The following is a 72,089-nucleotide window of genomic DNA, read 5'->3' on the forward strand; positions in this document are numbered from 1 at the left end:
CCCTCCTGCCTGTGTAGTCTCTTTAATAATTCATTCACCCCAGATAAATTCCATTGGGGTGTAATGACAGGAGGACCCCTCCCACCCCCTAACCCCCCACAAAGTAATCCTATAACATGCATTTAAAATACACTGAGGCACAGTTGAAATACCCATCCATAAGATAGAGTAACTGTAGCATATTTCCAGTGGAAATGTACCCACAGTATCTTGAGCACTTTCATCAATTTTGATCCAAATGCGGCAGAGATTATTCCGCATGGCTGCTGAGCTAATTTATGTGCCGGAGGGAAATTTAAGTTAAAATCAATGTCGTTGTAAATAAGATTACGGCAAGGCATGGTGCTATGCAGGGTTGGATTTAATCATTTTCCAGGTCAGCCACTCTCTGCACTCTGCAGAAAAAGCAGCAGCCACCTTGCAAATATTCATCAGTGTTCAACCAGCATCTCAAAGCATCTTGGTTGAAGTTAAGGACGGAGATTTCGGAGTTGATTCTCATTGAATTACAGACTGGTATGCTCAAGATGAGCCCAGCCTATTAGAGATCGTGTTATCGCAGAGCATTAAAGAAGTATCCTCGTGCCATCCCATCCACAGTCAGTGGTATTTATTGAACACTCCCCCCTGGGCAGAGCACTGGACTAAAGGGCTTGGGAATCAGTCGGGTGATCATATTTATTGAGTGCTTACTGTGTGCGGAGCACTGTACTAAGCACTTGGGAGAGTACGACATATCCGATTCATTCCCTTCCCACAGCTAGCTCACGGTCTAGAGGGGGAGACTGACATTAATATAATTAAATCCAGTTGATAAATCTCTGCCCTCAAGGGGCTGGGAAATCTAGGGTTCTAGCTAGACTGGCACGATCAAGTAGCTCGTGCCTGTGGTAGAAAGGACAGGGTGTAGGCACTGCGTTATGGAAACAGCATGGCGTAGAGGCTAGAGCATGGGTTTAGGAGTCAGAAGGTCATGGGTTCTAATCCAACCTGTCACTTGTCTGCTGTGTAACCGTGGACAAGTCACATCACTTCTCTGGGCCTCAGTTGCCTCACCTGTCAAGCGGGGATTGAGACTGTGAGCCTCCCCCCAGTGGGACAGGGATCGCGTCCAACGCGATTGGCTTGTAGTCACCCCAGTGCTTAGTACAGTGACTGGTACATAGTAAGTGTTTAACAAATATGACAATTATTATGGAAGGAGATTCAAGTTGATTCGACTGGTTTTCGAAGACACAGCCTAGGTAACCGGACATGAAGACATCCGGGTTATTTTACAAGGGTCGGGGACTCCCAGCTTGTACCGCGGAGCTGGGATTAGGAAAGGACATATTAGGCAGGGCAATCCACCATCACACACCTGCCTCTTTCCAGACCTGGGTTTTGGGAAGAAGCACACTTTGCCTCATCTGTTTGGGGGCATTTTTCACCCAGTTTCATTGCCTGCCCAGGACACTCTTAAAGCGGCAGCCAAGATTTTCAACTGAGGCAACTAGCGTGCTAAGTTACCTGGCAGACGCCCCTGGCCCGGTTCTCGGGCAGTGAGCCCGTCATCCCGATTCCTTTGTGAACCCCGGATCTCTCAGAGGACGCTGTAGAACAGACCGAGACCCTCACCACCCCACAGAGCAGAGAGGCGACCTTCCTCTAGTCCATCCGTCCGGAATGGATTTGAATGAAATAATAATAATTGTGATTTTTCTAAGCTCTTACTATATGCCAAGCACTTTATTAAACACGGGGGTAGATACAAGGTAATTGGGTTGGACACGGTCCCGGTCCCATATAGGGCTGACGGTCTCAATCCCTATTTTCCAGGTGAGGAAACTGAAGCACAGAGTAGTTAAGTGAGTTGGCCAAGGTCACGTAACAGACAAGTGGCAGAATGGAGATTAGAACCCAGGTCCTTCTGACTCCCAGGCCCGTACTCTATCCCCTAAGCCATGCTGTTTTTCCCCCTTTCTCCCCCTCTAGACTGTGAGCCCTTGTGGGCAGGGAACATGCCTACCAGCTCTATTTTATTGTACTTTCACAAGTTCTTAGTATAGTGCCCTGCAGACAGTAAGCACTCAAATACCCTTGATTCACCGACTGATGTTCTGACATTAGAATTCCCCAGAGTGGTGAGACTTGGAAAACTTAGATCCAAACCCACCGACAAATATGCTTGACCCCTTCTGATATGACTGTTATGTGGAATCACCTGGATGATAGAGTCGGGAAAGAGACAGAGGGAAGAGGCAGACACTCTCAAAACCCACCCTAGCCTCACCATTTGCTTGCTGTGTGACCTTAGATGAGTCACTTAACTTCTCTATTTCCTCTTCTGATTAACGGAGACTAAATACCCATTCTCCCTCCCCCTTAGACTGGAATCCCATGTGGGACAGGGACTATATCTCGTCTGACTGCACTGGGTCTACCCCAGGGTTTAGCACATAATAGATTAACAAATACCACAATTATCATTATTACTCTGAGAGCAGAATCATTTAACAGCCAGGAATGTGTACTGAGCCACCGGGGGGGCATTCGAGAGAAACCCCACCTATATTCTGTGTGACATATCACGTTTGGTTCATTTGGCTTGGACAGACAGGTGCGCGAACAATGAGGTAATGGAAAACATCGGGATAAGATATTATTAATAGTAGTGGCAGAGATAATAGTATTTAAGCACTTATGTGGCAAGCACTGTTCAAAGCACTGGGAAAGAAGGACACAGACGAGGTAGACGTAATAATCAGGAGGAAACGCAGGTTGTGGTTCACCCCATTTCCTGCCTCTGAGAGCTCAGGAAAAGTGAACTTTCATGGTTCATTTCCAGCCAGACCTCCCCCCATTCCCCCCCAAAACACACACACCACCGTGGCATTCTAAACCAATACTTAGGTCACCTGAAACACACACAATTATATCAGAGAGAAAAAACTGCTGAAATCAATTTTATGGCCAAAAAAGTGCAGAGCGAAACAGAAACAGCCAAGCCCAAAAAGGACAATAGAAATCAATATTTCAGGAGCTTTGAGATACTGACTTTAGAGAGATGACAGGCTACAGAGGTTTGGAAATTCTGCTGACTGATTGTACAAATCAGTAGGAAGAAAACTGTGTAAATATCTTCTGTATAAAGAAATATTACTTAATCACCCCCCCTCCACCCAATGCATCCACATAATCATCAGCCTATTCAACGATTCAAAGTCACTTTTAAGAGTCAGAAGAAACCGGGGATCAAAACTGATTCCAGTTAAATGCTGCCCCCAAAATGTGTGCTGATTAATCTTTCACCTAAAAAGATACCAGTCCAGGCCAGAGAGTCAGGAGACCTGGGTTCAAATCCCTCTCTGCCACTTGCCTGCTGTGTGACCCTGGGCAAGTCACATCATTTCACTGAGCCTTGGGTTCCTCATGTGTAAAATGAACTTTCCACACCTCCTCTTCTTAGACCGTGTAGGAGAAGAGCTGTCTCTGACCCGATTACCTCGTATCTCCCCTCCCTCCTCTTCCCCCCCCCCCCCCCCAAGCAACTGGTACCCAGTAAGCTCTTAAGAAAGACTCCAATTATTATTGTAGAAACCTGGGTGTCAGCAGAAGCTGCCCATCCCAGCCTTCCCCACTTTGCCAAGATCATCCCAGCCCGGAGAACGGGTCGACCCAGCCCTACTGTAGCCGTTTTACCCAAAGAGCTGCTGTGTTTGCCTTGCACTGTCATGCCTTAGAGCCTTGATTTTTGAGCCTTTATTTATAAGCCTAATTGTTGCTATGGAAATTCAATATTTCAAGAGGTAATTATTGCTGATCTTGTTCCATGTGTCCGTTTCTGATGTCCAGCTGTTAGCTCTTTAGCTTCAGTCTAGCAGATTAATTACTGCTATTGATTACTCCTAGCTTCTCTCTTCACACCTGCAGTCTGTATAATTAGCCGGTGGTCGTCTAGGAAAATTAGGAGCCGTTTCGTTCTGGCTCCTTGCCATTTCCCAGCCACGTGCGTTGCGCTGATGAACAAAAGCAAATCTATTTTAAATAGAGATATCTGGGTAATGAACTCTTTGTGTTTTTGAACTATCCGTGGATAATTCAAATTACCCTCTGTTAGCAAATATTGTACCTCGCTTGATGACTCTCTGCAAAAGACAGAATTCCAAAAGGGCGGGTGGGTATTCTCAATTCCATCGGGTAGCGGTTGGGGCTCTGGGCATTTTGGGAAACTTTCTAATTTTGCAACTGTGGAGGCTCGACCGCCAAGTGCGGTACCAGGGGTTGGAGCCGTGCTCTTGGTAATCACCCTGTTTATAAGGAAATTTTTTTGTTTGTTTTCTGGAGTGGAGAGTGAAGCCAGTCGATCAGTGGTATTTGCTGAGCTCCTACTGAGGCTAGATCATTGAACTGAGCGCTTGAGAGAGTACAGCAGAAGCAAGACGCATGCTCAGTGCTCTCATTGGAGTTGCTTAATGGATAGAGCCCGGGATTGAGAATCGGAAGGATCTGGGTTCTAATTCCAGCTCCGCCACTTGTCTGCTGTGCCACCTTGGGCAAGTTACTTCACTTCTCTGGGCCTCAGTTACATCATCTGTAAAATGGGGATTAAGACTGTGAGCCCCACTTGGGACAGCCTGATTACCTTGAATTTAGAAGAATGCTTGGCACATAGTAAGTGCTTAACAAGTACCATAATAATTTATTCAGCGCTAACCGTGTGCAGAGCACCGTCCTGAGCGCTTGGGAGAGTACACTAAAACAATATAACACATTCCCTGCCCACAGTGAGCTTAAAGTCTAGAGGGGAAGGCAGAAATAAATACATTACAGATATGAACATAAGTGCTGCGGGCCTGGGTTGGGGCATGAATAAAGGGAGCAAGTCAGGGGGACGCAGAAAGGAGCGGGCGAAGAGGAAAGGCTTCTTGGAGATGTGCCTTCAATAAGATTTCGAAGGTGGGGGAGAGTCACTGGGTGACCTAGGACAAGAGCCTCAATTTCTTCATCTGTAAAATGGGAATCCAATGCCTTATCTCCCTCCTGCTTAGATTGAGAGCCCCAGGTGGGACACGGACCGTGCCCGAACAAATTATCTTCTGTGTCCACCCCAGCGCTCATCAAATATTCATTCAGTTGTATTTATTGAGCACATACGGTGCACAAGGCACTGTACTAAGCGCTTGGGTGAGTACAATAAGAACATCGTCAAGATAGTAATAAAATGAGAATGATATTTGTTAGGCGCTTATTCTGTGTCAAGCATTATTCTAAGTGCCGGGGTAGATACGGGCTAATTGGTTTGGACACAGTCTCTGTCCCACATGGGGCTCACAATCTTTACCTCATTTTACAGCTAATAATAATAATGTTGGTATTTGTTAAGCGCTTACTATGTGCAGAGCACTGTTCTAAGCGCTGGGCTAGGCACAGGGGAATCGGGTTGTCCCACGTGGGGCTCACAGTCTTAATCCCCATTTTACAGATGAGGTAACTGAGGCCCAGAGAAGTGAAGTGACTTGCCCACAGTCACACAGCCGACAAGTGGCAGAGCTGGGATTCGAACTCATGACCTCTGACTCCAAAGCCCATGCTCTTTCCACTGAGCCACGATGAGGTCACTGAGGCCCAGAGAAGTGAAGTGACTTGCCCCAGGTCCCACAGCAGACAAGTGGCAGAGGTAGGATGAGAACCCATGACTTTCTGACTCCCAGGTCCGGTCTCTATCCACTAGGCCACGTGCTACCCGACTTTCTGGGAGCCTGGGGGAGTCAGTCGGCAGGGGTGACTAAGCCCCCCTTTCCTCTCTGCATCACCCTGACTCGCTCCCTTTATTCATCCCCCCTCCCGTCCCCATACCACTTACGGGCATAACTGTCATTTATTATTATTTCTATTAATGTCCGTCTCCCTCTCTAGACTGGAAGCTCAATGTGCTCAGGGAATGTGTCTGCTTATGGTTGTACTGTACTCTCCCAAGGGCTTAGTACAGTGCTCTGCACACAGTCAGGGCTCGATAAATACGACAGAACTAACAGACGTACGGAAGCCAGACCGGCAGTGAGGCGAGTAAACGGAGCGAGGCTTTCGGGCCAACTGAACCCCGGCCCTGGGGGCCAGCGGATCCCCAGCTTGGCTCTCATCACGCTTCTCTTGCTAGATGAAAATCGAAATTTGGATCGGGCCGTTTGGAAGCCTTCTGGGCAGGGTCTCCCAGAGTCACCGGTTATTAGGGATGCCTCCGATTATCCCAACCCTAAAAGCGATTTGAACAGAAGCCTAATGTGGCCGTGATTTCCAAGGACCATTTCCTCTCATTGCCAGTCTACCGCTGGTGACTGTTTGCTCTGCACACAATAGACACCCAGAGCAGGGGGCCGGTGGAGGAGGGGAGACCGTAAGAGGGATAATCCACAGGCACTGCGTGGGAATTCACCTCAAATAAACAATCTTTCATTTTCTTCACTCCGGCCGGGTCAGCTCCAATTCTGGCGAGACAACCCACTCTTTCCCTTAAAGTAGGAAAAACTGCAGTGTCTAAAAAAGCCCTAGTTTGGGTTTGATTGCAGCTGGAAGCCAAAATAAATTGGGAAATGGAAGATGGTGCTTGGTTACAGGCTCTATAGCGAGTCGAGGGAAGATTAGGAAATGATGATGAGTATATTAAGTGCACCGTCTTCACGCATATAAATATTTGTCCACGGAGTCTGCCTGGAAGCGTGTTTTTACTAGAGGTTTTGGACGGAAGCCAACCCAGCCGCATTATCAATCAATCCATCGTATTTATTGAGCGCTTACCCTGTGCAGAGCATTGTACTAAGCGCGTGGGAGAGAACAGGATAACGGAGTTGGTCGACAGGTTCCGGGCCCACAGCAGACAGTCTACCTGCATTTTTGTGGATACCGTATGCCGCAGCAAGGGGATCATTCAGTAGTATTTATTGAGTACTTACTGTACTAAGCGCTTGGGAGAGTACAACTCAACAAAGTCGATAGACACGTTCCTCTAGCTTACAGTCCAGAGAAGGAGACAGGCTCGAATATAAATCGATAAATTACAGAAACGGACATAAGTGCCGTGGGGCTGAGGGTGGGGTGAATAAAGTTCAGCCTCTCTGGAATAGGGCAGTTGGGCTAATTAAAGCTGTCCGGTTTTAGGTGAAATGTCGTAGAAACTTGGCAAAACCCTTTTGAATGAGCAAAGTAGGCAGTTCCTAATTTGTGTTTTAGTTTTCTTGTTTCTTCGCTGCCGTCTGTAGTGCTGGGGGCTGTGAGGGAGAGGGTGATCACCCTCTTCCAGTTATTCTCTTACCTTTGCCCTCTTTGAGATAATGGTAATAATAATTCTGGTACTTTTTAAGTGTTTACTATGCGCCAAGCACTGTTCTAAGCACTGGGGTAGATACAAGGTAATCAGGTTGTCCCATAAGAGGCTCACAGTCTTAATCCCCATTTTACAGATGAGATAACTGAAGCCCAGAGAAGTTAAGCGGCTTTCCCAAGGCCAGACAGAGATAAGTGGCAGAGCCGGGATTAGAACCCACGTCCTCTCACTCCCAAGCCCGTGTTCTTTCCAGAAGCCACGCTGCTTCTCAAGAGGAAGGAAGAGAGGAGCAAAGGAGGGAGGAGAGAGTAAAAGAGAAAGGGGGAGATCCACACAGAAGATCCAGAGGAGTGTTAAAATCAGCAAGAGGCTGAAGAGGCAGTAGAAGCAGGCAGGACCATACCGATCGATGCACAGTGTTGGTTTTATCTTGTTCTGTGTCTCCCCCTTAGTGTGTTTGTGTGGGTTCAAACGCGAATGAATATATGCCTGTGTGCGTGTGTTGGGCCCGAGTGTGTGTTTGTGTGCGTTCAAGTGTGAAGGTCTATGTCTATGTGTGTGTCGTGTATATGTGCTTTTGAGTGTGAGTATATGCTTGTGAGTGTTGTGGGTTCGAGGGTGTATGGCTAAGTGTGAGTGCGTGTGTAGTTTTGCACTTTCTGTTGTAATGTTCTCTCCCAAGTGCTTAGTGCAGGGCTCTGTACTCAGGAAGTGCTCAGTGGCTTAGTGGAAAGAGCACGGGCTTGGGCGTCAGAGGTGGTGGGTTCTAATCCCGGCTCCACCGCTTGTCGGCTGTGTGACTGCACTTCTCTGTGCCTCGGTTCCCTCGTCTGTAAAATGGGGATGAAGACCGGGAGCCCCACCTGGGGGGGGGCAACCTGATTACCTTGTGTCTACCCCAGTGCTTAGAACGAGGCTTGGCGCAGAGTAAGCCATTAACAAATACCATCATTAATATATACCACTGATTGATTTGAGAGTGTCGAAGATAGGTGCGTGTGGGTGAGTGTTGTGCGTGTGAGCGTGTATTTGAGACTGGGAGTATATGTGAATCTGTTAGTGTTTTGTGTGTGTGTGTGTGTGGGTGTCTGTGAATGAGTATATGTTGTGTGAGTGGGTGAGTGCGCGTTCACGCACATTTGAGCACAACTCTCTCCACCCCGCACCGGCACTCACCCTAATGAGCTGAAACTACATTAGCGAAATCTTCGGCAGAGAAATTGACTTAAACCTTGGTTTGATGATCCTACTTAAGACATTCAATTAATTCTATTTTGCTACAAGCTAATTTATGACTTTGTATTTATTCAAAAAATGTTGAACATACAAATCAGTAGGAGACAAGGTAATGAATTATTCCACCCTCCTTCATGTTCTCGTTCTCACACTGCACTACACTTAGAAAGGAAGGGGAAATAAAGAAAATCCTTTGATGTATGAAATGTGGGTATTTTCTCCTCATACGGAGCAGTCTTTAACTGGTGTAAACACATAATCAGGGCCCTCTAGGAGATGCTAATTAGCACAGTAAATGTTAGTTTATTAATTGCGGTTCCGTTTTTCTTTGTTTCACCGGGGCAAATTCTTTTTTCTCTTTAAGAGAACAGACTTGGGGGTGAGGTGTCTATAGAATATGTTTCTCTTTGTGAGAGGTGAAGACAAGCAGACTGATAAAGCAGTGATGTATTGACAGCAGTGAGGGCCAACTATTTGTAGAGGAGCTGAAAAATGAAAAGTGTGACTACGGTTTAGGAGGACGAAAGGAAGGAAGGAAGGAAGAGAGGGAGGAGAAGGATGGAAGAGAAGGAAAGGGAGGAAGAAAGGGAAAGAGGGAGAAAGAGAGGAAGAGAAGGAGCAAGGGAGGGAGGAGAGAGAAAAAGAGGAAGGGTGAGAGAGAAAGAAATGTTCGATAGCCCCATCCTCTACATGGGGTATTTTAATAAGCTTTCCTGGCCTACAATAGCACTTTATTAAGCACTTCCAGTGTGCAGAGTAAGTCGTGGGGAAGAATACAGAGGTGGGAGCAAAACACAGGCCCTGTCCCTTCAGGGGCTCACAATCCATGAGGCGGCTAAAGTTTTCTTTTCCGCCATACAGTGCAACTTGTCAAGAGATCTCAAAGAGCAGTTTATTCTGTAATTCTGGGCAAAGAATTACATTAGAATCTGTGCTATATAGCAGTCTGGGAGCAGAGGGAAGACAGAGTTGAGAGGACACTGCCCTTGATACAGCATGGCCTAGTGGCAAGAGCACGGGCATGGGAGTCAGAGGATGTGGGTTCTAGTCCTGGCTCCACCACTTGTCTGCTGTGTGACCTTGAGCAAGTCACTTCACTTCTCTTTGGCTCAGTTACCTCATCTGTAAAATGGGGATTAAGACTGTGAGCCTCATGTGGGACAGGGACTGTGTTCAACCCGATTACCTTATATCTACCCCAGCTCTTAGAATAGTGCTTAGCACGTAAATGCTTAACAAATACCATAATTATTATTATCATTATTATTATGATGAACTTACTCTTCTCTTCCCGCTTCTCTGCTCTCCGTCTGTGCCTCCTTTCATCTTTGGGCTGTGCTCCATCCTCCCCCTGAAGATGAACATGGACAGGGAATGTGGCTGCTAATTTCATTGCATTGTACGCTCCCTAGTGCTTAGAACAGTGTCTCCTCCACGTAGTAATCGCTCAATAAATGCCACTGATTGATGGATTGATTGAACGAAGAGTGTGAAAACTTCCTTGTAGACCCTCAGGCCTGGATTTCTGAACTGTCCTGACCTGGAATGTTAACTTTTTCATTCTCTCTTTCTAGTGCAGGTCAAAGTTGGAATGGACCTATAGGCAGGCAATATTGATATCAATTATTTAATGGCAGTTGTTAAGCGCGTACCATGTGCCAAGCACTGTATTAAGCACCGGGGTAGATACAAGCTAATCAATTTAGACACAGTCTATGTCTCATGTGGGTCTCAGTCTTAATCCCCATTTTACAGAAGAGGGAACTGAGGCACAGAGAAGTGAAGTGAGAAGTTCAGGTCACAAAGTAGACAAGTGGCAGAGTCAGGATTAGAACCCAGGTCCTTTTCACGCGCCTGCTCTTTCTACTAGGCCATGTGCTTCTCTATCAATAATCAACCAGTAATAAAAGCAGATTAATCTCACTGCCCCCTAAGAAGTTTCCCGGCTGCTATTTTGTCATTCTTCATGCTGAAGGACTGAAGATCTAGTCGTTCAGACTAAAGTTTTTACACCTATTCAACCACATTTTTTGAGCATAAACTGACTGCTAGGCACTGTACTGAGCTCTGGAGAGAGTACAACAATCGCAAGATCCACACCCCCTGCCTTCAGAGAGCTTACACTCTAATGAGGGAAACAGGCAGATAGAGAAAGCCAGAAGAAGAAGCACAAAGCAGGAAGGAGACAGTGACGAATAGTCGATGGATTTACACACAGTCTTCCATCTTTCTGCCAATAGAGCTCATTGGATCCGCAGGCTGGCAACGGCTTATCAATCTAAAATCCACGACTGATTTCTATTTTTCCAGTGGGATAAAGAAGATTTAAGGAGAATATCCATCCTGGATGCCATTCTGGATATCTTGGGTGTGAGGCCCTTGAAACAAAATACCTGCTGTTTTCCGTTTCGCTGCTGTGGAGAAAGTAACACCGCAGGAAAGCCCCAAGAAATCAGCTGACCAGAGGACGCATCCGCCTTCTTAATCTCAGGAAGCGGCAGAGGCAGGGGAAGATGGAAAATGCCCCTAGAGAACTACACATTTTGATTTTTCTGTCAGGAATGCTGTTAAAGCCATTTTTAAAAAATGCCACCTGCCCCTCCCCTGGCTGCCTTCCATTCTACTTCCCGTTCTGCTTTTCTCGGGCTGTTGAGCCTCGACATTTCCAGAATTTGATCTCTACCTGAGTGTTCCCAAAGAAGGGAATCCAAAGCCCCGGGCCTTGCCGCTTGTCTTGCTTGCAGGGAAAGGGAGGAGGGAGAATGAGGACAGAACGAGACTCAGTGCGGTGGGTTTAAGTCACTCACCAGAACCAAGAGAAGCAAGAAGAACTAAGAAGAGGGCTTGAAAGTCAGAGGACCTGGATTCTAATCCTGGCTCTGCCTCTTCCCTACTGAGTGACCTTGGGCAAGTCATTTAACTTCTCTGTGCTTCAGTTTCCTCATCTGCAAAAGGAGGATTCAGTACCCGTTCTTCCTCCTACTTAGACTGCGAACCCCATGTGGGACAGAGATCGTATCCAACCTGATTATGTGGTACCTACCACAGTGCCTGGCACATAGTGAGTGTTTAACAGATGCCACAATTAACCACGTCCCCACAGGGTAGGGCATTTGCAGACCCTGAGCTTGTTGGAAGAAAGAAGGATTAAGTGGGGTTATGGGAAGAGGGTCCCCCAGGAACCTCAGCCACTCCTCTCCCCCCCGCTCGTACCCCCCTGCCACATGACATCATAGCTTCATCCTCTACGCACACATGAGATAATAATAATAATAATGATATTTGTTAAGCACTTACTATGTGCCAAGCACTATTCTAAGCACTGGGATAGATACAGGGTAATCAGGTTGTCCCATGTGGGGTTCAGTTTTCCTCTGAGAGTGTGCTGGACTGAAGCCAATTCATTCGTTCAGTCTGCATGCTTACTGTGTGCTAAGCGCTTGGGAGAGTACGATATAACAATAAACAGACACATTCCCCTCCCAAACCCGGTCCTCTCCCAGACTTCTCTATCACCGTGGATGGCACGACCATCCTTCCCGTCCCGCAGGCCCGCAATCTCGGCGTCATCCTTGACTCGTCCCTCTCGTTCACCCCACACATCCTATCCGTTACCAAGACCTGCCGGCTTCACCTCTACAATATCGCCAAGATCCGCCCTTTCCTCTCCACCCAAACGGCTACCTTACTATTACGGGCTCTCGTTATATCCCGGCTAGACTACTGCGTCGGCCTTCTCTCTGACCTCCCTTCCTCCTCTCTCGCCCCGCTCCGGTCTATTCTTCACTCCGCCGCCCGGCTCATCTTCCTGCAGAAACGATCTGGGCGTGTCACTCCCCTTCTTAAACAACTCCAGTGGTTGCCTATCGACCTCCGCTCCAAACAAAAACTCCTCACTCTAGGCTTCGAGGCTCTCCATCACCTTGCCCCTTCCTATCTCTCCTCCCTTCTCTCTTTCCACCGCCCACCCCGCACGCTCCGCTCCTCCGCCGCCCACCTCCTCGCCGTCCCTCGGTCTCGCCCGTCCCGCCGTCGACCCCCGGGTCACGTCCTCCCGCGGTCCCGGAACGCCCTCCCTCCTCACCTCCGCCAAACTGATTCTCTTTCCCTCTTCAAAACCCTACTTAAAAATCACCTCCTCCAAGAGGCGTTCCCAGACTGAGCTCCTCTTCCCCCTCTACTCCCTCTGCCATCCCCCCCTTACCTCTCCGCAGCTAAAGCCTCATTTTCCCCTTTTCCCTCTGCTCCTCCACCTCTCCCTTCCCATCCCCACAGCACTGTACTCGTCCGCTCGACTGTATATATTTTCGTTACCCTATTTATTTTGTTAATGAATTGTACATCGCCTCGATTCTATTTAGTCGCCATCGGTTTTTACGAGATGTTCTTCCCCTCGACGCTGTTTAGTGCCATTGTTCTCGTCTGTCCGTCTCCCCCGATTAGACCGTAAGCCCGTCAAACGGCAGGGACCGTCTCTATCTGTTGCCGACTTGTTCATCCCAAGCGCTTAGTACAGTGCTCTGCACATAGTAAGCGCTCAATAAATACTATTGAATGAATGAATGAATTCCCTGCCCGCAACAAGCTTCCAGTCAAGAGGGGGAAACAGTCATTAATGTAAATAAATAAACTAACTCTTAAATTCACTCAGCTACCTTTTCCCCTCTAAGCATGAATATTTAAAAGGCTTTCTGGGACGAGAAAGGAAGGAAAACCATTTTCGCTGGAACACTGGGATGGATTACTGTTAAATGATTTGCAGTACATTAAATGACGTATCCTGGGGTGAACCGGGAGCTTTGAACTATGTCTCCCCAAACATTTCCATCACTTTCTAGCCACTTCTCTAAGTGGCTTCTTCCTCCCTCTGCTGTGATTCCTCGGCTTTGTGAGAAGGCCAATTATCGATTCATCAGTTGATGGTGTTTATTAAGCACCAGCTGAGTGCAGGGCACTACACTAAAGGCTCAGGACGTTTGCCCTGCCCTCAAGGAGTTTACAGTCTAATAATCCTTTAGGCAATAGACAAATTACTCTTGTAACCTTTCTGGAGCTGAGAAAAGGGGGAGTGAACTATGGCCAGGCAGTTTGACACTAATAATTATCACCGTAGTATCTGTTAAGAGCTTACTCTGTGCCGAGCACCATACTAAGAGCTGGAGTAGATCCAGTCCCTGTCTCACATGGGGCTCACTGTCTAAATTGGAGGGAGAACAGAGATTGAATTGCCATTGTACTGATCAGGAAACTGAGGCACAGAGAATTAAAGTGACTTGTCCGAGTTCCCTCGGCAGGCCGGTGGCAGAGCTGGGATTAGAACCGAAGTCTGTGCCTGTACTACTAGGCCATGCTATTTTTCAGAGAGTCAGTAAATTATTAAAAGTTAGTAGTAAAATAGAAATTTGGCTTCCCGTCGATGCATTTTATCTGTCCCAAAGAACAGAAAGTAAATCCTGTAAATTAAGGCAGGCCAAAGCAATCTATGGAATAATAAAGGTGCTTATATGTATTGGTATTTTTTAATGGTATTTGTTAGGCGCTTACTATGTGCCCTGGCACCCTACTAAGCACCGGAGTACATTCAAGATAATCAAGTTGGACACAGTCCATGTCCCACATGGAGCTCATTGTCTTCATCCCTATTTTGCAGATGAGATAACTGAGGCACAGAGAAATTAAGTGACTTACCCAAGGTCACACAGCAGATAAGTAGCAGCGCCAGCATTAGAGCCCAGATCCTTCTGACTCCCAGGCCCTTGCTCTACCCATTCGGCCACCGTGCTTCAACATGCTGGTGTAGAAATGAAGTTTCAGAAAATTTTATCCAGAAATACTGAAAGCAATGGACCCCTTTTCCCTTGCAAAGACCATCTCGTGCAGACCTGAGGAAAAAGAGCTCCATTTGAAATCCAATCCCCTTTTTCTAGGAAGGGGAGAGAAAATCGGACTTCCTACGCCACACTTACAAGTGAATTTTGGCTCATTTGGATTTCAGAAATGTGCCGTGGGGCAGTCACTGGCTTTGAAATGTGTTCAAAATGGGAAGGAAGGGGCATGTCACGGTCGATCTCTGCACATCCCATCTGAATAAACGAGCCCCTGATGGAACCAGGAGAGAACTGGAATATCCCATCTGCAGGCCAGATGATTGCTCCATTCCAAGCCTCCTGACTCCTGTATTGCCATCTGGCTGGTGCTCGTTTATCGGGATAGGTGAGAATTCCAACCATCCCGCTTCTCCGGTTTAGCCCTCCCTAACACACACTGGCCTTCATCTGGGTAAAAAGCCAGGACTAAATTCCACCCCAGATGCTCTCCAAGTTGATTCTCATTTATTATTCAAGCACCTCAATCCCATCCTCCCTGTTTCCCCTCTGGTCTCCCCCTCTCTTTAAGCCCTGGGTGGGGAAGGGACTGTTTCTGAGCTGATTGATTATTTTGTGTCAATCCCAGCACTTAGTACAGTGCTAGGCAAACAGCCAACAATTTATAAACACCATCGTGGCTATTATTATTGTTATCGTTGCTATTGCTATTAACCTCAGGGAGAGAAAGTTGGGGAAGAAATGTCTAGGGGAGATCTGGTTTCGAATCCTAACTCTGCTGCTTGCCTGCTGTGTGACCTTGGGCAAGTCGCTCAGTTTCTATGGGCCTCGGCTTCCTCATCTGCAAAGTGGGGATGAAATGCCTGGTCTCCCTCCTCCTTGGACAATGAGTCCCATGTGGGACAGAAAATATTTTTAATCTGATGATCTTGCATCTACCCCAGTGCTTATAACAGTGCTTGGAACCCAGCAAACAGTTGATAGATATTATTATTATTATTATTACAAGAGAGTTCAGCTATTTAGGTATCATGCAACAGGAACCTGACTCCATAAAATTCTTTCAGCTTTTAGCCACCTGATGGGAGGGATTCTGGGAAATGAGGTATAAATCCAGCAATATCCCCATGAGAGATTTTTCAAGGCTTTTTACCAGCCGTGACAAATGGAGTCTGAGAGGATCAGCGCTGGTGCTCAGGGACAATGAAGTCCAGTGAGCCGCCCCAGCTTTGTGACTTTGGGCAAGTCACTTCACTTCTCTGGGCCTCAGTTACCTCATCCGTAAAATGGGGATTAAGACTGTGAGGCCCATGTGGGACGTGGATTGGGTCCGACCTGAAAAAAGAACCTCTCACTGTGAAGGGAGTGAAAAGGAAGAGGAGGGATGGATATCTGGGGAGAGCTGGAGAAAGCTGTGGAGCAGGGATGATGCATCTTCTGGGCCCACAAGAAGTGTGGCTCAGTGGATAGACCTGGGTTCTGATCCTGCCACTGCCACTTGCCTGGTGTTGCCCTTGGGCAAGTCATTCAACTTCTTCATGCCTCATTTTCTTCATCTGTAGAATGGAGTTTCAAAACCTGTTCTCCCTGTCCCTTAAGCTATGATCCCCTTGTGGAACATGGGTGGTGTTTTATCTGATGATCTTCTATCTACCTTAGTGTTTAGTACAGTGCTGGCCACGTAGTAAACACTTAACAAATAGCACAGTTATTACCTGAGACTTGGCACCTATTAAATACTTAATCAATACCAGGGTAATTATAGACAGCCACATGTCTCACCCATCTATTTGCAAGGCAGAAAAAAAATTGCTTGAGGGTGTAGTACTCTACACTGTAAACTCCAGTTTTCTCTTTCGTTTTAGTGGTATTTGTTAAGCATTACTATGTGCCAGGCACTATACTAAGCGATACAAGCAAATCAAGGTTGGACACAGTCCCCTTCCCACGTGGGGCTCACAGCCTTAATCCCCATATTACGAATGAGGGAACTAAGGTACAGAGAAATGAAGTGATTTGCCCAGGGTCATATAACAGAGAAGTGGTAGATCTGGGATTAGAACCCAGGTCCTTCTGACTCCCAGAACGTGCTCTAGCCACTCGCCCACGCTGCTTCTTGAGGGAGGGGAAGGTGTCTACCGACTGTATTATATTGTACTCACCCAATTACTCGATAGAGTAAGCAGTCAATAAATGTCATTGATTGATTGGTTTCAGATCAGAGTTCATAAGATCAGTTGATCCTAATTTGATATTTGTAACAGTCCATTGTCTTTCCAGAAGCACATCTCTTCCAGGCTGGGATTCAGCTTGCCCCACCCAACCAGGATCCCTGGGAATCTGGTCTGGAGAAGTTCCTTTTGTCTGACAGTTTCTGGATTGGAGCTGGTGGGGGATGATTGGATTAGTAATCAGGGATGTAGTCTCCTGCTAGTTTCTGACTTTCAGAGCCTTGATTGTGAATTCTATTTACAGATTGCAATTTCTTTCTAAATGGAGCCCTTTGTATTCAAGGACCTCAAGAGTTCTACAGCCCCTGGTAGAATTGAGCTTGCTTCCTGTGGGCCCATCAGTTCTTGCAGGAGATACAAAGGACCCTGCATAGTCTTTGACTTGGATGAAGAATTTAGCCAAAGATGGATTCTGTGTGGGGAGGGGTATTTTGGTGACTTCTCTCTCTTCACACAGTTTGTCAGTAACACCTAATGTCTGAGCCTCACAATAAGCATTTTGTTTTAAACAAAACTAATTCAGTGAGTTTAGAAAAATGAATTGCTGCAAGGTTGTGTTTTGTGACTATGTTGGGTGTGCTGATTCTGAAGCTAGAGTGAAGCTCTTTCTGATTGGAAGAGTCAGGGAATATGATGTCTCTCTCTCTCTCTCTATTTATCTGTTATTTATTTATCTACCTATTTATTTATATTAATGTCCATCTCCTCCTCTAGACCGTGAGCTTATCGTGGGCAGGAATCTGTCTATTGTTATACTGTACTCTCCCATATTTATCTACCTATCTATTCATTTATATTAATGTCCGTCTCCCCCTCTAGACCGTGAGCTTCTTTTGGGCAGGAATCTGTCTGTTGTTATACTGTATTCTCCCAAGCGCTTAATATAGTGCTTTGTACACACTAAGAGCTCAATAAATACAATTGAATGAATGATGTCGGGTCTGGGTGGGAATAGAAAGAGTCAGGAAATGAAGTTCTCTAGCATCCCTACGGTTTGCAGAGATTAGGTTTTACCGTCATCATCAACAGCAGAATACTATTCTAAGGAGGTTCCCAAACTTACGGGAGGCGGAGACATGATCTTTGCTTTCAGAGCGGTTCCAAGCTATTAAAAACGACAAGCACATACAAATTAATGAATCATTAGAGTTGAAAGAGCATGAGTGGCTATAGAAAAACACAAATAGGTATATAAATTGATATGTAAATATGAGAAACCTTTTTCCTTATCCTAAGGAAGGCAGCCTGCAAGGATCAACAGAAGCCTTGGATGATTTCTTCAGGCAGGGAGACCTCTGTTCACACGAAGGATGAGAGCCAAGTTCATGCCACCGTTCACCACAGATGCCGACTTCCCCATTTGAGTACAGTGGCGAAAGAGGGCAGGTGCTTTAGAGTGGAGAAGACACTGGCAGGCTTCAAAGATCACACCGGCCACAAAGCTGCCATTCTGTGGCTTTTCCGCCCTGATGGGAAACTCTCCCCTTTGGTCAGAGATCAGGGGTGAGAGAGACAGGGTGTCCACTTCAGACACCTATGGGTCCAAACTCGCTCCATCCCGGCCTTGACCAACACATCTTTTCGAGATTTCCAACCATTCCTTCCCCAGTGGCTGCTTGGATCCTCAAAGGGTGAAGCCCATACAAATCCGACTTGTCTGATTGCTTGCAATCAGCACCTCCAGAAGCCAGGGAAGAATCAAAAAACACTGTTTACAGAAAGAGTAACAATTCCCATTCCACCTCCGGCCCCTTTCTACCCCTCCCCTCTTCAGACCTCACTACCCCTCCTTGGTATTTTCATCAAAAAAGGCGGTATTGTTCATGGATCTGCCATCATGTTATGATGATTTCTGGGCTACAAATGAAACAAGACTAAAATTTTAATTGTGAAAGTTAAAAGGAAAGTAATTGGTTGGTGTTGGCTAATTCCATCTTTGTTGACAGCAGCTGCATCTGCTCTGTTTTTTTTTTTCTTAACAGATGGCAGTATTTCTTATGGAGTGTTACAGTAATGGCCAATGTGACACTAAAGGAAAATTCGGTGACAGTATGTTAAACAAGACCTTACCGACGGCTCCACTTAACAGGGATGCAAGAGGCTACAGGGATTCGTTGCTCTACTGGTCTGTTCCCCAAATGCTACGCATTCTCCATCATCTGGAATCAAAAGGGAAAGGTGAGTGGAAAAATCTTTTCCTTTTGAAAAATCATTTCTTTCCCTACCCAGGTTCAAACTGGGAATAGACAGAGAGCAAATGCAATGTTTAATTTCGCCTTTTCTGTCCCGGAGGGAAGTTTTTTGGTGGAGAAGCACCGTGGCCTATTGGATAGAGCACAGGCCTTGGAATTGGAAGATCTGAGTTCTAATCCTGGTTCCGCCATGTGCCTGTGATAGGGTCTTGGACAAGTCACTTAACTTTGCTATGCTTCAATTCCCTCATCTGTTAAATGGGGATTAAATCTTACTCTTCTCCCCCCTGCTTTGACTGTGAGCTACATGTGGGACAGGGACTGTGCCCAACCTGATTAGGTGGTATCTACCCCAGCAATTAGTACATTGGGTGGCACATTGTAAGCACTTACTGAGTACTATTAAAAAAAAAAAGAGTGATTGACTGGTCACATCTAACCAGGATGGAGAAAAAATATATTGCTGTCTTCTGCTACCAACTGCTTAGTACAGTGTTCTGCAGACAGTTAAGTGCTCAATAAATATGATTGAGTAAATGAATGACTGAATGAAAATCTTCTTGAAGCTAATAGTAATGATAATAATAATCTTGATAATAATAATAGCATTTATTAAGTGCTTACAGAATGCTAAGTGCTGCGGCGGAAACAGGGTTATCAGATTGGATACAGTCTCCGTCCTACACCGGACTCACACTCTCAAACGATCAATGGTATTTATTGAGCGCTTACTCTATGCAGAGCACTGTACTAATTGCTCGGGAGAGTACAAAGCAGCAGAATTAGCGGACGTGTTCCCTGCCCATAACGAGCTTGCAGTCTCTGATCCTCTTTTTGCAGAGGAAGAAAGTAAGGCCCACAAAGTTTGAGTGGCTTGTTCCGCATCACCCAGTTGTTCAGTGGCAGATCTTTGGCTAGAACGTGGGCCCCCCGACTCAAAATTCTGCGCCTTTTCCACTAGGCCATGCTGCAGACCAGCGTCTTTCCTGTTTCTACACAGGACAGGTAGTAATAGCAGTAAAAGCATTTATTGAGTGCTCCCTGGGAACTATACTAAATAGTACTAAATAGTTGGGAAAATTCAACGTGAAGAAGTGATGTGTTTTCTGCCCACAAGGAGAAGCCCGTGCTGAGAAGCGGTATGGTCTAGTGGGTAAAGCACGGGCCTGGGAGTCAACAGGACCCGTGTTCCAATCCCGGCTCCGTCACCTGTCTGCTGGGTGAGACAAGCCACTTCACTTCTCTGGGCCTCAGTTCCCTCATCTGTAAAATGGGGATCAAGACTGTGAGCCCCATGTGGGACAAGGCCTATGTCCAACCTGAGTAGCTTGTATCTACCCTGGTGCTTAGTACACTGTCTGGCACAAAGTAAGATATTAACAAATACTATTAATATGGTATCCAAGAACCTAGTGCAGTCCAAAATATCACTGATGGATTCATTAGTCACGATGACTCTCATGGCCACCCAAGACCCCACTCACCGCTTCGCATCACCCCACCCCACAATCCATCCTCGGGGAAGGGAAGACGAATCCAGCCCAGCTCCTGAAGAAGGTCCGTTCAGCTCCTCACCAGAGAGGTGTGTTGGAGCTACAGGGAAGTGTTATTAATGAGACCTTCTCAAACAAGCCCCTTGGTTACAGAGGGCTTTAGCGAACCAGATGAATCTCATGGAGGTACAGGTGAAGAAAGGAAGGAAACACTCCCAACAATCTTCCTCTTCAAACTTCAGGGAGGAGAGAGAGCCAGGGCAGATCTGGCAAGGGATGAACAAGCAGAGAATGCAAACTTTTACTCTTCCGAAGCAGCACAAACTCCCCTCTTCTTCTTATTCCGCCAAATGCCTGTCCACTCTCCACTGGATTTCCTTCTCTCCCCTCTTCACTACCAACTCCTCTATCCCTCTGCTGCCTGCCCGTTTTCCCCCACATCTCTCCTATCTGCCCCCCATGCCTACTTCCTGCCGTGTCTTTCTCTTCCCTTCATTTTCACTCTCAAGCCCCAGGGGAATAAATAAAGCAAACCACCCCTCGGGGAGAAACGCCAGATCAGTTTACATTGTTCAAAAGCTAGTGTTAGGTTCAGAACTAAGGCAAAGAATTCCTTCTATATACAGCAGATTAGACTGAGGTTGTAATCCAGCCTCCGCATTTTACCTGCTGTGAGACTTTGGGCAAGTCGCTTAGCTTCTCTATGCCTCAGTTTCCTCACTTGTAAAATGGGGATTCAATACTTGTTCTCCCACTTTCTTAACCCGGGATAACCATGTGGAACAGGGACTGTGTGACCTGACCAGCATTTAGTACGGTGCTTGGCAAAGAGCAAATGCTTTACATAAACCATATCTATTACTATTACATTATATTTTTGAGTAACTATTGAGCACTAAACTCTGAAGAATAAAACTAAGCTCCCAGGAGTATTTGGGAGAGTACCACCAAAGCAAAACACATGTTTCCTGTTCAATCTATCCATGGTATCCATTGAACATTTACTGTGTGCAGAGCACAGTAGCAAGTACTTAGAAGGTACAATAACTAGAGTTGATAGACATCATCCCTGCCTTCGGGAAGCTTACTGTCTACCGGGATATGTGTGGGCACAAGAATTCCTCATTTAGCATCTCTGCTCAGACCATAGAGTCCTAGAATTCAAAAATCCCCAAAGGAAGGCATATTATAATAGCCACAATGTGAACGTACGGGCCAGGTGATTGTGTGGCTTTAAATGAGGGTATGAATGAAGCTCCTTTCCATCTCTGAATTCCTTTAGCTTGTCATCTCAGGGCTGGAATATTGTGCTTTAATAATAATAAAAAAACACAGATACTTTTCAAGGTGGAGATTAGCTCTGGAGAGATTCTGGTGGTTCCTTAAGTAGTTCAGGTTTCCCCGCCTTTTCAGATTTCTTTTCCGCGAAGTGAAAGGCTGCCAGCCGCTGCTCAGCGAGAATAAATGTGATTCATCCTCACTCCCCACAGAGCTTCTCTTCCTTCTTACTAATGTTTGACATTTTACAGTTTAATTAAGATCACCCTCCAAGCAGCAAACCAGTAAGAGAATGACAGATTTTCTTCCTGCGACAAGATGCCAAGGAAAACTCACCAAGTGGGCTACCGCCGGTACCACTAGCTTTGTGCCACGTGGCCTCCGGAGAGTCGTCGAAGCTGTGTGTACGTGTGTGGGGGTGTGGGTGCACACGCATGTTCTCCTGGGTGTGTCTGTATGTCCCCTCAAAACTGCATGTGCCGCCTGCGAGCCTGTTCCCACCTGCATTGAACTCTGGGCATGTGGACATGCCTGAATGTATCTGTGTGCATGTGCTCATGCTTCACCACTCTTCAGGACCTTCCAGTGGTTGCCCATCCACCCTCACATCACACAGAATCTCCTCACCACTGGCTTTAAAGCGCTCAATCCCCTCGCCCCCTCCCACCTCACCTCGCTACTCTCCTACTACAACCCGGCCCAGCCACTACGCTCCTCTAATACTATCCTTCTCAGTGTAACTCGATCCCATCTAGCTCACCACCCACCTCTCGCCCACGTTCTGCTTCTGATCGAGAACGTCCTCCCTCCTCATATCCAAGAGATAATAACTCTCCCCCGATTCAGAGCCATCTCCTCCAAGAGGCCTTCCCCAACTAAGCCTCCTTTCCTCTTCCCCCACTCCCTTCTGCATCACTCTGACTTGCTCCCTTTATTAAATCCCCCTCCCAGCCCCACGGCACTTATGTCCATATCCATGTATTTATTTATCTTAATGTCTGTCTCCCCCTCTGGACTGTAGGCTCTTTGTGGGCGGTGAATGTGTCTATGGTTGTATCCTGCCAAGCGCTTAGTACAGTGCTCTGCACACAGTTGGTACTCTGCAGAGGTGATAGACACGTTCCCTGCCCACCTGGAGCATTGGGGAAAGACAATTACCATTTAGTTTGGCCATCAATTGGAGGAAAGGTCCCATCTTGGGAAAATAGTAGTATGTTAGGGAGATAGATTGAGAGGGTTAGGTGTGGGTTAGAGTGTGACAAGATTTCTTCAAAATGATCAAAATGACATCAGTCTCCTCGTTGACCTCTCTGCCACCAGTCCACACTTCATTCTGCTGCCCGGATCGTTTTTCTAAAACACCCTCCTAGGCACGTCTCCCCACCCTTCAAAAACCTCCGGTGGACACCTATCCATCTCGTTATGCAGCAGACTCCTCTCTATCAGCCTAAGGCGCTCAATCATCTTTCCCCGACACCTATCCATGCTCCTCTCCCACTACAACCCAGCTCACACGCTTCACTCCTCTCCAGCCTCCTCCCTCAGCCTCTATCTCACCTCTCTCACCGTTAACATCTGCTCCCTCCCTTCCTCCCGGCTGGATCTCCCCCTTCATATCTGAGAGACCGCCACTCTCCCCATCTTCAAAGCCTGGCTGTAATCTTTCATCTTCCCACCCTAGTTTCCCACTCCTCTAGATCCCCTATAATCTTGAATAAGGAGCAGCGTGGCGTAGTGGAAAGAGCATGAGTCGGGGAGTCAGAGGAACTGGGTTCTAATCTCAGCTCCACCACCGGCTTGCCGTATGGCCTTGGGCTAGTCAGTGAACTTCTCTGGGCCTCAGTTACCTCATCTGTAAAATGGGGATTCAGTACCCATTCTCCTTCCTACTTAGAGTGTGAGCCTCATGCAGGACAGGGACTGTGATTGACCTGATCATCTTGTATCTCCCTCAGAGTTTAGAAGGGTGTTTGACACATAGTAAGTGCTTAATAAATTCCACAATGATCAATTATTAATCATTATTGAGTCCGCACACCCCTAAACACTGAGCTAATCACTCCACCCCTCACTCCCACATCACCGACTACATGAGTTTTATACTCTGTTGCTTCCCCTGCCTATAATTTATTTTAGTGTCTGTCCCTACAACTAGATTGTAAATTCCCTGAGGCCGGGGATCGTGTCCACTTACTCTACTGTACTCTCCCAAGAGCTTTTGGTACAGTGCTCTGCACGCGGAAAGCGCTGAGTACATCCTCCTGATTGGTTGATTGGAAAGACAAAATGGTAGGAACAACATTCCGAAGACTGGAGATTTCTGGAGACTGTCCATCAACCAGAGAGAAAGACAAGGAGGTTGTTGAAGGAACTTACCATTGCCATCCAACTTCCAGGGTTTCAGATTTGCAATCAGCACTTCTGATCACCCAATGTGCAAACATACATCGTTTGTCTCTGGGTGGCTGTGTTTCCTCTCAATAATGATAACAATATTAATTGTTAAGCACTGACGATGTGCCGAGCACTTGGGTAGATAGTAGATGAACAGGTTGGGCACAGTCCCCGTCCCACATGGTGCTCAAAGTCTAAATAAGAAGGAGAACAGGTATTAGATTCCCTCCTGGCTCCTTCCAGAACCCCCAGCTAAAGAGGAGATGAGATTTAACCAATCACATAGAAAGACTGAAATTGCTATTACTTACTCATGATAACAATAACTCTGACATTCGTTAAGCGTTTACCGTGTGCCAGGCGCTGTACTAAGTGCTGGAGTAGATAAAAGATAATCGGGTCGGACACAGTCCCTGTCCCACATGGGATTCACCTTCTTACTCTCCATTTTAGAGATGAGGTAACTGAGGCACAGAGAAGAAAAGTCACACAGCAGATAAGTGGTGGAGCCGGCATTTGAACCCAGCTCCTCTGACTCCCTGGCCTGTGCTCTATCCACTAGGCGACATTACCCCTCCTCCTCCGGCTACTGGTAATGACCACCTCTATTGTATTGTATTGTACTATATTGTACTCTCCCAGGCATTTAGTACAGGTCTGGGCACACAGTAAGCAATCAATCAATCAATGGTATCTATCAATAGTATATACATATCTGCAATTTTATTTTAATGTCTGTCTCCCCCTCTAGACTGTAAGCTCGTTGTGGGTGGGGAACGTGACTGCCAACTCCGTTGTATTGTACTTTCCCAAGCGCTTACCACAGTGCTCTGCACCCAGCGAGTACTAAATAAATATGATCGATGGACTGATTGGAATTTATCGCTATTTAGCAGAGTACAACAGAGTTGGTAGACGATTTGTTAAGCACTTGCTATGGGCCAAGCGCTGTGCTAAACTCTGAGGTAAGATTCAGGATAATCAGGTCAGACTCAGTCCCCGTCCAACAGAGTGCTCGCCATCTAAAGGAGTTTGCTTAGGCAGATGGAGCAAAAGTTTACATTTGTCAGAGGAAAATGAAATAAAGGAGGAGAGAAACAGAGGATGCAGGGAAAAACATCATTGCTCCCAGTCTAATGGGTAATAGAGTCATTAATTCTGCTGATTAACTTGGCCTTAGGGTTCGCGGAGATGCCATACGACAACACCTCCCCCCCTCCCCCCACTTTTTTTAAGCTCAAATCGTGGAATGGAGGGAGTATAAAAAAAACACCCAAGCTAATTAGAGAGAAATCACGAGAAAAGGAGCAGGGAGAAGAGAAAGACAGTGAGAGCATTAATGAGACTTGTTTGGGGAGAGGATATGACAGGCTCTTCAAAAGCATTATTGTCAAATGTGTCACTGTTGCCTAGATGGCCAGACTACCTTTAAGCTTCCTGCTGATAGTTAATGATTTGAAACTATAAAAAGATTGAAAAGGTAAAAGGGAAAATGCCAGGCCCAACTGGATTTTAATGAGGTGATTTTTTAAGAGAAACAGCCTTGTAAAGTTGAGAAAGTTCACTCACTCTCTCCTGCTTTCCTCACCAATCCTTTTCTTTCCCAGTCATCACTGGGGGGGTGCGAGAGAGGGAAATCAAAGGTCTGAAACAGAAAGAAATCCCACTTTCTACTTTTCCCGGAAAGAGGGGTGGGGCTGGGCCCGGCGAGGGGTTCTGGAATGACAAAAATAAGGGGAGATTGATGGGGGGAACGTAAGCGCAGCCCCTGTTTGTTTTTGGGGGACGTGCTGAGAGGAAGCCATCTTCACACTGTGAAATGGAACAAAGAAACCCAAAGTGATTCCGCAGGTTCATTTGTCAATCTCGCCGCTCCAGCGAGGGCTCTGTGCGACAATGAGATGACAAGACATTATTGCTGATGGTTGGGTATTATTCGCATTATAGGAAGCATTAGCGCAGTCTAGGAAATGTAGACCAGGGAGAGAACAGCTTTTTGAGCTCCAAACTCAGCAGGGAGGCATTGTCATTAAATTTTGTAGCGCCAATTTAATTTTTTTTTTCAAAAAATAAATTGGAAAGAAACTTTGAAAACGAGATCTATAACCCTATATTTACCTTCCCACCGATTGGCCTGATGGCCCCCCCCGCTCCACACACACACACCAAGCGCCTCAGAAAACAGAGCTGGAAGTCCATTGACATGCTGAGCACGTAGGAAAGAATCTTATCCCGTCAAAATGAGCGTGAGTGGGGGTAATTCTGATGAGATCTGTGCAGGACTCTTTACAGACCTTTTCTTTCTGGCATTTGAAACACTAGAGCCTCCTGATTATGGAACATCACATAGGTACAAATTATTAATCAGGTACCGGGGCCAACTAACTGCCTGACTAATGAGTTTCTGATGAACGTGTTTCTGAAATAGGACAACTAGATTCCTGATTTGGAAGTGGGTCACCTAGGGACCGCAATAATAACCCTCATCGAAAATGGAAAAACGTGTATCCGCAAGAGTAGCCTGAGATCTTGTCATGTTTCTCAGGAGGCAAACACCCCGTGTATACGCTTTAATCGCCGGAGTCGGCCTCCGCCGACCAATTATTAAGTCCCTACTGAGCGCGGACCACTGGACTGAGCACTTGGGGAAGCGCAATGGAATTAGAAGACCCGGCTCCGGTGCTCAAGGAGCTTTGTCTCTTTTTAAGCCGTTGTGTCGTCTCCAACCCACAGCGACACCACGGACGCATCTCTCCCAGAACGCCCCGCTCTCCATCTGCTATCGTTCCGGTGGTGGATCCAAAGAGTTTTCTTGGCAAAAATACAGAAGTGGTTTACCACTGCCGCCTTCCGTGCAGTAAACTCTAGCCTCCGCCCTCGACTCTCTCCCGTGCCGCTGCGGCCCGGCATGGGTGAGTTTTGTCCCGTAGCGGATGCCTTCCACTCGCTAGCCACTGCCCAACCTTAGGAATGGACCGGACAGGCCTCTGCTTGACTCTCCCTCCCGTAGCCGAGACTGGTGGAGGACTGGAAACGCTCCGGGTGCGACCCTGAGAGGGGTCAAGGAGTTTAGCATCTATTTATGCCATTATCATCCTCAATAGCAACGGTGGGATTTACTGAGTGCTTCCCGAGTGCAGAGCACTTCATCAGGTACTTGAAAGAGTATCGTAGAGTCCGAAGAAACGATTCACGCCCTCAGAGAGTTTACAATCTACTACGGGCAGAGCACTCTACTTAATTCTTGGGAGAATACAATAGAGTTAGAAGACTTGATTCCTGCTCCAGAGGAGCTTTGGGTCCATACACATATTCATCATCAACAAAATCATCAATCAATCTATCAATTAATCGTATTTATTGAGTGCTTACTGTGTGCAGAACACTGTACTAAGTGCTTGGGGGAGTACAATACAACAGAGCTGGTAGACACATTCCCTGCCCACAGTGAGTTTACAGTCTAGAGGGGAGGCAGGGGGCGGTGAATCCGGAGAAGAAGCGTGGCGCAGTGGATAGATAATGGGCGGAGGAGTCAGAAGGACCTGGGTTCTAATCCCGGCTCTGCCACCTGTCTGCTGTGGGACCTTGGGCAAGTCACTTACCTTCTCTGGGCCTCAGTTACCGCATCTGTAAAATGGGGATTAAGACCGTGAGCTCCATGTGGGACAGGAACTGTGTCCAACCTGATCATCTTGTATAATTCATTCAGTAGTATTTATTGAGCACTTACTGTGTGCAGAGCACTGTACTACCGCTTGGAATGTACAATTCGGCAACAGATAGAGACAATCCCTGCCCATTGACGGGCTTACAGTCTAAATAATAATAATGGTATTTGTTAAGCGCTTACTAGGTGCCAAGGTCTGTTACAGGGTAATCAGGTTGTCCCGCATGAGGCTCAAACTTTAAATTCCCATTTAACAGATGATGTGAGAGATGTGGTAACAGACTGAAAAATACCGGCTACGTCACCAACTAATTAAAGAATGATATTTATGGAGCACTTACAGCGTGCAGAGCAGTGTCCTAAGCACTTGAGAGAGTACAACACAACAGAATGAGTAGATAGGATCCCTGCCCATAGGGACTTTATAGACCAGAGGGGGAGAAAAATCTATCCTGACTCTGAAGTGATTTGAACCCGCAAACGTCTGATCTTCAGTCAGATGGGCTACTGTTGTGCCGTGGAGACAATGAAGCAGTAGAAAAGTAGAAAGAGCAGATGGAACGAATAGATTCAGCTTCCAGGGTCCTGCTTGCTACGGGAGAGATTTTGCCGGTAGATTAAATAGGACCCGGATCAAAGCTGAGGCAAAGTGAGAGCAAGTCTGGATCAGACAAAACTACATATCTGCTGTTTTGCTCATACACTGTGAGCACTTTTCATGCCTGGGTTTCAAAACGCTTATGAGGCCTAATTAATTAAGGCTTGCATCACTTCTGTAGAGTTGGTCATTAAACTAATTCCGCTAATGGGTAAACAGAGGCCTAGAGAGGTGAAATGATTTGACTGAGGTTCCAGTCACTTTAAGAATGGAGGGGAAGCTAGGGAATGGGATTCAGATTTCCTGAGTTCCTGTTAGTGACTTGAGGCACAAGCAGGGTTGTGGCCTAGCGGGTAGAGCCCGGGCCTGGGAGTCAGAAGGACCTGGGTTCTAATGCCGGCTCTGCCACCTCTGCTGCGTGCAAGTTACTTCACTTCTCTGGGCCTCAGTTCCCTCAACTGTAAAATGGGTTTGAAGACTGTGAGCCCCAAGTGGGATAGTGTCCAACCTGATTAGCTTGAACCTACCTCAGCGCTTAGAACAGTGCTTGACGCATAGTAAGCGCTTAACAAGACCGTCACACTTACCCCCGGGATCGGTGCAGGTGCAGTTGTCTGGGTTCAGGCCAGCATTATGTTGCGACTCTGTTGGCTGGAACCATTTTTAAAGAGAAGCACGATTGCACTTTATTTTAATATTTCTTCCTCCGCGCTATCATTTTTTCCCTTCTACTGTAAATCAGCGCTGCTCAGAGCGGCCTCATGATCCTTGCCAAGGTTTCCGGTGATGGATTAAGCCTATTTGCAGCCAGAGAAAACCCATAACTGGAAGTTCCCTGCACTCAGAGCGGTAAAAATCACTGGGATGGCTGAAAGTTAGAAAACGTTAACCGCCGACAGCGAACTACTCTCGCTGTGTCAAGGAGCAGGGGGTTAAGACAACCAGAAAGGAATAGCAGGTGTGAAACAGGCACCAATTGAGAATGACTTTTTCCTTCATTCATCAGCATTTTTTGATGTCTCGCTGTGGGCACAAGCACCAGTCGAGACGCCGGAGAGCAGACAATAACAGTGGAAAGGGCTCGCGGCTGGGAATTAGGAGTTCTAATCCCCGCTCCCCCACTTGCCTGCTGTGTGACCTTGGACAAGTCACTGAACTTGCCTTTGTTTCAGTTTTCTCATCTGCAAAATGGGATTAAAGACCCATTCTCCCCCTTAGACTGTGAGCCCCATGGGGGACAGAGACTGTGTCTCATCTTATTGCAGTATAGCCACATAGATAGAGCGCATAGAAAGTGATGATCCAATTCCATAATTATTAAAAGGCATGGTCTCTGTCTTCAAGGAACATTCTAATGGGGTGGAGTGGGGTAGGCAGACCCCAAATCACATCTATATGGTAAGAAAAGTAGTGTGGATTATAGTCAGAGGACCTAATATTCACATGTACAGGCTACTCCTAAGAACAGTGTCATCTGACCTTGGAAATCAGTCATAAGGAGCTCAGGAAGGCAGTTTGACCTGGTGGAACGAGCACAGGATTTGGGATCAGGAGGCCTGGGTTCTAATCCCAGCTCTGCTACTGGCCTGCTGTGTGACCTTGGGTAAATCACCTAACCCCTCTGAGCCCCCATTTTCTCACCGTAAAAAGGGGATCACAAACCTCTTCTCCCTTTCTCCTTGACTGTGAGTCCCGTGTGGAACAGGGACTTTGTCTGTTCTTTTCCTGGCTCCGCCCCTTGTCTGCTGAGTGACCTTGGGCAACTTACTTTACTTCTCTGCGCCTCAGTTTCTGCTTCTGAAAAATGGGGATTAAGACTGTGAGCCCCAAGTGGGACATGGTCTGTGTCCAATCTGTTTACCTTGTAACTACCCCGGCGCTCAGTACATTTCCAGGCACATAGTAAGCACTCAACTATTTCCATGAGGGAAAAAAAGTAAGCACTTAATACCACCGATTGATTGATATTATTCAGTATCCCACTTCTTGAAAAGGAGCTAAGGAAAACTTCAAGGGTTCCCCAGGTTCTTACGGGTGGGTGTTCTGCCACCAGACATTTTCTCTGTTCCATGGCTTTGAACGTTTTTGATCTTCAAAGACCGTGTGAAGAAAGACTGCCTTTTGGACTTTCAAAAAACTTGCCTGCTGTGTGCTCAGGTGTCGGACATCAGGGATCACAGGCTTACATCTCGTACTAAAATAAAGTTTGATGATAAAGAAAAGCGGCGTGGCCTAGTGGATAGAGCACGGGCCTAGGAGTCAGAGGTACCTGAGTTCTGATCCCGGCTCCGCCACTGATCTCTCCGCTGTTTGACCTCGTGCAAGTCGCTTTACTTCTCTGTGCCTCAGTTATCTCATCTGAAAAATGGAGATTAAGACTGGGAGCCCCAAGGGGGACGGGATCTGAGTCCAATCCGATTTGCTTGAATCCACCCCAGAGCTTAGTACAGTATCTGGCACGTAGTAAGCACTTAAGAAATACCATAACAATAATTATTATTATCATCAGATATTTCTGCTCTTCAGGTCACAGTCATTTTCCCCTGTTCAGACAGAGGCCCTTTCCTTAAGGACAGTTCATCCATCGTAGAGACGACTCTTAAAACAATCCGCTATCACCGCAATGTCAAGTTGTATTCTCTAAGTGTCTTTGTTAAAGTTTAAACAGCAACAACCCCAAGACTTATTTGAGGTATTGACTCCTCTTCCAATTGCTGCCGGTTCTTCAAATACCTCTGCAGACACTCTTTAAAAATCCCATTTCAGTTATCTTTAATAAGATCAGGCTGCTTGATACAGATGTAATTTGAGGGACAGAGCAAAGCGGACTTTCACAATCAAATAATTCTTCCTAAGGCTGTTAGGGGCCATTTTCCTAAAACAATCTCGGAGCGCCAAGTCCAGTCTGTTACGCTGAAATAATAGGGATAATAATAATAATAATAACAATGATAATGGTGGTATTTAAGCGCTCACCGCACGCTGAATTAATCAGGTCTCACATAGGCCTCACAGTCTAGGAGAGAACAGGTATTCAATATTGAATACCCATTTTACAGATGGGGAAACAGGGGTACAGAGAAATCAAGTGACTTACCCAAGGTCATACAGCTGGGCAAGGGACAGAATCGGGATGGAAGCTCCTTTTGAGGTAGGGAATGTGTTATTTGGTTTTGCTCTTAGTGTTTAGCACAGTGCACTGCAACCAGTGATGACTAATGGGACTTTAAAGACTACAAGATACATCTGTGCTGAGAAAGGACATATTTTTTTTCCCAGTGGTATTTGCTAAGCGCATGCTACGTGCCAGGCACTGCACTAAGCACTGGGGTAGATACAAGGTAATCGCGATGTTCTGGCCAGCTTTGCAAATGAACCTAAACATTTCCCAGTTATTAAATCAGACTATTCCTCCCACGGAAAATTCATTTAAATGTTATATATACATTCAAAAGAATCAGCTCACTTGTAAATGATATCCCGGCTCTGACAATTGCTTGCCATTGTGACCTTGGGCAAGACACTTAGTTTTTCAGTGCCTCAGTTTCCTCAACTGCAGGAAGGGGATTCCACACTTGTTCCCCCTCCTACGTAGACTGTGAGCCTCGTGTGGAACAGGGACTCTGTCCAACTTGATTACTTGTATATACCCCAGCGCTTAGAACAGTGCTTGACACATACTAAGTGTTTAACAAATACGGTAATAATAGTAATCATAACCCAGACCTTCCCAAAAGTTGCGGCATTCTGTTAAGCACTTACTGTGGGTCAAACACTGTACTAAGCGCTGGGGTAGATAATCAGGTCGGACACAGTGTTGAATCCCCATTTTACAGATGAGGAAACTGAGGCTCAGAGAAGTGAAGTGACCTATCCAAGGCCACACAACAGGCGAGTGGCAGAGCCGGGATTAGAACCCAGGCCCCCGACTCCCAAGACCATGCTCTTACTTTGTAACTACTTTGTCAAGGAACAGTAACTAGCTCATCCAAGGAGAATCAGGATAAATGGCTACGTTAAATCACCTAAGTTTAAATACGTTTGGGGTGAGCAGTAAATACCCGAACCTTTTGGAAGGGAGAGAAGGCAAATGTACTTCCTGAGCTTCATTAGCTCTGCCCATTAACAGCTCTGCCTGCAAACAGTTTGGCAGAGAACTCAGGGTATCATACTTCATTTTAATTAAGTGCTACTGCAAACCTATTATGGGCTATGCCACCGGCTCACTGTTCGCCCACTTCAGCTCCACCGACGAAGACCTCGGCTCAAGGTGTCGGGTGTAGGATCGGCAGTCAGGGCTGAAATCGGGGCCGCTCTGATTCCTACCGACTCCTCCATCCCTCCATCACCTCCTCCCTCCCCACCTCGTCTTGTAGTAGCGGTGATATCTATTAAGCGCCCACTGTGTTCAACACGCTGCACTAAGCCCTGAGGAAAACATCCGGAGGAGATATGGATTCGGTCTCTGGCTCCCAAGGGGCCTCCAATCTAAGCATAAGGAGGGGGAGAGGGTTGGTAATAGACGTAAAAATTGGAGACAAAGGTGACGACGAAGACGACAAGAGCAGTAGGGCGTTGTGGGTAGAAGGACCAGAGTTTCAGGCCCCTCATGGCTCAGTCCAAGGGTTCCCACAGCTGCGGCCAGCCCGACTTTGTAAACGTCGTTCTCGCCCTGCTGCGGGCCGCAGCCGGGGCTGATGGGTGTCCTGGTGGCCTGGGGATGGGGCAGATTCCCTCCCTCGGGGAAGAGCCGGTGGTCTGGTCCGGTACGAATTCACCCTGAGCTAATGACTTAATTCTGGCTCCGGCACCGGTCTGCTGTGTAACCTCAAGCGAGTCATTTCACTACTCCGTGCCTCCGTTCCCTCGTCTGTGAAATGGGGATTCGATACCTGTTCTCCTCCTCTTTAGCATGTCTAATCTGGTTATTTTAAATCAACTCCAGCCCCTAGCACAGTGCTTGGCAAATAGTAAGTGCTTAAATTTTGACGAAGTGGAGGGAGTGGGCAAGAGGGAGGTGTGTGGAGAGAGAGCGAGAGGGATACTTGGCAAAAAGTTGAGACTTCAGGGGCCAGTTACAACAAAACCTGAAAGCCCTTGGACTGGAATTGGTCCCCAGTCAAAGCCACTACACTCTGGGGCTTTGGGATCCGCTCCCAGAAGCACAGAACGAGACCCTGCAGGCAAATGAGGGAATCTGGAGATGTAAGAGCTCTCCCGTGGAGCGGGGTGTAGGGGGAAGAGGGTGGATACTTGACTTCAATTATAGCCGAATGTTAGATGATGGGAAGTTGTTTGATATGCAGAATTACTTTTCTAAGCGAGGGCAGCCTGTACCCCAAAACGACCAATTTGGCCAATAAATTAGCTGCTCTGTAGACAAGGCCAGAACTTGAGGTGGTGGAAGGGAGAAAAGAGAGTGTGCGTGCGTGGGTGTGTGTACGTACACGAGTGTATCTATGTACGAGTGATTGCGTGTGTTTGAATGTGTGTGGGGGTGGGGGTGTGTTTGCATCTATTTATTTCTGGAGCCAGGACATAATTCCCAACCATGGCAGGTCGTGGAACTGATGAATACAAGATGGGAAACAGCTTTCGTGATGAATTATCAAATTTTCAGAAACATCTCACTTCATTTGATTTGTTCGTGAAAAGCCATTACCAAAATAAATAGTATTTTCCAACCTCAGGCACTGTGCAGTCTCTGGTCACAAGATGATGGTTTCTTCAGTGTGTAAAGTTGCAATTTTGCTTAAAAAAAAAAGAATGTGAATTCAACACATCCCAGATAGCTATAAAAACCTTTAAAGGGGAAAAAATCTCGCACCGCAACGTTGACAGTGTTAGCAAGCAGTCAGCAGTGAGGAGGAGATGAAAAACTTTGTTGAGAATTCCACCCACAGGCTGAGGTATGGAAGTCTACTTTCAGATTAGCTTGAACAGGAGGATGGATTTCGGGCCTGAAGAACCAATATTGGGCTCTCGCTTCTCATTTTCCCCTGTAACAACCCAAATCATGCCGCCCCCAGATTACCGAGTCCCTGTTAATCTAGATGTTTCTGAAGTGTTTCCCATCTGGTTGTCAAAAGAGCTCAGGACATATGGCAGACATACTTTTTTACAAATAACCGTAGGAGTCTTCTTCCTGACACTGACCTATTTCTGTTCTTCCTCTGAGTTTGCTGTCAGCAGGGAAATCTCCCTTGGGATTGGGGTTTCCAGTGGCAGAAATAATAATAACTGTGGCCTTTGTTAAGCACTTGCTATGTGCCAAGCACTTTACTAAGCAATAGGCTGGTACGTTGTAAGCAGACCGGACACAGTCCCTGCCCCATGATCTAAGTTGGAGGGAGAACAGATACTGAATCCCCATTCTACAGATAAATCTACTGAGGTCTAGAGAGGTTAAGCGATTGGCCAAGGTCACAAGAGGCAAGTGGAGAAACTAGGATGAGAATCGAGGTAAGCGCTCGATAAATACCAGTGATTGATGGACTGATTGCCATATCCGTACCGGACGGGGGCAGAGCGGCTGAAAGCCTGACTGTTGGGTATAAAACCGGATGGCTGTTTCCCCTTAATTTCCAATCAGATCCCAAATTTCCCGTCTCATTTTAATGGAGCGAGCGAGGACTGCAACTGAATTTTGGCCTTTCAGCGGTGGCCTGTTTCCAAGGGGGAGTCTCATCCTCTCAGCTTTCATCCAGTTCTTTTCTTCCATGGATGCCTTCAGAGGCCCTTGGAAGCTTGCGAATGTGACCAGAAAGTCCTAAGTCATTCCCAAGCCTGTTCTCCTTTCAACAGGACTTGGCAGGGAACGAAGACTTAGCTTGCCATTAGCCTAATTAATTTTGTCTCTTTCCAAAATATCCCTTGAACAAACACTTAAAGCTGCTCTAAACCTTGCAGCAGGAGTAGCCATTGTTTGCAGATCAAAACTGTTTGCCGATCAAACAGGCCGGAGACCATTGTGTCTGTTTCAGGGGCTGAAAGGAAGCAGCAAATGTCTCTGAGAATCCCAGCCCAACTTTGACCTGGGAAGCTGATAGATACTGATGGAGAGCGAGAGCTGTCTCCCTGGGGGAAATGAGCCTCCCTTTCGAACCCCAAAACCACCAGTTCACTGGGACTTTGGGTGGGATTCAGTCCTAAATGTGACACCAGGTTGACGGGTGCCACGAGTGAATAATAATCATAGTACTTGTTAAGCTCTTCGTGCCAAGCACTGTTCTAAGTACTGGGGTAGATAAAAGCTAAGCAGATTGTCCCACGTGGGGCTCACAGTCTTAATCCCCATTACAGATGAGGTAACTGAGGCGAAGCGACTTGCCCAAGGTCACACAGCAGACAAGTGGCGGAGCCGGGATTAGAACCCACGTCCTCTGACTCCTAAGCCCGTGCTCTTGCCACCAGTCCATGCTGCTCCTCTAATGAACGTCCTGCCTATCTGTTTATGAGGGGGTGATGAGAGTTCTCTAAAACTCCAGGGCGGTTTCATTAAATTCTCCGGGGCAGAGTTCATTCTAAAGATAGTGCCCTGCTCATGAACTTTCTGAGGAGAAGCAGAAGAACATTTGTAATAGTAAAGTCCAACCCTCTGTATCAGCCTGTTTGCTACTTCCCAATCAATAAATCAAACAGTGGTATTTATTGAGCTCTTACTGTGTGCAGACCACTGTGTGAAGACAAATTCCCTGCCCACAAAGACCTTACAGTCTAGAGGGGGAGACAGGAATTAATGTAAATAAGCAAATCACGGATGGGTACGTAAGCGCTGTAGGGCTGAAGGATGAATTAAAGGGTACAAATCCAAGTTTAAGGGTGACGGAAGGAGTGGGAAAAGAGGAAATGAGGGCTTAGTTGGGGAAGGCCTCCGAGAGGTGTGCTCGGAATAAGGTTTTGAAGGTGGGGAGAGTGATCACTGTTAATCCATCAAGCAACCAGTAATATTCAGGAAACGTTTACTCTGTGCTCAGCACTGTATTAGACCACTTGGGAGAAGACAGTAGTTGGTCCATTTGATCCCTGCATTCGGGAAGTTTACAGTCTAGCGGAAAAGATCGATACTTCTCAAGAAGCCAATTAAAATAAATTTGGCCTGAGCTTCTGCTTGTGAAAAAAGTCAAGGGCTGTTGGCATGGTGGCATGAACTGGATTTGTTTTTCTTCACAACAATAACTGGGGCATTTGTTAAGCACTTATTAGGTGTTAAGCATTAGGATAGATACAATTCAACCAATAAGGCATAATTCCTGTCCCACATGGGGCTCACAGTTAAAGAGGGAGGGAGAACAGGTCTTTAATCTCGATTTCACAACGAGGAAATGTGGCCCCAAGAAGTTAAATGGCTTGACCAAGGTCACCCAAAATAAAAGGGCAGAGTTGGGATTAGAATCTAGGACTCCTGACTTCCTCTCCTGTACTTTTTCCACAAGGCCAGATTGCTTCTCTCCTCTTCCTTCCTTCCTTCCTCTCTCATCCTATGTCTCCGCTCCTCTCTAAATAACACCAGCTCAGGAACTTCTCTTCCTATTTCTTTCTTCCTTCCATCTTCTGCTCCTCATCCTTTCTTTGCTTTGCCTCTTCAGTTCAGTCCCTTTCTTTCTATTTCTTTTACTTTTCCTCTTTTTCCTTCCGCTCCGCTCTTCACCTCTTTCAGTTTTTCGCTGCAAAAGCTTTGTAACATCCTTCAAGCTCGAATGATGCCACCAGAGGGCAATCTGGCCTTACACACGAACACACACTCACAAACGTCCGCACACTCACATTCACCTTCCAAATATCCTTCCCTCCTCAAGACTGTGATGTTTGAAGGGGCGAGAAATACACTCGAAATGTTTCGAGGTCATTGTAGGAGTATATCTTTAAAAGCTGAACCACGAGGGGCTTATCTCGAAGGTTGTTCCTCTAGATAAGAGAAAATTTATACGGGGCAACTCAATGTTACAGGAATACACGAGGAAGATGAACATTTGTACTCCAAGAAGTTTTAAAACCAGTGACAGTGTTTGAAGAATTCCTCCTGAAGACCGGCCCTAAGTCCATTGTCACCGCCATTTAAATTCAGCCTGGATTCAACGTGCAAGAATGTCACATCCTCACTTACGATCAACAAAGCAAATCCTCCCCATTCAAGAAAGAATTTAAAGACGTTTTAATGATCAAGCTTTTCCTGAATGATCGACTCTTGGTTTTCCTGGAGAGATCTCATTTTACACTATGGTTTAAACGTCCTCTTCCCCAAATCTCATATGAGAATGGCTAGTCAGGAGCTAAATTGTGTGGTTTGAGTGTCACCGCCTCTTATCTGGCCCCACTTTCACTCTGATCAAGGGATTCATTCTTAAAGAAATGGCCTGGTGTTGGGGAGTGGGAGACGGAGAATTCCTCCCTGGGAGCTCTGGTGAACGTCTCACAAGTTTGCCCACAGCCATGGATCCCCATTCCCAGAGGGAAAGGGAAAGGGCAGTGTCATCAGCATCCCTGCTGGGTAGAGGGAATGTGTGTCAGGTGGAGGGATGCGGACACTAGTTGGGAGGACAGTGCAACCATCGAAAAGGAGGGAGAAGGAAGTTAATCCCGTCTTTGCCACTTATCATCTGCGTGACCTCAGTCAAGTCACAACTTCAAGTGCTTGGCACACAGTAAGCGCTCTATAAATACGATTGAACAAATGAATGAACTTTTCTGTGCTCCCGTTTCCTCATCTGGAAAACGGGAATTCAATACCTGTTCTCCCTCCTCCTTAGAATGTGAACCCCATGGGATCCGGCGATTAGAACAATGCTTTGCACATAGTAAGCGCTTAACAAATACCATCATCATCATTATTATTATTTAGGGACTGTGTCTGATCTGATCGCGTTGTATCTAACCCAGCTTAGCTCAGTGCTTGGCACATAGCACTTAACAAAGATGGCAACTATTATTAGTTTTGCCTGGGGACAGGAGGGACCTGCTCATCTCTGCTGGGAATCCCCTTTCCCCTCTCTCCTGCTTGGTGGGAGATTGGACAAGGAAAAATGGAGGGGGTTATTGGAAATGGCACGGGGAGGCAGGGTCTGTCCTGCTGGGGTCCTGGCTTTAGCGGAAAATGTGGCGGAGAGGGGCTTGGGGAAGAAAGGTCCAAATGGGGAACGATTACCGGGGAGAGGGCTGTCCTTATTAACCCCCTCTCCACTATTCCCTCACGTGCCTCTTAAAAGCCCTGGGGTCCTGAAGGTCCAGACATTGGGGTTCTAATCCCAGCTTCACCACTGGCCTGCTGTGTGACCTTGACTAAGCCACTTAACCTCTCTGGGCTGCAGTTTCCCCATCTATAAAGTCAGGGTAGGTTCCCTGCCCTGTCTCTCTCTAGACTCTAAGTCCTTTGTGGGATGGGGGGCGGAGACTGTGTTTAATAGAACCATCTTTTATTTAGCCCAGTGTTCAGCACACAATAAGCACTCTTTATCGATCAATAAATTAATGTTATTTATTGAGTGCTTAATTAGTCAATCACCCATATTTCTTAAGCACTTATTGTGTGCAGAGCACTGTTCTAAAGGCTTGGGAGGGTTCATGCAAAACAGAATTGGTGGACACCTTCCCTGCCCATGAGGAGCTTACAGTCTAGAGGGGGAGAGAGAAACACAACAATCCATCGATGGCATTTATTGAGCGCTTACTATGTGCAGAGCACTGTACTAAGTGCTTGGGAGAGTATAATGCGAAACAGACTTGATAGAAACGTTCCCTGCCTACAGTGAGCTTACAGTCTAGAGGATGATCTGCCCAGTCCCACCTCCTCTCCCCCCACCGCCTCTCTGACTCTGGCTGAGGTAGCGTCACTCCATCGAGTCCTCTGAACACGTTCAAATTTTAAGCCGGGATGTTCGACGTTTCTTCTAATTAACGCGGTGAAATGGAAAAAAAAAAGGCTTTCTTGGGCTTCTCAAAGATGGCAGTAATGAAGCCCCGAACAAAGAGTCGAGGGACCGGAGCTAATTAAAATGCAGCAGGGAGTGGGAGGGGAGGGAAGGAATGGCAGCCCGCTTTGCCATGTCCCCAGTAATCAGCCCTCTCCAGTTTACCCGTACTAATTGACAGGTGATGCGCCTGCCGTTCATGTTAATAGAGGCGGCACAGGCTTCTCCCCCGGCTCGCCCTGTCTCATCACCGACCTTGAACCGGCAAAGGTCAGAGGAAGGGGCTGTTTCCATCACCGGGACGGGTGCCCGAGGAACTTCTCTTCGCAGTTTAATAACTGGGCAGTCATCTCGTCCTGTCGAAGAACCAGTGAACGGGTGGTTGGGTTATGATGGATCGAGAAGGATGCATCGGCCTGGGGAAGGAGATGAGTTTTCCGTGGATGCGCCAGGGCCGCAGAGATGGGAACTTTTTTTTTTTTGAGGCAAGAGTGAGTCAGGATCGAGTCCTTGGATACGCCAAGGAAGCAGCTGTATGTTGGAAAATTGTTCACCGGGTTATTAAGACTCAGCAGCCGGTTTCTGCTTCCCAGGCCAACGGTTTCACCTGACACTTTCCTGAGGCTCGGCTATGAGTGGCACAGAATATTTTCTCCACCATGGGGTGGAGGGGTTGGGCTTTGGGATTTTTTGCTAGAAATGTTCATTTTTAAATCCCCACGGGGGAAAACTCCCCCTGCCACTGTCTTTGGGAAGATCCCTGAGGTTGTCTGAGGTCACGTGAGTGGAGGCATGATCCCCTAGCCCTACCCTGAGTCTTGATGCCCAGGGAGACTCTTGAGTGACAGAGAGCACTTGAAGGTTTCCCAGGACCTTGCTGTTGCCCCAGGGGGAACTTAAGATTTGAAGTCTCTGGAGGTCAAGAATCATGTCTACTAGCTCTATTGTACTCTCAAGAGCCTAGCACAATGCTCGCCACAGAGTGGGCCCTCGGTAAATACTATAGGTCCTCAGAACCCAGCCGTGAAGGGGGCAATAGAGTGACCTTTTAGGCGGCAGCTGTCAATCAAGCAGATGACTGGACCAACCAGGAGGCTTGTTCAAGCCCACACTGACATAGCCAGGAATCCACGTCTGCTCAGGTTCAAATGAACAGCTTTCAGCAATCTGGAAGAATCAGGGCGCAAAGTATTTCAGAAAAAAACTCACTGATACGTACTCCGCTCATAGAATTTATAAGATGACCAATAGACTTTTCCCTTTATGACTCCTGTACTTTTCCTGAAAGAAGGAAGTAAGGATCTAATGGAACCTCAAGAATTCTGTAAAGGGGCAAAGAGGTAGCATATAGCCAGGGGGATGGTAATAATAATAGTAATGATAACTTTTAATAGTAATTTGTTAAGTGCTTGCTATGTGTCAGGCACTGTTCTAAACTCTGGGGTAGATATGAGATAATCTAGTTGGACGCAATCTTAATCCCCATTTTACAAATGAGGGAACTGAGGTACGGAACAGTGAAGTGACTTGCCCAAGGTCACACGGCAGACAAGCGGCAGAGCCGGAATTAGAACCCAGATCCTTCTGACTCCCAGGGATCAGATGTTAGTATTAATTTTGATATTTGTTAAGTGCTAACTCTATGCCAAGCACTGTACTAAACCCTGGGGTAGATTAGGTCCCAGATGGGGCTCACAATCTAAGGAGGAGAGAGGACAGGTACTGAATCCTCATTCCGCAGATGAGGGATGCGAGGCACGGAGTAGTCAAATGACTCTCCCAAGGCCATTCAGCAGGTACATGGAGGAGCCAGAATTGGAACCCAGGCCTTCTGGCTCTCAAGCCCGTGCTCTTTCCATAGGCCACGCTCCCTCCTATTATAGTCCATTAGCCTCTCATTAATGCTTCCAAGGGGAAGCATTAGACCGTAGCTGCCATGGGCGACTTTAAAGTAAAAAGCACCAGGCTTAAGACACCCACCAGAAACTGGTATATAGTAAATGCTTAACCAATACCATACTTCCTATTAGGTGAACACATCTTAAACCAGAATTATCCTGATGAAGGAGAGTAGGGAGCAGTTGATGCCCAGGATCTGACCTTTCCTCCACTTACAGATGAAAGTAGAAATTCCTTCTCAGAGTGTGAGCTCCTCGTAGGCAGGGAACAGGTCTTATGCTTTTGTACTTCCTAAGGGTTTAGGAGAGTGGACTGCTCTCCATGGGTTTGTAAAAAAGCACTGCACACAGAAGTCTCTCAATGAATATAAGTGATTGAATAAACGCAAGAATTGGTACATCTCACGCCTTGTCAGACGGAGATATTGCAAGAGTTGATCACATTTCTGTGTGATTGGAAGGGCTCCGCATCAACATGATTTACATGCTTCTATGCATACTGACGTTCAGAGCCAGGGTGCACGTGGCCAAGAGCAGTGGCATTTCTCTGTGCTTTTTCATAGTGGTGGCCTGGAAAAGTAACTGAGGCTTGTATCGCTCTCAGTACGGTGAGGGAACCCGTGTTTTTCCCCATTAAAGCCCTTTCCATAATCCTTTTCTCTCTCACTCGTGGAGGCCTCCGTCTGAGCCGTCAGGTCTGTGTGGGAACAAGCCAACCGCATAAAAATAATGATATTTTTTACTATGTGCCAAGCACTGGGGTAGACACAGGATAATCTGATCGGACACAGCCACTGTTTCACATGGAACTGACAGTCGAGTGGGAGAGAGAACAGGTCCTGAATGCCCATTTTACAGATTGTTGTGTGTTTTTTCATTTTATGGTATTTGTTAAGCACTTTTAAGGTGTCGAACACTGTTGTGAGAGCTGGAATTAGGTCAGACACAGTGTCTGTCCCACGTGGGGCTCAAAGTCTAAAGTAGGAGGGAGACAAGGCACTCCCCATCGTACAGTGGAGGAAACTAAGGCACAACGACGTTTAGTGACTTTGAAGGTGGGGAGGGCGATGGGCCGTCAGATATGGAGAGGGAGGGAGTTCCAGAATAGAGGGAGGCCACGGACAAGGGGTCTGCAGTGAGACAGATGAGATCGAGGCCCAATGAGTAGAGCTAGGCAGGATGGTTTAATTGAGGGATTGGAAGTCATCATGTAACCTCAAACAAGTCACTTGACTTGCACCTACCCAAGTGCTTAGAACAGTTCCTGGCACATAGTGAGCGCCTAACAAATCCTATAGAATAGTCACTTCGGTTTTCTGGGCCTCAGTTTCCTTACCTGTAAAATGGGGATTCGATATCTGTTCTCCCTCTTACTTAGATGGGGAGCCCTGTGTCTGATTTGACTACCTCGTATCAACTTCAGCGCTTAGTACTGTGCTTGGCACATGGTAAGCACTTCACAAATACCAAAATTATCATTATTAGCCTTATCAGCCACAGCTCACCTCTTCTTTCAACCAATTTGCAGGCAGCACTGTCAGAGCTTCATGCTCACTGCACACTTTTTTTTCTGAGAGTTTTTGTTAATCATTTTACTACATGGAATTAATTATGTAATTACATAACAGACCCGAAAAGTGCTTCGCCGGAGCCATTCTAATCTACTGGGTCTCAGAGATCATCTTTAAAGAACACCTAATTACATAATAACAATGCCTAGTAGACCCGAATAACAGGTAGAAAGAGTATCTTTGGAGTCTAGCTAACCTTAAGGCCTTCAGGGTATACAATACCAGTTAGGAAAATAACACCACCATTATGTCATTACATAATAGTGTATATTGGCAGAGGAGTCATTACTGATGGTATGATAAATATTCAGTGAGCTCCATTTCCTCATCTTTAATGACATCTAGAACATGGGAGATGCAATTCAAAGTCTTTGAATTACACTCAAGTTGAAGCACACGATACGAAGATCTGGGATCTTCTAGGCTTTGGAATGAAAATGAGTAAAAAGAAGATGCAGATGGCGCCAAATTAGTTATCAAATCTACATGATGATTCAGCATCCCTAGAATAATAATGTTGGTATTTGTTAAGCGCTTACTAGGTGCACAGCACTGTTCTAAGCGCTGGGGTAGATACAGGGTAATCAGGTTGTCCCACGTGAGGCTCACAGTTAATCCCCATTTTACAGAGGAGGTAATTGAGGCACAGAGAAGTTAAGTGACTTGCCCACAGTCACGCAGCTGACAAGTGGCAGAGCAGGGATTCAAACTCATAACCTCTGACTCCCAAGCCCATGCTCTTTCCACTGAGCCACGCTGCTTTCTGGATTTTGGAACAAAACCACTGAAGCTTGAGTAATTTCTGAAACACTGGAGTCTGACGTGTGGACGTTTACCGTATCGATCGGTGCACAAACATCTAAACTCAAACACATCGAGATCCTCCAGTTGAGGGGATCCAGATTTTGGAAAAATCAAAGCTGAGCCTTTGGAGAAAGGGTGAGAGAGATGGGAGAGTTTTGACATTCTCCTGCCTCACCAGCACACTGCTTAGCCGAGCTCTGGCTTCATAAATCGAAATAGACGTCCTGGCCACCGGTGGGAGGAAAATTAGTGAAACCACCAAAGAGTTTCTATCCACAGACGGTCGTCACAACACATTCTCTAAGGGAGGACGTTTGGAAAGGATTTGGCATGACCTGATTTTCGTCCAGAACGCTGGAGTGAGCATGCAGACAAGATAGTAATCCCACTGCTAGGCCTTCGGAAAACCTCGCGGAGAGCATCAGATGTGTGCGACTGGGCTGGTAGGGGCGAAATTTGCTCCAAATCCTATCAACATTATCTCCCTTGCCAAGCTAGGGTAATGCCAAGCACTTTCCGCGAAGGCCCTTGGCTATCCGTTACCGCTTCTCGTTGCTTACAGATATTAAATGCTGACGGCCCTGAATTGGCCAGCTGTTACGAGAGGTAACGGATACAGGACTGGGAAAATCAGTGTCCACTCCAAGACCAGCCGGACGTGGCGTGGGGTAAGGGCCGGTTGGTAGGCCCGAGCTCTCTCCGAATCGGTCATTCTCTACGGACCAAGGCCATCATTGTCCAACGGTGACTTCATCTTTCAGGCATTTTAAAATCCAGGATTTCCTCACTTCCTGGACTACGGACCACTTCCCGGGGGCTTGGAGGGATCCCGAGGGCGGCAGTTTCCGACTTCTGGAAAGGGATGCGTTATGGGAATGAAAATGGGATTGGGTGGGATGATCGGCCAAAGGAGAAGCGGCGGGGCCTAGCGGAATGAGAACGGGACTGGGAGTCAGAGGATCTGGGTTCTAATCCTGATCCTCCATATACCTGCCCTGTGACCTTAGGCAAGTCACTGCACTTCTCTGTGCCTCAGCTAACTCACTTGTAAAATGAGGAATCAATCCTATTTTTTTAATGATATCTGTCGAGCACTCTGCGCCAGGCACTGAACTAAGCTCTGGGGTAGATACAAGGTTGTCAGGTGGGACACGGTCCCTGGTCCACATGGGGCTTACAGACTTAGTCCCCATTTTACAGATGAGGTACTGCGGTGCAGAGAAATGAACTGACTTGCCCAAGGTCATTCAGCAGGCATGTGGTGGATCAGGGATTAGAAGCCAGGTCCTTCTGAGTCCCAGGTCCATGCTTTATCCACAAGGCCATTCAGCTTCCCCACCTGACCTTCCTCCTGCTTAGACTGGGACAGGATCTGTGACTGATCCGCATATTCCGTATCTACTTCAGCACTTAGTAGAGTGCTCGGCACATAGCAGGTGGTCAACAAATACCACAGTCACTGTCATCAGCCTTGGGTTTGATAGTGAGAGCTACTGCCTCATCTTTACTGGACAGGTCAAAAGAGCCAAACTGTCCCTGGAAAAAGTGTCTGGAGCCATGGGAAACAGGATGGAGGGAGAGTTGGATGATATCAGGAATCCTCTAGACTGGAAGCACCCTGTGGGCGGGGAACACGGACTCTGTTGTATTATACTCTCCCAAGCACTTACTTCAGTGCTCTGCACATAGTAAAAACTCAATAAATACTACTGACGATGATGATAGTGATGAGCTGATGGTCCAGCCATTTCCTGATCTGGGAATACCTACCCTAGGCCCCCAGAACCACTCACCCTGTGGGGAAGATATTAACACCTGAAGCCCAGCTGCTTCTCTGGGCATGACAATGGGCACACCACTTGTAATGGTCTTGTCTTATGCCATCGAGTCGTCTCCGACCCGTAGCGACGCCACGGACACATCTCTCCCAGGACGCCCCACTCTCCATCTGCAATCGTTCCGGTAGTGGATCCAGAGAGTTTTCTTGGTAAAAATACAGAAGTGACTTCTGCGCAGTCAACTTGAGTCTCCACCCTCGACTCTCTCCCGTGCCGCTGCTGCCCAGCACAGGTGAGTTTTGACTTGTAGCAGATTTTCTTGCACTTGCTACGCACTGCCCAAGCTAGGAATGGAATGGCTAGGCCTCTGCTTGACTCTCCCTCCCGGAGCCAAGACCGAAAGAGTACTGGAAACTCTCCAGGTGCGGCCCTGAGAGGGGGGCTCGTAGAGCTTGTATTGATATTCACTGAGCATCCACTGGGTGTAGTGCCCTGCGCTAAGCACTAGAAAAATATAGAACAAAGAAGGGGCTCATTTCCTGCCCACATGGAGCTTACATTCTAATGGAAAGGCAGGATATAACTTGGAGTGTGTGTATGCCAAGTGGTGGTGCCAAGATTAAAACCCAAGACCTCTGAGTCCCAGGCCATTGCTCTTTCCACTGAGCAACACTGCCTCTCCTTAACTTTCTTTGCTATATGGGATCTATGAAGCCTGCATTCGTATTCTCAAATTCTCTCTCTCTCCCTCCCACCTCCCTATAGGTACCTCATCTTGATTACGGTAATATGAATCCCGGTTTTTCTCCTTAAAAATGGAAGGCCAAGCCAAAGTAAATCCCACTTCTCCACCATCCACACATCTGGTAGCAACTGGCTTCTTATCTCCAAGTCAACGAAATAGAGGCCAGCCAATACATAATGGAATAGTAAAGACTGATTTTGGGGGGGGGGGTATGGTATTTGTTAATCGTTTACTATGTGCCAGGCCCTTTATTAGGTACTGAGGTAGATACAAGATAATCAATTCGGGCACAGTCCATGTCCCATATAATAATAATAATAATAATAATGGTATTTGTTAAGCACTTACTATGTGCCAAGCACTGTTTTAAGCAGTGGGGTAGATAACAAGATAATCAGGTTGTCCCACGTGGGGCTCACAGTCTTAATGTCCATTTCACAGATGAGGTAAACAGGCAAAGAGAAGTAAAGTGACTTACCCAAGGTCCCACAGCAGACAAGTGGCAGAGCCGGGATTAGAACCCATGATCTGCTGACTCCCAGGCCTGTGCTCTTTCCCCAAGGCCATACTGCTTCATGATTCTGCTTAGACTATTATCAACCACTGAATTTCTGTGTTGCCAAAATCTAATATCAAAATATATTACGGCAGACTTTAGCAACAAAAGAGAAGCCCTCGTCCTAGGGGAAAAAAAATATATTGAATCTCACTGAGCATATGCATTCCATTGTGTGGGTAAGGGTGCATGAACTCTCCCTCTGAATGCGGCAGATGATTTAAGTATTTAATTCTTGGAAGTAGTAATAGTATTTATTAATCACCCCAGCCAACAGTACTTATGTAAATGTTCATATATATATATGTATATATATATATACATATATATATATGTAGCATATAAACATTAAAGGAAGTTATCTACTGTCGGGTAAAACTATGCAATCCATTGCAAAGGGCCCACAAACAGAATTTGGGTGAATCATCAAGGAACATATCACCTATCTCCCGTGTGATCTAGGGTAAGTCACTTAAGTTCTCTGGTCCTCAGTCTCCTCAATAAAATGGAGATCCAATACCTGTTCTCCCTCATTCTTGGAGCCCTCTGAGGGACAGGGGTGATGTCTGTCCTGATTATCTTTTAAGTTCCCCAGCATGTGGCACAGTGCTTAGCACATAGTATGGCATTTAACGAGTAACTTCTCTGTGCTTCAGTTATCTTACCTGTATAATGGAGATTAACAGTCTGAGCCCCATATGGGACAGGGACTGTGTCCAAACCGATTAGCTTGTATCTATCTCAGCCTTTAGTACGGTGTCTGGAACATAGTAAGAACTTAATAAATGCCACCCCCATTATTATTATTATTATTATCCTTATTATTATTATTTTAATACACCTAGGAAAATGGCAGAATTTATCAATCGACTTTTAGGTCATTCAACACTAAGTCAAATCCAGTCCACTGGGAGAAAGATACCCTGGTGACTGCGAGGGAATTCCAATCCCAGTAATTTTCTGGGGACGGAACGGAGCTAGAAGAGACTGAACTAAAAGGATCGAAGGGATGAAGCAATTTCTAGATGGAGATAGGCTGGGAACATCTGCCTTTCTGGTGTGGAACGACGAAAGTGGAGAGAGGATGGGATCGAAGCCATCGACATTTGGGCTTCACCAAATCCCGTAGCGATAGTCCACAGGGCACCCGCCGGCACCAGAAAATAAATGTGAGAGAATGGACTGTGATGACAGGAAGCAGTACCAGCCAAAAATAATCAAGCCGGATGTTGATCTCCCGATGAGTTATAAAAGGGGAAAATTAAAGGTTCTTTGAGGAGTAAAGAAGCAGTATGGATTAGTGGATAGGCCCCGGGCCTGGAGTCAGAAGGACCTGGGCTCTAATCCTCACTGCTCCACAACTCTGCTTTGTGATCCTGGCAAAGTGACTTAACTTCTCTGGGCCTCAGTTACCTCATCTATAAAATGGGGATTAAGAGTGTGAGCTCCATGGGGTCAGGGACTGTGTCCATCCTTATTAACTTGTATCTAACCTAGTGCTTAAAACGGTGCTCGGCACATAGAAAGCACTAAACGAGTACTGTAATTATTATTAATTACTGCCCACGGAGGGTTAGGAAGGCTAGTGAGAGGAATGTTTGAAGGGACATTCCTAGTCACAGAGAAGGATGTGAGGAGGGAAAACATACACTGCTCCCTTGAACATCTTCGGTACCGCTATCAGAAGCAGGGCATTGGCCTGGGTAAGCCAGGATGTCATTTTTAATGTCCAAAGGTAAATAAATATGTATCTGTGCATTCTGCCCAGGTGTGTCGGGGGATTTGTGAGTATATATATACCAGTCTGGGCAGAATGTTCCATCATCATTAGTATTTATTGAGCCCTTACTTTGTGCAGAGCACTGTACGATGCTCTCGGAAGACTAGAATACAGCAGAGTCGGTAGACGTGTTCCCCACCCACAATAGATGATCAAAATGCCTTTTTCTTTTTACCTCTGAATAAAATTAGTAACGAGCCATTCCCAAACATTTTTGAATACACTCGAACAAGGCGGCAGACAGATTTCTGGACCACCTTCTTTCAGTTCAGCCTCAAAAGAGCCGGAGCCGATGCAATCGTGTCCCCGGACAAGATAGATGACACAGGTGGGTCACCTACTTGTTGCATTTCTGGCAAAGGTGCAAATACAGAGTCTATGAAGCCCTCTTCTCCCCCCCCCCACCCATCATTTCCAGAAAGCAGATATTTATTGATATCACCATCTGTCTCCCACTCTAGACTGTAAGCTCGCCGTGAGCAGGTAACTTGTCTACCAACTCTGTCGTACTGTCCTCTCCCAAGCACTTAGTACAGTGCTCTGCACACAGTGAGCGCTCAATGAAAACCACTGATGATGATGATGATGATGATTCTTGTGGGGAGCTGAATTATTTAGATGAAAGCTTTGTATTTCCAGGCGGGTGTAGGGGCAGAAAGAGGGTCTGATCATGCCTTTCTTTCTTGGGGCCTGATTGTCTCTGCTTGTTTATGGCTGCCACTAATTTGCTCGTTTGCTTGCTGGAAAATAGCTAATTAAAACCCACTTCAGCTAACAAGCTGACTGGGACCAAGCAAATGTCACTCTCTGCTGTCTGCTATTTCCGTTTATACTTTACATTATTAGTGTTGTTTTTCCTCTCTCCACAGTAATGAATGCAAGGATAGATTTAGTGCCCTCTTCACAGGTGTGTGCTTGTATATCAGCACATCACCCCCAGGAAAGTACTGCTGTTTTTACTGCACTTCACCACTCTGAGTGTTATTACCCCTGACAGTTAATGGTTTCAGACTACGTTGCTTGTTAGCAGTAGATTCTGAACAGCTTCATCTATCTTTTTGTTTTTACAGTGACTGGTCACATTAAGTATATGTGTCTGAGCTATTAATCCCGTCTGTTCATCGCCTGCGTTTCATTCGGCGTGAGGAATTCTTTCCCTCACTAAAATTAGTACGTATTGTCATCCGTATACTTCAACACGTCGACTTTTGTTATAATTATGCTGTCATCATTGTGCTTCCACACGTTCGCTAATTTATTGGAGCTAAATTAGACCTAATATTAGCAATTTTGCAGCTGTTCCCGTGGAACGCGAAGGGCCGTATATTTGTACACTGTTTGGGAATTGTGTTTCGGGAAAGAGGCAGGGACCGTGACGGTCTGGGAAAGAGGGCGGCGGCACTGAAAAACACAGTCATCCCAGGGAGAGAGGGGCAGTGGAAAAAATGGAGAGAGAGAAAATCGATGGAAAGAAGCCAGAGGGGATTCTGGGGTAAGCAGGCAGTGATCGCTTCTTTCAGACGGGAGAGCTGGAGGACCAGATCTAAGATTTCCCCAGAGTTGGATATAGTACGGGCGGAGGGTACGCTCTGCCTTGCGTCAGATGTTTTATGCAGCGTCAAGTCTCAGCGAGGCACACCTTCAGCTAAGCCCTTGGGCGACCCAAATGAACCGAATTCCACGGAAATATCTTGATTCATGGTGGGTGACCAGTGGTTGAGGTTAGGAGGAGAGTAGAACTGAATTTTCCTGGATGATTGAAGGGCTGAGTGTCAGCTGAGGAGTCCAATCATCTCATCCATCCCTCGCTTTCTCACCAGTTCCCACTCCTTCTCATATTAACTGTCTCCCTTGCACTGGGATTTGAACCGCTCCCTCAGACCCACAGCACCTATGCGCATAAATTTATTTAATTATAGTATTGTCCGTCTCCCCCTCTAGACTGTAAGCTCGTGGTGGGCAGGGAACATGTCTGTTATATTGTTATATTTTGTACTCTCCTAAATGCTTAGTACAGTGCTCTGCGCACAGTAAGCACTCAATCTCTATGACTATATGAATGAATGAATTATGGACGTGTACATAAGTGCTGTGGGAAATAAGAATACAGATGCGTTCCCTGCCTTCAAGGAGCTGACGGTCCGAGGTGGAATGGCGGAAGCCGTGATGCCAGGAAGACCCAGCCCCAGAAAAAACCGGCCAACGTCTCGATTCCTACAACCCGGTAGCTGCTCGGTGTGCCCGGGAAGTTTGGCCAAAGATGGGCCAGAAGGCTGAATCACAGTCAGCGGATTGAGCAGACTTGGGAAAATGATTTCCGTACCAAAGCGAAAAACGGCACATCCCGTCCCAGACGGGGTTGCTAAACCTAATGAAAAATGACAAGTCCTTTGACAGACAAAGCCACACTGTAGACACCGTATCCATGTGAAGTGAGAGAGAAACACAAGCCGCCAGATACTGTCTCTGAGTTGGGGCTGGGTGAGTGCCCTCGGCTTGGCCAACAGAATCCCAGAGTCCTAAGAGCAGGAAGGAGCCAAAAGAGGTCACCTAGTCCAATCCCCTACCTCCAAGCAGCTTTGTGCCTAAACTATCCAAGATCCACCTATTATCCCGATCAACTAATGTACTAATTCCTAATGATCTCCACCTCAATATGGTAAGCTCCTTGTGGGTAGGGAACATGACTACCAACTCCGTTGATTCTTATTCTCCTAAGAGCTTAATACAGTGCTCTACGTACAGTGAGCCCTCCGTAATTACCACTCATCAATTGATTACTAAACCAAAAACCACTTTTCCAAACCTCAGAAAAAGTGCAGTCTCCCTGTTTTCTGTTTAGGAAAAAGAGTCAGTTGAATCTTGGCCCTCTCTACCCATACACCTTCCATTGCTCTACTGGAGATTATATTCTTTCCCCTCAACCCCCCTTGATGCTAAATGCCCGCTCTTCTCCCACAGACGCCACATACAGTGTGGAGAACCCTTCCGAGCAGTTGTATGCTGTCCCTGAATTTACCATTTGGAGTTCTGGCTTTCAAGGGGGAGAGGGGTATCCGTAAGTCTTTTCTTTCCTTTCGCGCCAGGCTGCCAGGCTTTCGAAGCTCGAGTGGATGGGGAAAGTCTCGGTAACGATGTCGTATTTCTAACAACGGCTTCGATATTCACGTCCCTGGGCTCTCAGAGCTACTGTAGCCGCAACAATGGATTCTTCTCTCCAATAAAGACTCCATTCGTTTTGGATGGGAAACAAGTCCATAAATGTCGAACAAATTGTTTAGTGATACCAATGCGGTAACGAGATTAAAAATAACAACAGCCCATATGACTGAACCCATGGAGTTAATTAGAATCGATCTTACTTTTTAGCACCAGGAAGTGCATAATGGAAGATAAGATTGATTGTAATGCCGGATCACTTCATTTAAAGGCTGCTAATGGGCTCAGATGACGGAACCCATCTAAAATTATAATTTCAGAATCAATATAATTTTTATAACATTGTCAAATCAAAAAAATTAATCTGAATTTATGCTGTAAACTCAGTGAATCCTTTAGGGCTAATATAATAAAATGAATCACGCTTCTGTTGCATCTGTTATTCGGAAGTGGCACTGGGTCTGGGCTGACTGGGGAATGGGTAATGATAATAAGAAGAAGAATAGTATCTTTTAAGCATTTACTGTGAGTCAAGCACGGTTCTAAGTGCTGGGGCAGATACGAATTAATCAGGTCAGACACAGTCTCTGTCCCATATGGGGCTCACTGTCTAAGTAAGAGGGAGAACAGTCATTGAATCCCCATTTTACAGATGAGGTCACTGAGGCCCGGAGAATTTAAGCAACTTGCCCAAGATCACACAACAGGCAACTGGCAGAGCCAGGACTGTGTGGCCTGGTGGATAGAGCATGGGTTTGAGAGTCAGAAGGACCTGGGTTCTCGTCCCGACGCCGCCACTTCTCTGTTGTGGGACCTTGGGCGATTCACTTAACTTCTCCGTGCCTCAGTGACCTCATCTGTAAAATGGGGCTTAGGACTGTGAACCCTATGTGGGACAGGGACCGTGTCCAACCCGATTAGCTTGTATTTACCCCAGTGTTTAGAACAGTGTTTGACACGTAGTAAGTGCTTAACGAATACCGTGGAAAAAAAGCAAAAAAGACTAGAACTCAGGTCATCTGACTCCCAGTCCAGTGTTCTCTCCATCGGGGAACCCTGCTTTCAGTTCAATAATGTTGGTATTTGTTAAGCGCTTACTATGGGCCGAGCCCTGTTCTTAGCGCTGGGGTAGACAGAGGGGAATCAGGTTGTCCCACGTGGGGCTCGCAGTCTTAATCCCCATTTTACAGATGAGGTCACTGAGGGACCGAGAAGTGAAGTGACTTGCCCACAGTCACACAGCTGACAAGTGGCCGAGCCGGGATTCGAACCCATGACCTCTGACTCCAAAGCCCGTGCTCTTTCCACTGAGCCACGCTGCTTCTAGGGGTCAGATTCTAGTTGGGACCATATGGGAAACCAAAGGGCGGGGCTTGCATCGTTCAAATTCAGGTTGCTTATATGTCCCTTCTGATCGGATCTCTCTGGGAAAAGGGAAAAAGACCCACTCCCTCAAGACGTAAGCCGAAAATAAGCTGGTTGTGGGCTGGGAATGTGTCTGGTACATTATGTTGTACTCTCCCAAACGCTTAGTACGGTTCTCTGCACACAGTAAGCCCTCCGTAAATTTCAACTGATGGATCGATTGATCCCAGAAACAGTTTAATTTGGGTCCAGGCTGGAATTAGGAGAACTCAGGATCCTTAACTTGATACAGATCGGTGCAGGGTGAGACTGTTTTTGTCTCCATGGTTGTAGAGCAGCACACTGAATCCTGCAGATCAGGAAGAGAAGCAGCATGGCCTAGTGGATAGAGCATAGGCCTGGAAGTGAGGGGGATCTGGGTTCTAATCCTGGCTCCGCCACTCGTCTGCTGTGCGGGGTTGGACAGTTCACTTAACTTCTCTGGGCCTCAGCGACCTCATCTGTAAAATGGGGATTAAGACTGTGAGCCCCATGTGGGACATGAAATGTTTCCAACTTGATTAGCTCATATCTACCTCAGCGTAATGTTGGTATTTGTTAAGCGCTCACTAGGTGCCGAGCACTGTTCTAAGCGCTGGGGGGGGGGGGACACAGAGTAATCAGGTTGTCCCACGTGAGGCTCGCAGTCTTAATCCCCATTTTACATTTGAGGTAACTGAGGCACCGAGAAGTTAAGTGACTTTGGGCAAGTCACACAGCTGACAGGTGGCGGAGTCAGGATTAGAACCCATGACCCCTGACTCCTAAGCCCCTGCTCTTTCCACTGAGCCACGCTGCGCCTGGCACCCAGTACGTGCTTAACAAATACCATAAAAAACGCCGATGAGGACGAGGATGACGATGTTGGAGCCTCCTATCATGGATGATGGACAAACCTTGGTCTTGGGACTCCAGGACCGAGAATCTGCCTGAAAGAATTGATATTGGCAACGGTGGTTTGGACAACACCACTGGCACCCTCATCCCTGCCAGTTGTGTTTCCCTGGGAAACAGAGTCCAATAAAGTGAGTAGGGGAACGGGAGAGCAAGCATACTGTGACGGGAACATGGACGTTCTTCACGTTCGCAACCCGTTTATGACTCAACTGACCGCGGTTGCCTAGGTTACTGTTTGGGATGGCCAGTGGACCTGTCCCTCGTGGAATGCCCTAGATGGTTCTTCCGCAGGATGATCACTGACAGTCCTCTCCCTTCTGCCAGACTGGAGATGCCTGTGATGTCACACGTTAAGCCGGACACACAGAGTAACCTGATGACTTCAGAGCCACCATTTTGCAGAACTATGCTGATTTTGCACAATCCTTGAGCATTTCTCCGGGCCAGGAGGTGGGGGGGAGAGGGAGGCCTGAACCCTGAACCCCAACTTGCTCCAGAGCCTTGAATTCCTTTCCCAGATCGGTGGGAAGTCTCGGGCAGAGCAGAAATCGAGACAGAGGGAGGCTCAGCGGCAGAAATACAAGCAATCTGGTGCCTTGTCAGCTGAAAATTGGATTGGACTGAATGAAACCGGATAACTAATTACTCCATTCTTTGGTCAGAAATCTTCACCGCTGATGAGGTAGCCCCAGTGGGCAAACCGGAGTAGGTCTCCTGATTTCCACTAGACTTTCAGCAGGTCAATATTTCCTTCTTTATGTGCCGTTTCACACTTGGTTTCTGTCTCTTCCTCGGCCTGAGGTATCCCGCTGAAACTTGCCCTCCACTTAAAGTATCTCAAGCCCGCGATTCACCAACGGTAAAGTAACCCCTCTGCTTGACTCAATCAAATAGAGATGTCCAGATTTTAAATGGGATTCCTGGGAACAAAGCTTTCTCAGGCACCTTAAGACACTTTCAATCAATCAGTACTATTTATTGAGCATCTACTGAGGGCTAGATATTGCAATAACTGTTTTGGAGAATAAAACCTTAACTTGGGGATTTGCTGATTACCTGCTGTTTTGCTGGGAGTGGAAGAAGAGACAGGGAACATAGCTTTAAGTCAGTATTGAAGAGTTTGGCCACTTTTGTTTCATGATAGAGATTCAACTTTTTAATAATGATGGTATTAATTAGGAGCCCACTGTGTGCCAAACTGGTTAGATTGGATATGATCCCTGACATTCCCGGGGTTCACAGATTAACGCCCTTCCCCTCCCTTCCACGGCATCCTTATACTTGGATTCGTACCCTCTATTCACCCCACCTTCAGCCCCACGGCACTTACACACCTATCCCTCATTTATTTATTTATAATTAATATCTTTCTCCCCCCTCTAGACCGTAAGCTCCTTGTGGGCAGGGAATATGTCTACCGACTGTATTATATTGTCTTCTGCCAAGAGCTTAGTAACTGCTCAATAACTACGCTTGCTTAAGGAAGGGGAGAACAGTTATTTAATCCCAATTTTACCTATGCGGAACCTGAAACACAGAGGAGTAAAATGACTTGCCCAAGGTCCTACAGCTGGAAAGTGGTGGTATTGTAATTATTCATTCATTCATCCAATAGTATTTATTGAGCTCTTACTATGTGCAGGGCACTGTACTAAGCGCTTGGAATGGACAAATCAGCAACAGATACAGTCCCTGCCCATTGACGGGCTCACAGTCTAATCGGGGGAGACGGACAGACAAAAACAAGAGCAATAAATAGAATCAAGGGGATGGACATCTCATTAAAACAATAGCAATAAATAGAATCAAGGTGATGTACATCTCACTGACATAATAAATAGGGTAATTAAAAATATAAACAATTGAGTGGACGAGCACAGTGCTGAGGGGAGGGGAAGGGAGAGGGGGAGGAGCAGAGGGAAAGGGGGGGGGAAAGGAGGTTTAGCTGAGGGGAGGTGAAGGGGGGGTAAAGGGGCAGCAGAAGGAGCAGAGGGAAAAGGGGAAGCTCAGTGTGGGAAGGCCTCTTGGAGGAGGTGAGCTCTAAGTAGGGCTTTGAAGAGGGGAAGAGAACTCATATCCTTTCTGAAGGAGATCTCACACACCACCGTGAAGAGCCCTCCCTTGAATTATTTTTTAAAGCTGAACCACGCCATAGACTTGAAGATGAGGCAAATTTGGGGCAGGGGTGACAGCAAAGCGACTGTGTAGAGCAGAGTTTAGTCCTCGTTTGACAAAACTTTGACGGTCTCTTGTGCCATTTCATGTCACTGGCAATGCAGATAATATGGACCCTGTGATGTAATTTTATCTTAATGAAACAATATACATATAAAACTATCCATTAAATATAAAACAGTAAAGTAATTTGCAAATCTTCCTACGGCATAATAAATTAAGCATGGAGAGCAGTAGGAATGCAATTTGCAGTCATTTATAATGCAGTGTTTTATGTTAATAATTCAAAATCACATGCTATTTGGAGACACTTCTAATTAATGTATTTATGAAATTGTCAACTGTGACTGTTTTGGTTCCATTTAGCTAAACATTTCAACAGAATGTGCTTGTTGTTGTTTTGTGTTTGTTTGATGACACCAGAAAGCCTTCAGTGTATGACTAGGGAAAGTTAGCTGTGTGTCCTTCTTCTACTTGCATTAAAATCACCCGGTGCTGATCCCGCCCCCTCAAATCCCAGCAGATTTAAACTAAACCTTCTTCAGCAAACCCACCCACGTAAGACATTCCCCTGGGAAACTGTAAAAGAAAAAGAAAGGTGCGTCAGGTGGATCAATAATTCATTGGGAAGAAAAGTTCACTACCTTGTTAAAGAATCTTTTAAATATTAAGCACATCTCCTAGCACGAATCTATAGACGCTGACATTTCTCTAGAGCGGGTAATCATGGCTGATGGAGCCTGTCTATTTCTGTTATTATCTTTATCTGCATGTCACTTAGGAAGAAGATTAGCTTGTTTAGGAGTTTATAAATGCTTGGATTTGATAAAAACTGGCAGAGACTCAAATAAAGTTCAATCACAGGAAGTTTTGTTTTTTTCAGTTCAACAGATACGCATCCCAAACTTGAAATCCAAATTATGGCTAAGAGAAGCAATGTGGCAAAGTGGGAAATCCCCAGGGTTTGGAGTCAGGAGACCTGGGTTCTAATCCTGGCTCTGCACTTGCCTGCTGGGTGATTTTGGACAAGTCACTCAACTGTTCTGGGCCTCACTGTCTTCATCTGTAAAACGTGAATTAAATGCCTGTTCTCCTTTGCCCTTAGACTGTGGACTTCATGTGGGACAAGGACGTTGTCTGACTTGATAGTATCGTATATACCGCAATGCTCGGCACAGAGTAAACACCATTGTTAAGTGGAGACATATCCACCTGTCCACTTCTCCGTGGCAAGGGGAATCAAGGCTAAGTAAAAACAATCGAGCTATTTATTAAGGTCTATGCGTCAAGCAGCATGCTAAGTACTAGGGTAAATACACAGTAATCAGATCAGATACAGTCCCTTTTCACATGGGGCTCAAAAATTTTGAAGTACAGAAAGCAGATGTCATCTCTCCATTTTACAGATGAGGAAATTGAGGCCCAGAGGAGTTGGGTCTAGCTCAAGGCCACACAGTAGATCAGTGGCGGAGCTGGATTTAGAATTAGACGCTTTTGGCTTTCAGGACAGTGCTCATTCCGTTAGACCAGGTTGCCGCACGTGACAGATCCACTTGACCAAAACCTCACTCCCTCTTTCCAGGAAGGATTACTGCTAGATTGGAGAGTTGGGATTGATCTGTCTGGCGAGAAGTGGGCTTAGAAGGGGGACATAATTGAAGGTTATGAAAGCATGAAGGTTGTGGACAGGATGAACGTGGAATTATTAGACCAATTCCCAGAACGGCAGTGAGATGGGACACCCACTGAAGCCTGAAGGTGGTAGGTTCAAAACAAAGAAAGCGAAAAGCATCTGCACACAGTTGCGGGTCAGCAAAGGGAGGTTGTTCCTCCGGAAAAAAATATCATCCAGGTCAAGAGGAGTTTGGATGAATTCACGGAGGAGTGGTATGTAATGGGATACCAAAGGCAAAAGTAGGGTTGGAGAGCGTGAAGGGAAGGGAGGCAGCATGGCCTAGTGGATAGAGACAGAGTTAGAAGGATTCTGGATCTGCCCCTTGTCTGCTGTGTGACCTGGGGCAAGTCACTTCACTGGGCCTCAGTTACCTCATCTGTAAAATGGGGATTAAGATGGTGAGCCATATGTATGATATAGACTGTGTCTAACCCAATTAGCTGTTAGCTGGTATCTACCGGCAATGCTTAGTAGAGGGGTTGACACGTAGTAAGCTCTAAACAAATAACGTAAAAAAAAAAAGGGGACACTGGATGGTCTGGTGTTCGAAAACAAATACGCCAATTATCAAATAGCACATGGTTCCTTCGAGCACCAAGACCTAGTAGAAAGAGACTAGGGGCAGGAATCAGGAGATCTGGCTTCTAATCCCCGCTCCGCCACCTGCCTGCTGTGTAGATGTGGGCAAGTAGTTTAATGCTCTGTACTTTAGTTTCCTCATCCGCGGAATGGGAACTAAATACCGGTTCTCTCTCCCCCTTAGACTGCACAGTTCTGTGGAACGGGGGCTGTGTCCAACCTGATTAGCTTTTATCTACCCCAGTGCTTAGTACCGTGCCTGGCACATAGTAAGTGCTTGACAAATATCAGTAAAAAAGCTGCTTCTGGTATCTACCCAGTATTCAGCATGGTGCTTGGACCAAAGTAAGCACTTCAGAAATACCATTTTTATCTGGTTGACACGTTTGGAGAGAAATTTCAGGGCAGCATAAGTCACTGGAGTGACCTAGAAATGGTGTTGCTTAAGCCTTTATATTTTCATAACCTCACACTAATCATATTTTTGTTTGGCTTCCCCGCACTTTTTGCACAAAGTGAAGCTTCCCTCTCTCTGGTTTTCTTTTAAAAGACAGACTGCTTATACTTTCCTTTTTAAGGAAATTTTTTATGGTATTTGTTCAGTGCTTATTATCTGTCAAATATTTTTCTAAGAACTGAGGTAGATGCAAGTGAAGTAGGTTGGACACAGTCCCTGTCCCACATGTGGCTCAAAGTCAAAATAGGAGGAAAGAGAGGAGAACCGAGGCACAGAGAAGTGAAGTGATTTGCCCAAGGACACACAGGAGGCATTCGGCCGAGCCGAGATTAGAACCCAGGTCCTTCTGACTCCCGGACCCCTGCTTTTTCCACTAGGCCGCGCTGCTTGAATGGGTGTTTCTGACTTTCTTCTCACTCTCCGCACAATGACCGGGTCAGTGAGAAGAACTCACTCTCGTCAAGAAAGGCTTGATGCAGACGGAATCGCTGGGGCTCTGTCAACTGTAGTCGCTTTAGATTCCACTCAACTCCGGGTATTGGGAATTAATTACCCTAGCCGGGTAACGAGCTTCCATTACTTGGGATTCAATAAAGCCCCTTGGTTGTAACTGTGCAGATCAATAGAGCACGGAAAGCTTAATAGATGTGACAGAGAAACCTGAGATAATAGGGCAGGCATTGGAAAGTTAATGTCAATGGGGAAACTGGACTAGGCAAAGAGAATAAAAGGTCGTCCCTTCCTCTTGGCATTTTAACGGCCAAGGAGTTTACCGTGCCTTCACCTGGGGGCGGAGAATGTCACGTGGAACTTGCGTCTTTGACTACCACCTTGGGAGACTGACTGCACGGGTTGAGAAAATGACATGGGCTGCACTCCTTTCCAAAGGAGAGAGAAAAGGAATTGACAGCATATTTGGGAAAATAATATTTGCTAGTTTCACTCCCCGGGGAGAGGGTGGGGACTCACTGGGGGACGTTATTTGTGGCCAAACTGACTTGGCTCTGGAGGAATGAGATGAGAAATTCTGGTTTTGACTCCCATCCGGACTGTATGCTCCCTGTGGGCAGGGAACGAATCTATCAACTCTCTTTTTTTAATTTTTTTAATGGCATTTGTTACTTACTAAGTGCAAGGCATCGTACTGAGTTCTGAAGTAGATACAAGTCATCAGGTTGGTTACAGGCTATGTCCCACATGGGGCTCACAGTCTTTAATCCCCATTTTACAAATGAGGGAACTGAAGTGCAGAGAAGTGAAGTGACTTGCCTAAGGCCACAAGGCAGACGAGGAGTGGAGCCGGAATTAGAACCCAAGCCTTCTGACTTCCAGGCCCGTGCTCAATCCACTAGGCAATGCTGCCTCTCAGTACTGTGACTCTACCAAGGCCTAAGACAGTGCTCTGCACCCAGTAAGCACCCAGTAAAACCAGAAATATAACTTTCTGCAGAATACGAAAGGCGATCCCAGAGTGATCTCTCCCAACCCGACACAACCCCTGGATTTCATCACATTTTTATAGGGTTTGTTGGGAGAGTGGTGACAGTTGGAATGAGCGTCAAGGTGAAGGAAACGTTTTGCAATGGCAGAGACAATACAGCCTTTGAGAGCTGAAAGTATTAGGGGGGAAGCTTGGACAGTTTTTAACATTCACCCAGAGATGAATATCCTCTGCCTTTGGTTGGAAGCTCTTGGAGGCGGCGTGACCGAGTGGATAAAGCGCGGGTCTGAGAGTAAGAAGGGCCTGGGTAAAAATCTTGGCTCCACCACTCGACTGCTGTGTGACCTTGGGCTAATCACTTCGCTTCTCTGTGCCTAGGCTACCTCAAATGGGGACTAAAACTGTGAGCCTCATGTGGGACAAGGAACTGTGTCCAACCTGATTCGCTTGTATTCAATTCATTCATTCAATAGTAGTTATTGAGCGCTTACTATGTGCAGACCACTGTACTAAGTGCTTGGAATGGACAATTTGGCAACAGATAGAGATAATCCCTGCCCAGTGACGGGCTCACAGTCTAATCGGGGGAGAGGGAGCTTGCCATCTTATAATGTGTGAGATGCGTTATCATTGCGCTCCAGCCAAAGGTGGTGCAATTCCTCACCGCATAGTGAGAAACAGCAAATACTGTGTAGTTGGGGAAGCAGCGTGGCTCAGTGGAAAGAGCCCGGGCTTGGGACTCAGAGGTCATGGGTTCGAATCCCAGCTCCGCCGCTTGTCAGCTGTGTGATTGTGGGCAAGTCGCTTCACTTCTCTGTGCCTCAGTTCCCTCATCTGTAAAATGGGGATTAACTGTGAGCCTCACGTGGGACAACCTGATTACTCTGTATCTCCCCCGGCGCTTAGAACAGTGCTCTGCACATAGTAAGTGCTTAACAAATACCAACATTATTATTATTAGTTAAGAGGCAGTGTGGTCCAGTGGTCTGGAGCACGGGTCCGGGAGTCAGGAAACCTGGATTCTAGCCCCAGCTCGGCCCTTTCCTGACTTCTGTATGACCTTAAACAAGTCACTTTCTTCTCTTTCCCTCCATGCCCTCGTTTGGAGACAAAATACGTGTTCTCCCTCCCTCTTAGGCTGTGAGCTCTGCATATCCATCCTAGCGCTTAGCACAGCGCCCGGAACATAATAGGTGCTTAACAAATACCACTCATCTATCAGTCATCTTTACCGTGGCCTGGTGGAAAAGTGTGGGCCTGGGAGTCAGAGGACCTGGGTTCTAATCCTGCCTCCTCCACCTGTCTGTCGTGACCTTAGGTAAGTTACTTAACTCCCCTGAGCCTTTGTTTCCTCATCTGTAAAATGGGGATTCCATCCCCATTCTCCTTCCTAGTTAGACTGTGAGTCCCAAGTGGGACATGGACTGTTTCTGACCTGAGGACCTGGTATAGACTCCAGCGTTCAACACAGTGCTTGGCCCATAGTAAACACCCGTGTATCATTAGCTCGATGGGCTTCTTCATCAACCGAGGAGAATGCCGCAGTAAGTCCCACGACGCACACCTCCCCTCTCTGCAGAGTTATATTGCAGCCAGCAATCATTACATCTCAATCCTTCACCAACTGCAATTCCCAGCCCTTACTGATAGAAAGGGAGAGATACAGCCTGCCGAGAAATGCAAAGGCCTCATTCTCCGTTAGGGTTTCGCCGGCGATGCTCTCTCTCCAGATTTATAAGGTCAGCAGGGAACGGATTATCTTTGTTATCTCCCTGAATCTCATCTTTTGTACACGAGAGCAGGTGGATAGTTCAGAAAAGGTTTGCGACATCTCAGAGACAGGGTTTAACTTTTCAAGGTCGTTAAGAAAGATGCTTTTTTCCCCCCTTTCCTGAAAAGGATACTCTTAGTGGGATTGAGAAGAATTTTTTAATCTGCCTCCCTCTCTTACCCTCCCTTTCTCTAACTTTTCCTCCCTCCTCCTCTTTTCTCTCTTTCTGTCCCCATCTCTCGCTGCCTCTCTCTCGGTCTCTCTGTCCCTCACCGTCTGTCTCTCTCGGTCTTTCTGTCCCTCACTGTCTGTCTCGCTCTGTGCCCCCCGTCTCTCACTGACTTTTTATGTTTCTCTCTGTGTCCTCCTCTTCCTCTGACTTTCTATGCCTCTCTTTTGGTCTCTGTCTCTTGCCTGTCTCTCGTTATCTCTCTCTCTTAGTCCTTCTGTCTCTCGCTGTCTTTCTCTACCCCCACCTCTCACTGGCGTTCTATGTTTCTCGCTCTCCTGAACCCCATCTCTCTCTGGCCCCCGCCCCGACTTTCCCCTCACCAAATTTCTATGTCTCTCTCCATCCCCCACCTCTCACCATCTTCCTCTGTCTCTCTCTTCATCTGAGCCAATGCCGAGGAAGTCACCCTTCATTGAGCAGTGAGGCTACTCAATTGTGGACTTCAGCAATCGGGGGAAAGTTGCCCGTGACTTCTTCTTTCAATTATGGCTTAATATACAATGATTAGTACCAACCCTCCCAATCTTGCCTGATTATGATTCAATTTGTCAGGGTATCTTAATGGCCATGTGCAATAGCATAAGGGAAACACTTGGTCTGTTTAGCAAAGCCTTCTGTCACAGCAGAAACTCAGGAAGATTGGAGCGTTGATTACTGTTTCGGTGTAAGTGTGATGTGCCATATGATGCAACACGGTAGCGGCCAAGTCCGCGCAGGAGTTTTGTTTAGCCGAGTGACGCCGGAATCCAAAAGAGTCTAGATAAACAGTCTCGCCTCAGATGGACTGAACTATCGATTTACCAACGCTCTGTGTCCCGGCCCCGGGGGCTCGGTGGATGCTACTTAGAATACGGTAAACTCTCGGCCATATGCATGTTGTCTAGCATACGCTTCAACCCCATCACCTCGCAGCAGACGGCTTTAGACAGGAGATTTCATAGGCGGCGGAATTTGCAATGCATATAAGCTTCGGCGTTGATTTAATACAAGAGAGTCCTAGACGTTGACCTTGTCTTGAGCTTTCGGCTTGGCAGGGATGGGGCGCTGCAAAGACCTGCAAATCCCTTTTTAACAAGGAGACCCGAACCGAGTGGCCCCCGTCCAAAGGAATGAAAATTTAAAGATGCCGAGCAGATCGGTTGCTTCCTCCGTTTAGGAGAAGCCAGATTGACACCGCACATACCTTACGTCTGCTTTCCCAGGACGGTGGTGCCCGCTCCCGGGATAATAACTAATCTGTTATCGCTTTCTAAAACACCGAGGGTGTTGTCATTCCGGTGACGAACCGAACCAGGTGAAGGCATTTTATTTTAAGACATTAAAGGTACGAAAATACCTTACTAAATTCCCCAGGTGTTCAATTATCTGAAGGAAACATTTCTCCTCTAGGCAAATTGTTTTTTGGGGAGGAGAGTTAGATGGCGATTTTGTGTATTGTACCTAGTGTCTCTGGGCACCCTCTCCCCTGTCAAGAGCCAGGGATTCTAATCCCGGGTCTGCCCGTCGCCTGCTGCGTGACCTTGGGCATGTCGCTTAATTTCTCCGCGCTTCAGTTTCCTCTTCCGTAAAATGTGGATTCAGTGCCCTCCCCCTGAGTCTGTGAGCCCCAAGCGGGGCTGTGACCCACCTGGTTATCTTGGCTCTCAGTGCCTAGTACAGTCCTTGGCGCTTAGTAGACCCTTCCAAATACCACAATTATTATTACATAGACTGTAAGGTCGTTGTGGGCAGGGAGTGTCTCTTATATTGTACTCTCCCAAGCACTTAGTACAGTGCTCTGTACACAGTAAACACTCAGTAAATATGACTGACTGGCTAACTGCACGCATCTGATAGTCCATAAGGGCTACCGGATGGACACATGAAATCGCCCTCCAGCTCTGACTCTTCACCTCCCTCTGCCTGGTTGATTCAGGACAGTTCTCACAGCCAAGCCGGCGGCAGGCCAAAACCCCAGCCCCTGAAGATGGCAACCGCACCCCACCGTCAGCCGGTCGACGCGACGCGTTTCGTTGGGACTGTAAAGAAGCGTGTGCAGAGCTACTGAAATTTTTCCACCTAACATTAGCTTCCCCCTTGCCAACTCAGCACAAATGTGAAAGACAAGAGAACACCTCTAGTCTTTCAGGACAGAGCTAATGAGTTTACCTTTCATTAATGAAGTGGGCAACACTGAGAAAAATCAGAACGTGCTCGGACTTGCTTGCCGGGCTACGGACCTGAATGCTTCTGTTGACTGGAGAGCAGTAGGGGGCAGTTGGCAAAATACCTTGAGTTCTTTTGAGAAAGCAAAGCCCCCCTCTTTTTTTCTCTCTCTCTCTGCAGCTCGGAACAACGTTCGCTATCCCTTCAACCTTTTCTCACCGCCTCAGGTGTTCTGTACCTGCAGGGTAAGGGAAGTTGAAGAGTGAGCTGCTATAGGAACTAAAATGGAACACACACCAGCCAGGAGAGAAGAATCACCCATCTAAAAACCCAGCAAGGCCCAGCGTCAAACGACGAGACCCAGCGGTGAACTGCCGTTGTTGAACTCGTTGTTATAGTGTGCTCTCCCAAGCGCTTAGTAAAGCCCTTTGCACACAGTAAGCGCTCAATAAATACGATTGAATGAAATGACGAACTGCTGGGAGACCTCTTCAGAGGAACGACCGGGCCGGCGGGCAGTAATGGGGGGGAGATGGCCAGCTCTTCTCGAGCGGAACCTTTGTTCGGTTTGTGATGCCGAGAGGCAGGCTTAAAAACAGAGAGACCCTGCTAGGTTGAACTCATTGGCACAGCAAATATATAATAATAATAACACTTGTTAAGCACTTGCAACAGTTATTATCATTATAGTGGCATTTGTTAAGCATTTAGCCCAGCACTGGGCTAAGCGCCTTAACCCAGGTAGGTACGAGATAATCAGTTCAAATACAGTCCCCGATCCTCATGAGGCTCAGTGTTGCATTTTACAGAGGAGGAGAATGGAAGTCCAGAGAAGTTAAGGGATTTGGCCCAGGTTACCTGGCTGGCATGGGGCAGAGCTGGAATCTGCCTATAAGTGCAGGGAAGCAGCAGAGTGGATAGAGCAAGGGCCTGGGAGTCAGAAGGACCTGGGTCCTAATCCCGGCTCTGCCACTTATCTGTGGTGTGACCGTGAGCAAGTCACTTCATTTTTCTCTGCCTCAATGACCTCATCTGTGAAATGGGGACTGAGATGGTGAGCCCACTCTGGGACAGGGACTGTGTCCAACCTGTTGACCTCGTATCTACCCCAGTACTTGGTACCGTGCCTGACACATAGATAATGCTTAATAAATACCGTAATTATTATTATTATTATTATTGTTATTCTTGACCACAAGGAGTTTATGGTCTAGAGGGGGAGTCAGATATTAAAATAAATTACAGCTATGTACATAAGTGCTCTGGGACTGAGGGTGGGGTGAATAAAGGTTTACAAATCCAAGTGCGAGGGTGATGCAGAGGGGAGAGGGAATGGGGGATATGAGGGCTTAGTTGGGGAGACGTGATTTTAATAAGGCTTTGGAAGATGGTGAGAGTGATGGTCTAATGGAAAGAAAATGGGAGGGAGTTCTAGGCCACAGCCAGAATACGGGCAAGGGGTCGGCAGTGAGATGAGTGAGATTGAGGGAGAGTGAGGATGTTTGGGTTAGAGGAGTGGGGATGAAGATGACGATGGTGGTGAGATAAGGGCCATTTCGATTAGAGCAAGGCTTCACCTATCCCCTCTGCACAGATGTAGGGCTTGGCATCATTTGGACCCTTCCTGAAGGAAGATGAACTTTATCTCAGCCTCATCCTCATGGCTTACTTCCTGCAGCTCTGAGCTAAGGACCCTACTATGGGTGTATTGGAGGGTTTTACCCCTCTCTTACGAGGGTCAGGATCAGGGAGTTCTGCCATGAAAACTAACTAGGTAGGAATTTCCAAGTGCCTCCTCGGGGTAGGGGCACCTCCTGTCTCCTTTTTTTGGTGGTATTTGTTAAGCGCTTACTATGTGTCAAACACTGTTCTAAACAATGGGGTAGATACAAACTAATTAGGTTGGACACAATCCCTGTCCCACATGGGGTTCACAGTCTAAGTAAAAGGGAGACCAGGCGGACTGAAGCACAGAGAAATGACTTACCCAAGGTTACAAAGCGGACGAGTGGCGGAGCCGGGATTAGAACCCAGGTCCTCTGACTCCCAGGCCCGTGCTCTTTCCACAGGTCACGCTACTTCGTGACTCACCTGTGTTTCTCTGGTGCCTGATTCTACCCCTCACTCACCCTTTGACCGCCTTCTGCTTCCCTTCCTCCTGGACATCGGTATGTCTTGAGCCAGCCGTTTCGCACGGGCACCGTCTAGTTTGACGAGGCTTCCTCTTGCCCCAGGCCGTCTTCTTCAGTCAGAAGGGCAGAGAAGCGGGAATCTGGATCGGATCTCCCCCTGCCCCGTCACCTGAATGAGACCAGCTACCAGTTCACTAAACGAGGAGGTTTGAATTCGGCCTGTCAGGAGGTAATTGACTTATTGGAAAAAGCAGGTGGATTGTAATGATGCAAGCCCAATTTTGGGATGCTAATAACCGCTAATAACTCTATTAATACTAATGCTTGGATAATACAGATATTAATATTAATAAAAAGCCTCCAGTCTGAGCATCCGGGCGATTCAATTGCCTTTTATCACAATAAATGGGAGAAGGCTCAAAGAATGAAACAGAATCACCTGGGGATTAGTCCAAAGCTAATTAGCAAATGGGATGAGCAGAGCAAGAGGCAGGTCTAAGAGAGGCCTGAATTAATTGTGGACGGAGAATCAGCGTGGTCTAGTGAATAGAGCATCTGCTTGGGAGTCAGACGGTCATGGGTTCTAATCCTAGCTCTGCCACTTCTCTCCCGGGTGACCTTGGGGAAGTCACTTCCCTTCTCTGTGCCTCAGTTACCTCGTCTGTAAAATGGGGACTAAGACCGTGAGCCCCAGGTGGGACAGGGACGGTGTCCAACCCGACTTGCTTATACCCACCCCGGCAATCAGTTCACTGCCTGGCACACAGTGAGTGCTTAATAAATACTATTATTATTATGGAGCAAAAATGGCTGTTTTCTACTGGGTATGGTTGTGCCTGAACACTAAGGTCTGACACATTTGGAAGATGCTATCAGCCTGGATCTCGGGGGCATTTGGGTCTAGTGTAGGAAGAGAAAATGGAGGTTGGCATCCATGCCCCAAAGCTTTCTGGGACATGTTGTCCTCGCAGCCTACTCCCGTCAAGGTAGGTGGGCGGCCATAGGAATCTCCTGGCGGAAGACCGAACCGGGCAATTAATGACTCGCCAGAGGAGGAAGACAGGTGTCTCCTACTTGGTATCTGAGTCGCTAGCCCTTTATTCAATCACCCACAGCTGGAGTAATTGGATCTTTAGGTACAGGTTAATGGGATAATTAGGCAAACAAGATCAAACGTGTACGCTATGTCGAAATGGATGGCTGCTGTTTCCCAGCAGCCTGTCGTACACTCCGTTAGGGCAACCTGTTTTTCATTTCAATGGGCAATAAAGTCGGAGATGGATCGGCTGTAAGCGATCTCCGTCTGTCTGGAATGGTGGTCTGATTTAAATGATATCCTCTGAGAGTGCTCCGATGCTGGCCACTAGACGTGGACTGCATGAGGAGGAGGAGTTCCTGACCCGTGAGACTTAAATCAACACGTCACCAGAGGGGAAGGTTAGAGAGGAAAGTTAGAGGTGTTGGATGGTCCACCGTAACCAAGGCAGGGGTGGAGAGAGTCAATTTAGAGGTGACGGTTCATCTGCGCTCGAGTCGGGGATGTAGAAGTGAAAGTTCCGGGTGTGGGAGGGTTCACCCATAACTGAGTCGGGGGTACAGAGGGGAAAGTTAGGGCCCTCTCCTTAACTCCAAGGATGGATATCCAGACCATAATCTCGTTGGGGGCAGAGAATGTGTCTACCAACTCTTCTGTGTATTGTACTCTCCCAAGTGCTTAGTACAGTGTTCTGCACACAGAAAGCCTTCAATAAATAGGATTGACCATTTGATTGAGAGGGTGGTATTAACAGGCAGCCGAATCTGAAGCCTCAGAATTCTCAGGTCGTTTGGCTGAGGGTGCAAGGCCTGGCTGATGGACCAGAGTCCCTATGGTTGTGCCACACCATTAGAAATATTGCCCAGATCCCTCTGGGGGATCTAGATTTATACAAGTACTCCCAGAATCCTCAGGTCCAAAATAGCCCTAAACATTGCCTTATAAGTTACTCCAGTGCAGATAATTTTCGTTATGTTGCCATCTATTCAGACACTTAATACAGTGCTTTGCACTCAGCTGGTGCTCAATAAATATCACTGAATGAATCATTCTAATCCCAAGGGATTTATCCACCCTGGGCCAGATAGAGCCAGATTCCCTTCCCCTCGCCTAGAGGGACTTAGACAAATATTCCTCTGCCTCCTCTTTCAGCATGATGGGGGGGACCCAGCAACGGTGGTGGGAGAGCTGGGGATCGCAGAAAAATGGTAGAGTGGGAGCATACATGGCTTCAGTTTTAGGTTTTTGGCTGCTAGGATACAGATTAGCATGGTTTTTTGATATCCAATATCCACTCCATCCAGTGTGTGAGGGTGTGAGGGAAATCAAGTATATACACAAGCAGGGCAGAGAAATATCTCTATATTATCCCTTCAGAGGCAGTGTGGTCCAGTTGAAAAAAAAAAGGTAACAGATTGAAAATCTGAAGATTTATCTTGTAATCTCAGCCCTGCTTCTTGCCTGCTGTCTGACCTTGGGCAAATCACTTAACTTTTCTACGCCTCCTATTCCTCCTCTTTACATGGGAATGAAATATCCGATCTTCTTCCCTCTTAGACTGCGAGTCCTGGATGGAACAGGGATTGCATTTGATCTCATTATCTTGTAGGCTGGAGACGCCCCTAGACCATAAATTGGTCGTGAGCAGGGAACAAATCTACTGTCGTATTGTATTCTCCCAAGTGCTTAGTGCAGTGTTCTGCACGCAGTAAATACTCAATAAACCCCACCGAATGATGGATTGTACCTACCTCAGTGCTTATCACAATGGTTGGCGCGTAGTAAGTGCTAATTAATCACCTTAAAGTACTCACAAGTTTATTGACGTTAGTGTTACTCATTCCCATAAAGGTCAATTCAGTGATTTTCGGAAACACGAAATGGATTGGGGTGAGAAGATCCATTCCACCACACCAACTGAATGGGACTCGTACTTTCCAAGCGCTTAGTACTGTGCTCTACACACAGTAAGCACTCGATAAATACGATTGAATGAATGACTGTCCTGTGTTTAATCCCGTAAAAACTCTATCCAGAGCACAGGTACAAAAAACCCCCCAAAAACAAAATCCAAAACAAAAATGAGAAATAAGTCCTCGGAAGTAAATCTCTCTGCCTGACAGATTTGGGTTCATAACACGGCTGATAAGATGTCTTTAGCTTAATCAACTGTTATTGGTGATGAGAATCATTTCCAGAATGACTTCTACAAGGAAACAAACAAACGGAACTTGTAAACAACCACTTGGCACTGAAATTCAGCTTAATTGAACTGGAAATTAAAAAAAAAAAAGAAAGGAAAAGAACGAGAGAAACGTATTTGATGAGGGCTGGAAAATCTACATGTCAGCAATAATAAACCTGTTATTTAATAAGGTTAATAATAGATAAAGCCCCCTAAAGATGAATTGTTATCACAGTTGACGACCATTTTATTAAAATGTTAATGGCCTGAGGCAAAAACAAACCGTTCTCTTAATCTGCCAGAAGAACTGCTTTCTCAGGAATTATCAAGCATCAGAGCACTGGGGAATTTCAGCAAGCGGTAATAAGCCTGTTTGAAATGTGGATCGGCCTGTGGTCAGGAGAACATAACTCGCCAAAATCGAGGACGTGGCTTTAATGGGCAAACCCTTCTTTTCTGATCGGGGAACCTGTCTACCAACTCTGTTATATCATACTCTCCCAAGCGCTCAGTACGGTGCTCTGCCCACAGTAAGACCATCCACGGATTGGCTGATCAGCGAAACACAACGCCGAGGTCAGAAAATGAAAGCCCGTTGGGCCGGGACAAGGAAAGAACCTTCTCGAGATGAGGGATTGTTATCTACTAACTCTAGTGGGCTCTAGGTGGTGCTTAGAACGGTGCACACAATCGACGGGAAGCTCCTTGAGGGCAGGGATCATTATTAATAATGATTAAAATAATAATAATGCTTGTGGTTTTGTCAAGCGTCTGACTACGTGCCGTATACTAAGTGCTGGGGTAGATACTGATCAGGTTGGATGTAGTCGATGTCCTACATGGGGCTCCCAGTCTTAATCCCCATTTTACAGATGAGGTAACTGAGGCACAGAGAGATGACTTGCCCAAGGTCACCATCAGACGAGTGGCAGAGCCGGGACTCGAACACAGGTCCTTCTGACTCCCCGGCCCGTTCTCTAGTCACCAGGCCACGCTGCTTCTCAGCACGTTCTCTGTTAAATCTAGTGTACTCAAGCCAGTTGTCTGCACACTGCTCGTGCTCAATCATTATCATCATCAAAGGCATTTATCGAGGGTTTACTATGTGCAGAGCACTGTTCTAAGCATTCGGGAGAGCATAATAGAATAAGAAGACACAATCCTTGCTTTCAGTGGGTGCTTCCTTAAGAGCGCTATTCCTCCTACTTGCTATCGCTATCCTTTCATTCAAAAGTATCGTAGGGAATTCCCTTTAAGGATCAAAATTAACCTGAATTTCTAAAGACAGTCGATCTCCAAACTACCAGGATTTTAGTCGGTTCACGTCACCCCCTGTGGACCAGTGACACTCCTTAGAGAATCTGTCTGCTATCCTATAAATGTTCTGATTTTTTTAATAGTGTCGTTGTCGCATCTCTAGGAGGTGTTTCTTCTGCTCATGACTCAGAGGTAGAGGATGGCATTACACCTCTAATTGTTTAGGGCTCTGGGCTCTGCCTCCTTCTAATTCCCTGTGGACTGGGATGATCTAATCAAAGCTAATGCCCAGGAACTGAGGCCCAATCCTCAAGATTTCTTTCTCTTCAAAGAGAGAAAAAAATCATGCAAATTATAATTTCAAAAATCCAAGTGGTCCTTTGGTTTCCCAAAGGGCCAGTGGACAATCACCGCCTCCCGCTCCTGTCCCGATGCCACCTGGCATTTATTTAGCTAGAATTACAACCCTCCAGCTGCCCCTTCATCGCCCCTGTGCCTCCTCAGATCTTAGAATATCCTCTCACACTTAATGTAGACATCTTAGGCCTTCCCTGACTAAGCTCTCCTTTCTTCTTCTCTCACTCCCTTCTGTATCTCCCTCACTTGGTCCCTTTAATCATCCAGCCTCACAGCACTTAGGTACCTATCTGTCTTTTTTAATTCATATTAACGTTCGGCTCCCCCACTAGACAGTAGGCTCACTGAGGACAGAGGATTTATCTGTTTAATAATAATAATGTTGGACTTTGTTAAGCGCTTACTAGGTGCAGAGCACTGTTCTAAGCGCTGGGATAGATACAGGGTGATCAGGTTGTCCCACATGAGGCTCACAGTTAATCCCCATTTTACAGATGAGGTAACTGAGGCACAGAGAAGTTAAATGACTTAAGTTTATTGTTGTATTGTCTCTCCCAAGCACTTAGTACAGTACTCTGCGCACAGTAAGTGCCCAATAAATACAATTGACTGACATTACCAGCTTGGCTCGGTGGAAAGAGCCCAGGCTTGGGAGTCAGAGATCATGGGTTCGAATCCCCGCTCCGCCACTTGTCAGCTGTGTTACTTTGGGCAAGTCACTTAACTTCCCTGTGCCTCAGTTACCTCATCTGTAAAAGGGGGATTAAAACTGTGAGCCCCACGTGGGACAACCTGATCACCTTGTATCCCCCAGCTCTTAGAACAGTGCTTTGCACATAGTAAGCGCTTAACAAATACCACTATTATTACCTGGCCCCTGCTTGACTGGACATTGGATATTCGCTGCCCCCATCCCCACAGTAAATTATAT

General features: G+C 46.6%; 2 long non-coding RNA genes across 2 annotated transcripts in view; one reads left to right on the forward strand and one right to left on the reverse strand.

Annotated features, from left to right (window-relative positions):
- Positions 1-18,582: 18,582 nt before the first annotated feature.
- LOC120638079 lies at positions 18,583-37,488 on the forward strand. The gene is made up of 2 exons (XR_005659554.1): positions 18,583-18,773; positions 37,167-37,488. It is a non-coding gene; the product is annotated as an uncharacterized LOC120638079 (long non-coding RNA).
- Positions 37,489-69,160: 31,672 nt separating this feature from the next.
- Positions 69,161-72,089, reverse strand: part of LOC114807369 — a 6,348-nt gene continuing 3,419 nt past the window's right edge. The window contains exon 3 of the long non-coding RNA XR_003755453.2: positions 69,161-69,565. This is a non-coding gene — a long non-coding RNA (uncharacterized LOC114807369). The remainder of the gene's footprint in view (positions 69,566-72,089) is intronic.

The sequence above is a fragment of the Ornithorhynchus anatinus genome, chromosome X2 (genome assembly GCF_004115215.2).
Source record: "Ornithorhynchus anatinus isolate Pmale09 chromosome X2, mOrnAna1.pri.v4, whole genome shotgun sequence".
NCBI lineage: Eukaryota > Metazoa > Chordata > Mammalia > Monotremata > Ornithorhynchidae > Ornithorhynchus > Ornithorhynchus anatinus.